At 44.2% G+C, this 72,089-nt stretch overlaps 1 protein-coding gene across 2 annotated transcripts; it reads right to left on the bottom strand.

The window, feature by feature from the left end:
* Positions 1-12,182: 12,182 nt before the first annotated feature.
* On the bottom strand, positions 12,183-66,736 carry Kcmf1 (potassium channel modulatory factor 1). Of its 2 annotated transcripts, none has more exons than XM_085690684.2 (7): positions 66,583-66,736; positions 37,188-37,355; positions 33,108-33,247; positions 21,696-21,797; positions 19,035-19,209; positions 17,830-18,112; positions 12,183-12,804 (listed from the first exon to the last, which is right to left on the bottom strand). In XM_085690684.2, the coding sequence occupies exons 1-7, from the start codon at positions 66,596-66,598 to the stop codon at positions 12,543-12,545; spliced, it is 1,146 nt and encodes a 381-aa protein (XP_085546810.2). In that variant the 5' UTR covers positions 66,599-66,736; the 3' UTR covers positions 12,183-12,542. The 2 variants fall into 2 exon arrangements, with proteins under 2 accessions (XP_085546810.2, XP_085546811.2); XM_085690685.2 differs by lacking the exon at positions 66,583-66,736 and adding an exon at positions 65,957-66,060.
* Between the last annotated feature and the right edge of the window lie 5,353 nt (positions 66,737-72,089).

The raw sequence follows: 72,089 nt of genomic DNA, 5'->3' as shown, positions 1-72,089 counted from the left end.
CCCCTCCTGTGAACCTAAACCCAGAACCCAGCGTTAACTGCCGACAGCCTGGCAGGTTCAGGGGCTCCTTCCTGAGGGCCTGCTCTCCCCTCCTCTCTCAGCTCTGGTCTCCTTCTGTTGGGACACAGACAAACCTAGAACGCTGAGGACAGTCCCGGCTGCAGAGACTGTTACATAGTCACCAGGACTGGGGGCTGTAGCAGAATCAGAGGGTGTCATGGGTGCGAAGTGGTTGTCCTAACGGTGGCTTTCCAGAGCAACAGGTCCCCAGACAGCAGCAGGACTGGCCATCTTAGAGGCTCCATCCTGACCTTAAAACCCAGCATGTAGGCCCTAACAATGGCCAAAATGGGGAAAAAAGACCTACTCCACACTTTCAGAATTGTCCCTGAATAAGAAGTTTCTAAAGGTCTGCTTCCTGATAACTGAAGGGCAACAAACAGAATATAGTTTTTGTTCATAAAAGACAAAGAGCCCTAAGGCTCAGGACTGCGGGATTTGGGCAAGTTCTCTGTGCAGTTGACAGCCAGCAATGATGGCTTTTTTTTTTTTTCCTCCGAGACAGCCACTACCGCCCAGCTAAAGACTTTCTTTTTGGCTTTAAGAGGATCTGGTCTCTCTGGGAGGCACAGGCAGGCAGATCTCGGTGAGTTCGAGGCCAGCCTGGTCTACAGAATGAGTTCCAGGACAACCAGGGCAACACAGAGAAACCCTGTCTTGAAAAATTAGAAAGAAAAAAAAAAAAAGAGTGCTTGTCTTATTTCATAACACCTGAAGCACTCTGAACCTGAGCACCAGAATCCATCACAGGGAAATTCTACAAGCATCTGTTTGACACTTGTCCTAGGCCATGACTGGCCTCTCTTCTCCCCTGTCTGTAAAATGGTACCACAATGCCTTCCTTAAAGATGTATCAGGCGGTGGTGGCACACACCTTTAACCCAGCACTCGGGAGGCAGAGGCAGGTGGATCTCTGTGAGTTTGAGGCTAGCCTGGTCTACAGAGCGTGTTCTAGGACAGCCAGGGTTGTTACACAGAGAAAACCTGTCAGGAAGACCCCCATGGTATAGTGGATGACTTCCGGGTACCGAGCAGTGCACAGCACAGTAAGCGACACAAGTAAATGCTAAGAGGATATTTTTCATTTTTTTTTTTTTCAAGACAGGGTCTCACTATGTAGACCTGACTGCCTGGAACACTGTAGACCAGGCTGGCCTCAGACTCAGAGAGATCTGTCTGTCTCTGTTTCCTATGCTGAGATTAAAAGTATGTGCCCTGCCCCGCTTTTTCCCCCCTTTTGGTTTTTCGAGACAGGCTCTCTGTGACAGGTGGGTGTCAGCTTGTGTGTGGGTGCTGGGTCTTCTGGAGAAGCAGTACACCACTCATCTGCTGAGTCATCTCTCCAGCCCCCCTTCCTGTTTTCAATCAGCAATATCAACTAGGAGCAGCCTATGTGCAATCACCTTCAAACACTTTGTAATCTTCTTGTTCCAGGGTCTTAGGCTCATTTGAGGGGAAGGCTGGGAGGGATCATTGCCAAGATCAACTGTTGCTCGCTGCTGCATCTTTTCTCCTTAGGTTTCATGTTTTATAACTGGTGACTTCACAGAGAAAGCTGTGCTCGGTTTATTACCCCCATACTTGATGTCTCTGGATGGCTCTTTTGGAGTAGAACTGCTTGCTGTTTTTTTTTTTAATTTTTTAATTAGTTAACTTCTTAAAGATTAATTTTTGTTTTATGTGCATTGGTGTCTCCCGAGGATGTGCCTGTGTGTCTGTGCGAGGGTGTTGGATTCCTGCAACTGGAGTTAATAGATCATTGCAAACTGTCTTCACATGGGTGCTGGGAAATGAACCCAGGTCCTTAACTGCTGAGCACCTCTCCAGCACTTGTTAACTGTTTTTTTTTTCTCATTTTTTTAAAGATTTATTTATTTATTATGTACACAGTGTTGTCAACCTCCATGAATGCCTGCAGGCCAGAAGAGGGCACCAGATCCCAGTACAGATGGTTGTGAGCCACCATGCGGTTGCTGGGAATTGAACTCAGGACCTCTGGAAGAGCAGCAGTCAGTGCTCTTTACCTCTGAGCCATCTCTCCAACCCCCCCACTTGTTAACTGTTAACAATGAACCACCTCCATCTGCAGTTCCCTTCTGATGATTTGTGAGCTGTAGCTCACTGCTCACAGGTCATCACTGGCGGATGAGAAAGCAAGGTCAGAGAGGAAGCAGAAGAGGTAGACCACAAGCCAGTAAAGGGCAGTGGTGGCACCGAAACCAGGCAGTCCGCTGCAGAAGCCCAATAGCTCCTATATCCAGGGAGATCTGTAACGTGGCTTCGATGGGAAGGCTCACCTTTCTAAGCCAGAAGCAGGACCAGGTTGCTTGTCCAGCTCACGTTGATACACTGCCCCCATGTGGCCACATCTTTGAACTTCATCCTGTTTAATCTCCCAAATTTATGCTCACCCTGATGGAAAACGACCTTCTGTGCCTCAGACAGCAACCCGGGACAGACTCTTTGACCTCCATGGACTTCAGCTACATTCTTTCAAAAATGATGTGATACCAGATTCATCCAAAGTATGAAGTTAAAATAACGCATCTTAAGTTTCGGACAAAGATGCAGTGCTTAATTCCGCCTTGTCTAAAAGGAGCCGACCTTCCTGGGTCTCGTGCCTCAGCACTGAGCAAACTGCAAAAGGGACTGGGGTTCAACACCAGGCACATCCTTGTCGAAAGCAGCTACGACAGCTTGGTGCTTTCTGCCTGGGCTTGGAACACGCCTCCCGCCCGCCTCTATTAAGTTAATTTATATGTATGGACATTTTGTCTGTAAGTATATCTGTGCACTATGTATATGCCTCGTGCCCATGGAAGGCATTGTATCTCCAGAAATAGAGTTACAGACGGTTGTGAACCACCAGGTGGGCACTGGGGATTGAACTTGGGTCCTCTGTGAGAGTGGGCAATGCTCTTAGCCACTGAGCCATCTCTCTACCCTCAGATTCACTTTGAATGGAGGGTTGAGGAGATGTCTTATTCAGTAAAGTGCCTGCCATATAAACATTGCGTTTGATCCATCAGTCACATAAAAAGCCAGGCATGGGACCAGGCATGGCGGTGCATGCTTTTAACCCCCATCACTCAAGAGGCAGAGGTAGCTGGATCTCTGTGAATCTGAGGCCAGCCTGGTCTACACAAGGAATTTCAGGCTAAACCAGGGGTAGAAAGAGATCCTGTCTCAAAAAGAAAAAAAGTTAGTCTAGACAAATCAGTGAGCTCCAGGTTCATTGAGAGACTGCTTCCAAATAAATAAAAAGAAAGGATGATAGAGATAGAACAAGATAAACTATGTGAACCTCTGGCCTCCACATGCTTGTGTGTGGAGGCATGCACACACATATGCACATATGTGCATGAATATAAAATACACAGATGCACACAGGCACATACAGCAATATAAATACACAGATGCACACGCAAACATATATACACATGCACACACATACAAGCACATAAACGTGCTTATATACAGGCACACAGATACACACATTCACAAACACACAGTCACACACACACATACATATGTGCATTTTGAAGAGGTCAGAGAGAACATCAGAGAGAATCCTGTTTTCTAGAACTGCCTGTTACTCCGGGTTACAGGCCAGAGACTTTCCTTAGACTTGAGTCACAGTTCCTGGGAACCCCTTAGATGTGGGAGTGTCTATTTCTTGTTTTTATCCCAGTTAAAGTCTTTTTCTTTTTTTTCATTTTTCGAGATGATTTCTTTGCATAACAGCCCTACTTGTCCTGGAACTAGCTTTGTAGACAAGGCTGGCCTCGGACTCACAGAGATCCACCTACCTCTGCTTCCTGAGTGCTGGGATTAAAGGCACATGCCACCACCACCCGACAGTGTAAAGCCTTTTCAAGCCAACGGTGTGGTGGTTATCAGAGCCATGGGGACACCAGTGTCATTGTGGCTGGTTGGTGACACTTTCCCAGATGGAGTCCACTTCGACTGGATTGTACAGACAGAGCTAAAATCAGCATGGTGCCAGCTCTTGGTATCTCCAGGCCTGCAAGTTGGCATTCCAACTGCTGCCCAGGGTTATCATAGACCCCGGAGAGCTACAGACACTTCAAGGGGGGCTGAAGGGGAAAGCGCTAGGCTTTTCTAGGCCAGGGATGTGAAAGAGAAAGGGCCTCACTACAGGTTCCCACAGGATGGGGAGACAGCACCTCAGTGACCAAGACTGTGCTTGCCTTCTCCACAGGGAATCGGGCTCCTCTACCAAGACTCATCACACCAAACTATGGCCAGATTCGCTCATGTCACAAGACATCTGGAGTTGCCCCATACATACCAGAGGTAGTCTCCTAACCTACGTTGTAAAACGGGGCCTTTTGGAACCCTTACAGGGAACTCGGGGCTGGGGTTCACTGGTAGAATGCTTGCCTATCATACACAAAACTCAGTGTCCCACCCTTAGCACTGTGTATACCAGATACACAGTGCACGCTGGGATTCCCAGCCCTTGGGAGGTGCATGCAGGAAGATGCAGCGTTCTGTAACTCCTGAACACTGGGGAATATGCATTTGAAGTGACCTGAGCCCGAGTTCCTGGGCTGTAGCCACTCATATTTAGTTCCTGAATAAGCTGCCTTTTATCCCTATTGAGCTGAGGAACACTTTGTTGTTTTTGCCTTTTGTTTTGTGTTCTGAGACAAGGTTTCTGTGCATAGACCTGGCTGTCCTGGAACTGGCTCTGTAGATGAGACTGGCCTTGAACTCACAGAGATCTGCCTGCCTGGGTTCTGGGATTAAAGGCGCTTGCCACCACTGCTTGACTGAGGATCCCATTTTTGTGTTGACACCAGCATTGTCCGTAACCTCTCCAGCTGAGTTCCATCCTGAGCACCACCTGTTAACGCCTGGTCACAGGATTTATATGCATCTAAAGACTGAGTACTTCACCAAATGGTGCCTAAAATTCTGCCCAAAATGGCTGTAATTATGCTAACAGCGTCCCCCTCCCAACAGTGTACTAGGCTGTGGAAAGCAATTATTTGCTTTACTGTTCTAGAAATTATAGGATTAGTGGAGTCCTCATTTAGCCCAGCCCACCTCTGTCTGATGTTGCACAGGCTGAGGGCAATGTAAAACAGCCATGCGAAGAGTCTGACCCCAGGACTGCTGCTGGACAAGTACCCTAGGGAGTCTGAGGTGGGGTTGGGGCCAATCAAATGAAGAGTCCACATGTACCAGTGAAAATCACACTGCTGGAACCCAGACCCGACACTGCTCAGGCCCTGCTTTCGCAGCTGTGCCTCCTTCCTCCTTCAGAGTGGGTTGTGTCTAGGCTCTGATCCCAGACATAAGGCTACTGGTGATGGGTCCACACCTTAGGTGATGGATACACGCCCACTTCCCCTTCCTCAACTGCAAGACTCGCACCTTCCCCTAGGAATCAGTGGCAGCTTGACTACTGCCCATGCTATGGACTGACTCATCAACCACGTGGCATGGAACCGCCCCCCCTCTTCTGAAACATACAAGGGAACCCCGATTCTGCTACACTGTAAGATCGTGTTTCAAAAAAAAAAAATTCACAAGCAGGGCGGTGGTGGTGCACGCCTTTAATCCCAGCACTCAGGAGGCAGAGGCAGGCGAATCTCTGAGTTCGAGGCCAGCCTGGTCTACAGAGTTCGTTCCAGGACAGGCTCTAAAGCTACAGAGAAACCCTGTCTTAAAAATCCAAAACAAACAAAAACAAAAAAACCCAAACAAAACAAAATCACAATAAAAACTGAGCTAGGGGCCGTTATTAATGAAGTTATCATCTTGCTGAGGGCTCTGGGGGCTAGCAGGTGTAAGAATCCCCGTGTCCTCACTCACTTCCTGGGTACAGGTGTGCTCCTTCCTCGGTCACATCCACTCTGCTGCAGGAAGACTGTTGTCTTACCTCTAGGAGAGTTCCGACCTGCTTCAAGGAAAGCCCGAGGACCAGGAGAGTGACAGGTAACAGGTGATGGATAGGGTGGGGATGCAGCTCAGACGGTAGAGTGCTTGCCTAGTGTGCATAAAGCTCTGGGTTCTACCCCTGGCACCACATAAACCTGGCATCAGGCACTGTGGTGCACTCAGGAGGTGGAGGAAGGAGGACCAGGTCATCCTTGGGCTACACAGCAAGTTCAAGGCCAGCCTAGGATATGTTGAGACTGTCTCAAAAGGAAACCCTATCAGCACGGATAGGCCCATGGCTGGTGGCAGCTTCACGTCACTCTCATCAGGCCCCGTTTTCTCACCTGTGAGGCCAGGTTCCAAACACTGCCATTTGAATATGGCAGGACAGCCAGGGCTACACAGGTCAGGATACAATGACAATGTTCCTTTTACATATGTTACAAGTGTAAGTATAAGCTAAGAATCAGCACTCGGGAGGCAGAGGTAGGTGGATCTCTGTGAGTTTGAGGCCAACCTGGTCTACAGAGCAAGTTTCAGGAAGACTCCAAAGCTATGGAGAAACCCTGTCTCAAAAACCCAAAAAAGTGTGCTAGAATAGAGAGCTAGAATGTAGAGCCAGGCATATAAAGTGTAGTCTTTCCTTTCCCAGCTGTGAATCTGTAATTTCCTAGGAACGTCACAAGAAATTCATTTCTAGTAAAAGACATATAAACTGGGCAATGGTGGCACACACCGTTAATCCTAGCGCTTAGAAGGCAGAGAGGCAGAGCTCTGAGTTCCAGGACAGCCAGGGCAAAGAGAAACTGTCTTGAAAAACCATTTAAAAAAAAAAAAAAGTCTTAACCCTCTTGTGACTTATGGTTTTATCAATCTATAATCCTCTCAAAGGCACCTCTAGAACCATTATCATATATAAAAAAGGGGGTGAATACTTTAGTAACCCTAGAGACATAATGAAAGAGCCACCAGTATCATATTGAAGGCTCTTTCATAGATCTCAGGTGTGACAATGCTTGGATTTATTGGGTGTCTCACACCTATATCTGCACGTGCCCTGCTCTTTCCGAGTCCCTACAAACCCTTGTGCTTAAATCTGTTAAACTGTATAATAAACTCCAACTTTGCTTCATACTGGTTTGGCCTGAACTTTTCTGTGTTGATGTTAAGAGTCTTGACTTTAGCCGGGTGGTGAAACATGTCTTTAATCCCAGCAGAGGGAGGTGTATCCTGGTTGAGGCCAGCCTGGTCTAGAGAGGAAGGCCAGGGCTCAGAGAAACCCTGCTTGGAAAAGCAAAAGCAACCAACCAAACAAAAAACACCGGAAAACCAAAACCAAACCAAACAACCAAAAAAAAAAAAAAAATCAAACATGACTTCCACTAGGGTGAAGGCTCCAGTAGCGAGGTCCCCGCTGCTGTAGACAGCACACAGAACTGTGTCTCCGGTCCACCCCACTGTAAAGGACATGCACGGATGGCGTGGAAGGGCGGCTCCTGTACACAGGAAGTCATGCCATTGCTTGCTAGGGGAAGTCTGGAGACGATGATCCTTGTGACCAGAAGGATCTCTTAGAAAAGCCACCATCCAGGCCTGCAGGAAGCAACCTCAGATTATGGGCATGAGATTAAGCATGGCTCATAAAACACTTGCCCACCAGCTGCAGAGTCAGGAGCCACTGGGGCACAAAACCAGACTCAATGGATCCTCCAAACAAATCATTGCAGTAGTTAAGAAAACCAATCGAACCACTATCCACCCAAACACTTCATGTGCAGAGGTCTTTCTGGGAGGCAGATGGTTAACAAATTTTCATCTCCTAACATAGGGCCTCACCATGTGTCCCTGACCTACCTGGAACTATGTAGACCAGGCTAGCCTCAAATGAAGAGATTTGCTGGTCTCAGAAACATAGTATCTGTTTGCAAAAGGATTCCTTAGAGAGCGACTGCTAAGCCATGGATGGACAGGGGGAGGGACTTCAGCTAGAGAAACCAGGGTTTCAGGACAAAGACAGAAAGGTACTTATGTCTGCTGCTAACATAAAAAAATTAGATTTTTACACTGTTCTGAAAGCAAAACAGAAAAGCCATGACCTAATGGGGCTGTCTAATGCCAGTGCCACACCTAACCGGAGTGTGGCTGCAGTCTTGTACTCCACCCTAACTTCTCCACTCAACTGAACACAAGGCTATTTCTGAGCTGGCTCACATTCCCTGTCTCCCATCTTGGAGCATGAGGCTGAGACCAGGCATAACCATTACTTTCTGCAAGCATTAATGATTTTTGCAAGTGGAGTGTAGAGCACACTGTGATCTCAGTGACTGCGCGGCTGAGGGAGCCTGACTTACTCTGGGAGGGTGTCTCAGAAAAAAATCTAACTAAAACAAGGTGGATGCATATGGTGGCTCAGGCAGGACTGTTTCGTTAAAACCAATCTGGAGTGACAGTTTCAGGAAGAAACTGTATATGGGACCAGTGTGTCCCCCAAACTGTGGCTAGGTTGCATTAGTTGACAATGCTACTGTGTTTTCCCTGTACAGAGTGGATATATGTTTGGGAACTATTAAGGCTGATGCTCTCCATCATACTAGGGATGCCTTAATGCACACCTGAGCTGCAGAGCTGAGCACCTGCATCAGATGCCAATCACAGGTGACATCTTTACAGTGAGCCCCTTCCGTTGCAGGGATCCCACTCCCAAAGTCCCAAGGCTTCAATCTCCAACATGACCACTAACCCTTTCTCCTACTTTACCCTCTTCTATCTGTACCACCCCAGTCCCTGTCTACCTTCCACTTCTTTATTGCCTTAAGCAGGACTATGAAGGCCTGATGTCTGTGCCTTTCTCAGCAGGAACAATGCACAGCGAGTGGACTCTGCTGTCATATCCAGCTTCTCCTGGGAACGAGCTCGGACCTAGCCAGAGAACTCAACTCTTCTTTCCACAGATCAGAAGACCCAAGAGGCTTGGTGACCTTTAAAAACCTATTAGCTACTAATGAAAATGCCAAACTTAAATATCAAGAGGGGAAAATGAAGGGCTGAGAAGGCACGGGCTATCCGAAACTCTATTTGGAGGTCATGAGTATTTCTTACAGAAGAATCCATTACTTTGGCCAGTGTGGTTTAATCCCAGCACTCAAGGGGTGGAGACAGAGGCAAGTAGATCTCTGAGTTTGAGGCCAGCCTGATCTACAGAGAACGCCTCTCAAACAAACGAAAACCAACCCTACCGCTTTGTGGCTGTGCACGTAACCCCAGCATTTGGGAAGGAGACTGGGTTAGGGACTCAAAGTCCTCTGCCACTTTCTGAGTTACATCTAACCCTATCTCCAAACAAAAGGAAACAAGATGCACCCCAAGAAACAAACCGACCCAACTAATCCAAAACAAACCAACCACCACCTGACTATTTGGTTTAGCAAGTCTAGGTCCTAATCCTGCAAATTAAAGTGAAACAAAATAGCAATGCCACCTACAGACGCTCGATTCCCCTGCAGCCAGCACATAACTGTATCTTATGCAGTGCCACCTACAGATGCTAGATTCCCCTGCAGCCAGCACAGAATTGTATCATTTATTTATTTATTTATTATGTATACAATATTCTGTGTGTATGTCTGCAGACCAGAAGAGGGCACCAGACCTCATTACAGATGGTTGTGAGCCACCATGTGGTTGCCGGGAATTGAACTCAGGACCTTTGGAAGAGCAGGCAATACTCTTAACCTCTGAGCCATCTCTCCAGCCCCACAGAACTGTGTCTTATGCAGTGCCACCTACAGACGCTAGATTCCACTGCAGTAGCCATTTCTACTCGGCCTCTACTCCTTAGAGTTGAATAATTTTAGGAAAGTCGATGAGAAAAAGAACTGAAACCATGATAAGAGTCAACACCATGCTCCAAGTTCTACACTCCCTGTGGTTGCTCACAGGGTCCCTTCACAAGGTCCCGGCGTCCGGGGTGAAGTGGGAGTCTCAGTGCACTGCAGTCCACCCTGCAAACCACACAGAGGCACAAGGACACGACAGACACACTCTGAAGTCTACACATTTTTTGATTTTACAAATCATAAAATTAACCTCCTTCTAGGAAATCTTGAGCAGAATTAATTTCAAACAGGAAGTGAAGTCAAAAACTGTAGAAGGACTACATTTATCTCATGGACACTCCAAATTCATAGCGTAGAGCTCTCAAAATGGGATCTGGTCCCTTCCCGCAGAATTATGCAACCTGTTTAGTCAAGTACTACATCCAACAATATGAGGATCCAGGAACTAAAGAAAAAGGACACGAGAATTCCAAGGGCTTAAATATATTTTGTATTGATAATCTGTGTCTTTCTATCCTAAAATAATACATTAGTATTGGTTACATACAGGATGAGTGAGGTATTTGGAAAAATCTGATAAAAATAATTAATATACAATATTCTACATGAGATGGAACCTTACGAACCACTAGGCCTTCTGAAGGGTTAAAGTCACCTTCTAAATTAAACTGCCCTAAAGAACCTTTTAGCTGTTCCCTAGAACCATGCTGAAAAAAGGAGGATTTTAGGTTTTCCCAGAATTTGTGCAGAAAAGGGCGAGTACACAACCGACAGTTAGTTACTCTTTCTCACACCCAAAGTTATACATTCACAAAAACCAGAATCTCCACGGTTAGCACGAAAAGTAAGACAATAAAACAAAATGACACTGCCATTAGAAATGTTAAAAAAACAAACCTCTGAATAACGGTTAGCTTAATTCAACACCAAAGAAATCAAGGGGCCAACAGTCTTGAGAACGCTTTATTGAAATGTGAGTGATGTGCAGGTGCTCCTGAAACGACCACAGCGGGAAACGGACGTCTCAAGCTCCCCAACAACCAATGAAAAGAGAAAATCCTACTAGACCTGACTTCTAGTATAACAGAAGCCTGGCACAAGGTTTTCCCTTCAGAACATTCCCACCCCAAGACCAACGAAGACAGCTACTGGATGTGCAGCCGGTGGAGTCTCAAGTGTCCGAGGAGAAGCAACAGTTTCTTAGACATGTAGGGTGACTTCTGTTTTCTGGTACATTTGGATGAACATGGACTTCACAGTTCTTGAGAACACCCAGGGGGGTTCAAGTCTGTATGCTTGTCATGAAGAAACAGAGAGGAAAGGACAAGATGGCGGAGAGAGAGGAGAGCAACAGAAAGAAGGGCTCCCAGGGAAGAGGACCGGAGCCAGACATGATTAGTTTAAGTATAGTCAGAAATTTATCAGAAGCTGCGCACTTTTTAGAAAAGTCCTAAAGTTACATTCCAAAAACTGCCCCCATCCTCAGACCCGCTGTCCCTTCCTGGAGCTTTTTTATTTTATTTTTTTTTTTATTTTCAGTGTGAAAAACTGAAATAAAAGCACCCATCCTTCAAACCCCCTAACAACCCAAGAAGGCTCTATTTTTTTTTTAACATACAGGATTAATAATAGGCATATAGGTGGCATGATTTAATTAAAAGGCTTTACTTTTTATGCCAGGAAAAAAAAACACCAATAAATAAAAGGTGCTAAAATTAGCATTAAGAATTTGGTTGACAAAACCTGGGAAGGCAAGTCCTCAGGGCTCCCGATACTGATCTGTCTCGGCAAACTACAAATACATAAATAACGTAAAGTATGATTGAGAATGTGAGATTCTTAAACCATGACAACATAATCCAGGTAACTGCTGAACAGTGAAGAAATGAAATCCATCTACACCTGAATGAACATGTTTAACAATCAAAAAATTTTAAACAACCACAAAAAGTAAAAACTTCCAACAAACACAAATGATATTTGTTTAAAGGGCACAGAGATGCCCTGCAGCACACCCCGCCTTTACTGTTGTCTTCTACTGATGAGTTAGACAGGCTGGGCTCCGCAGGAACAAGATGGTTAACAGGCAACAGGACAGTCACACAGCGAAGTGCCACACCTGGCTAGGACCCCCAGGTTTCACTGCAGAGCGGGCTTTGTGCGTACGTAGTAGGCACACATATAAGGGTGAGTCAGGCAGATATTATTCAAAAGCTACTCTGCCCTGTAACCACTGAATAATGTTGGAAAAGCTTTGGGCTTTGTACTTTATTTTTTTTAAATTTTATTTCTTAAGTTTTACTCCTTGTATTTAATTTTTCTTAAATAACAAGGTCACTGAAACTCATGCACGCTGCAAAAAACCTCATGCAGTAGTTAGGTAAACCATCCAAGCAGTTTTTATTCATTAATATTCATAAATACACACAGCAGCTTCATTAGAGATTTCAATTTCCTCTTCAGTTTGAATGTGGAGTATTAGGAGAGCCTTTTGCATGTCAAGGTACAGGAAGCAGAGATCACCCTGCACTGCTACCTACATTTACCTGCTAGAAGTAAAAATTAGTTAAGTGGAAATGATTATCATATATATTTTCTTTCTTCCTTTTGAATGTACACAATGTAACAAGAGTGACAGACCTGAAATTACAATCACCAAACAAACCCAGGATAGCTGTTGTCCACTTTCATTGGCAAATACAGCACAGAGGACATTGTCTGCGAGTGGGGAGGTCATCAAAGAGGAGGTGGTGGAGGCTCATTTCCTTTATTACTCTCTTTTAAATTTAGGTTTTCTAAAGCAACATCTAAAGGCATAATATCTACACAGCCCATAGCACCAAAATCTGCCATCTCCCCCCGTTCGTCCTCATCTGAGGACGAGCTCTCTTCACGCACTAATGTGGACAGAAGGAGCTCCTGGACAAACAGGCTGCGGTCTGCGCGCTCGCTTTCCATGGACTGGCGCTCTGCTTCAGACATTTTGGGATCATTCAACCTGTACAGGTAAGAAGAAAGACTGTATTGGTAAAGTCAAAGACTAATGCACAGGGAGGCCAACTTCTACAGTTTGCATGGGATGAGCAAACGTACTGGTCGCGGTCATGTGCAGATAGACCCCCCACTGTGGAAGCCATGTTCCTGGCTTGAAAATCTGTGTTCAATGGGTTCAAGCAAACACAGAAACAAAAACCAGCCGACAGCCTAGTCTACCTCTGGAGAGAGGCCTGATGGAAACCTTTCTGGAAACAAACAAACAAATCTGCTTCCGACAGACCCTACGCTTGGGAGGAGGTGATATCCTAATCTTAATTTTACCTGTGGGGCAAGGCGGTGGTTGTGCAGGCCTTTAATCCCGGAGGCAGAGGCAGGTGGATCTCTGAGCTCAAGGTCAGCCTGGTCCACATAGTGAGTTCCAGGACAGGCTCCAAAAAGTTACAAGAGAAACCCTGTCTTGAAAAACAAACAAATCCAAACACAAAAATCCCCAAACAACTGTGGGAAATTTGCTTAGCGTCAGCATTGATCTTATTCTTCAGTCTTAGTGCCAAGGTAAGCAAGCAGCTGCAGCACTGGGTCAGGAAAGGAGCAGAACAGAGGGGATTGGGCAGTGAGGGCTGAGGACGCACACACGACAGGCATTCCTTCCTAAGAACACAGGCGAGCTCACACTGCCCCCTGGGCAGCTCGCCCACGGGCACCTGCTCCTGCTGTTTGCAGGGCACCCCACATCACAGGGGAAGCACACACTGTGACTGACAGCAGGCCCAACTCTGGGCTCTGTGTGCATCACTCTGGCCCCAGCGGTTGGGATTTATCATTTTACAGGAAGAGGAAACTCAAGCAGAGATTCGCTAACTTGCTCAAAGTCTCAGTTAAACACCACCAGGGAATGATGAGATCTATGGTTCAGACAAGGGAAAAGCTAAACTACAGAACTCAAAGGGGGTAAAGTATGTGGGGCAGTCAGTTACTCAAACGCCACGAAAACCACGCTGGAAGGGAACGGTGGTGAAGAGCACTCTAAGAGCGTCACAGGGAGGACTAGCAGACTGGAGCCTGACCAACCCGACCGTCAGAGTGCTATCAGCTGACTGGTTTCCTGTGTTCTCAGCTTTGGAAAAGCTTTGGTCAGTGTGGGGAGGGATCTAGAAGTCTAATCTGTAACAGGGATACAGGATAGAGAGCAGACACAGTGTCAAATGAACTAGAAACGTCAAGAAGTGGCTGTTGAAAATCATTCAAACTTAATACTGTTCCAACTTTGAGGAAGTAGCAAAAAAAAAAAAAAGCCTAATTCTTGAGGGGCAGATAAAATCTGTGGGTCAGTTTTGTTTGAGACTCAAAAAGAATTGCTCAACTTAAGATCTTCAAACTAGGGTTAGCTCAACTAGCTGGTCATTATCAAGAGATAGAACCCTGACTTAAACACTCGATCAATTCTCAACATGTCAACTATCTCCCTGGAAACCACTGTGTCCCTACAGTCAGTTCCAGGATAAGATACACACATCACACAGAATCTGCCCACAGAGCAGAAGACCCTGCAGAGGCTGCAGTTGCTTTCCTGGTTCAAGGTTACATATGCTAGTATCTCAAATTCCAAACAACAAATAAATTTGGCCTCTAACAACTAAGTTACCAAGGATTATCCTGAATTCTTTACTTTCCTGCCTTTACCTTCAAAATGCTGGGATTGCTGGGCGGTGGTGGCACACACCTTTAATCCCAGTACTTTTAGAGGCAGAGGCAGGCAGATCTCTGTGAGTTTGAGGCCAGCCTGGTCTATAAGGGCCAGTTCCAGGACAGGCTCCAAAGCTACACAGAGAAACCCTGTCTCAAAATAACCAGGGGAAAAAGAAAAAATGCTGAGATTATAGGCATATTTTACCATACCCAGTTCCTGGAAGCCAAGGAATGAATAAGAGTTCAAGGCCAGCCTAGGCCATGTGCGGAGACTCTGCTTTGGAAGGGGTGGGGAGAAGAGGGCAGTAGTGGAAGACAGTGTGCAAGCTGCAGGGCATTAGGATACACATAGCCTCCAGAAGGTACAGCCTGAGTCTAAGGGCAGCACTAAGATGCCCATGTATGCTCAGGTAAATTTTTAAAAAAATACAGAAAAAAAACCACCTCAGACTGTAAAACTTTAAGACAATTCTGAGCCCTCTCAGTCTCAGTAGTAGTACTTCCCCCCCCCCCCTCGAGAACCAAGGACCTAACAACTACACATGCACATACCGAGAAGATGTTGGGAACTTTGCATCTCCCTGAATAGGGGCAAGATAACCCTTAGGTGTTGACTCAGTTACTGATGTTTTGACTCAGGCCCTGGGAAAGGGCACAGCGACCCTCAGATGTTTTCTCTACCTCATCTGATCTGACAACCACTCTCCAGCCAATTATTGGTAATAGCCCTTTTGAATAAGCCAATCATAATAGGACAACACCCCCCCAAGCCCCCTTTCTTTTAAAAATAACCCGTACCAGCTATTCCGGGTCTTTCTGGCCCCCCCAAGTGCTGAAAGACCCTGCCATGACAGAATTAATAAAATCCTCATGCTTTTATATCAGCTGTAGTGTGAAAGATGGTCTCCTGGGGCAATTCCTCCTTGGTGACTGGACTCTAGGGTCCAACAAGACTAAACCCACTGAGTAGTTTGGGTTTTTAAAAGACACCCCCTCTCCCCCCCAAGATAGGGCAGTATCTTTTTGACTTTTTAAAAAATTACATGTATGGAGTGCAAGTGTCCATAGAGGCCAGAAGAGGGCGCTGGATACCATGGAGCTGGAGTTACAGGATCTTGTGAGCCTCCTGAGGTAAGTGCTGGAAACGGCACTCTGGTCCTCGACAGAAACAGCTGGTGTTCTTAGCCACACCGACCCATTTCTCCAGCCCCCTCCCTGTTTTTTGAGACAAGGTTTCTGTGTAACAGCCTTGGCTGTCCTGGAACTCACTCTGTACACCAGGCTGGCCTCCAACTCAGAGAGATTCTGACTGCCACAGCCTCTGGAATGCTGGGATTAAAGGTGTGTACCACCACCACCTAGCTCTCTTTTTTATTTTTTTGATGGAGGATCTTGCAGTACATAGCACAGATTGGCTTTGAACTCATTATCCTCTGGCTTCAGCTTCCAGAGAGCTGGATTATAGACATGCACCTGTCTGGAAGACTTCCTTTTCCTGGCAAGCTATTCCACCCAGAGAGCAACTAACTCTCCGGGAAGACACACCCTGGCAGGTGTGTTTCAGGCGGTGTTGTCCAGTCTCTGTAGAAAGGCGCAAATCTCCTTATACTACGTCACTCACAGTCTAGTGGCAAGACAGCACTTGCTCACCTTAGGACAAACGCCTCCTTAAATTCACAATGAATGACAAGTATTTTTAATAATCCTTTCATAAGTGGTTGGACTCCTGGGTGGGACACTGATGATAAAACTGAAGTCTGAAGATAAGTGACTGTCTAAAGGCTAAATGTATTAAGTACCAAAGTTGGAGCTCTGAACCAGAGGTCCCCAAACATTTGTCATTCTACGTCTACACAGTATTCCTACCTATGCCAGTGATTTAAGTGTGAGATGAAAGAATAAGTAGAAATTATAGCAGTTTCTTCTAAGGTCTCAAAGAATTGTTGTACACATTGTAGTTCATAGACTTGATTCTCATGTAGTCAAACTCGTTAGAAAGCTGAGGATGACCTTGAACTGATCTTCTTGCCTCCACATTACCAAGATAATCCCAAACTAAGTTTTTCATGTACTGGTTTTCATGCAGTAAAAAGATTTATACCCAAGTGCTCAAAAGGAACAGCAAGGCTTTCTGAGTCGCCTGTCTAGTCCCTTTGGTAATGTGGAAGGCCATCCTTGACCTTTCTGCGCTGGCACTCCAGGCCAGTGCTCGGATTACAGACTGCAGCACTGTGCACGCTAGGCAAGTACTCTGTAACAGAGCCACACCCCAACTCTCCACTGCAGTTTTAGAAGCACAAAACTTCAGTCAGTGTAAGGAGATTTCACTATATATACTGAGTATTACTGATACCCTGATAAGCCATTTTTAAAAGTTAATTTAGGGTACTAACTTTAAGAATTTAAATCTAACTTTGGGAAGTCCTAAAAGAAAACCTCCATATTATGAACACCTTTGTTCTTGTACCTATCCATATATGTGGTATGTATGTGTATGTATTACAACTGTTCAGTTTGTGAAAGCGAGGTTGGCATTGGGCATCTCTACTGCTCTTATCCTTCAAGACACTGTTTCTCAATTAGATCTGAAGCTCCCAACTGCCTAGACGTGGTCAGTGAGCACCCCAGGATCCTTCGACCTCCCGGGGCGAGGTAACAGAAACATACTACTGTTTATAGGTGCTGGGATCTGAACTTAGGTTCTCAGGCTGATGCAGTAAGCACTCTACCCAGCACTCTACCCACTGAGCCATCTCCTTAACCCTCTTTTGTTCTGATACATCTAAGCAGACTCTAATGGAAAATCACAAACAACATTAATTACGAAATAAATTTAGCTGATAGAACATATTAATACAAACGACACTGTTTTAACTGTTAAGTATAGTACAAGAAAGAAAAATATTTTCAATGATGATCTATAACTTATGAACACAAAGATCAACATATTTATTTACTTTATCTGAAATATTAGTTTTCCATATTCCTGGAAAATATTTAAATATGGGATTTTTACTGAAGAACTGTGAGTTGTAATGGTCTCATCAAACGCAGAGGTTTTGCTTTTTTGTTTTGTTTTTTGAGACAGGGACTCTCTGTGTAACAGCCCTACCTGTCCTGGAACTCACTCTTAGACCAGGCTGGCCCCAAACTCACAGAGATCTGCCTGCCTCTGCCTCCCGAGTACTGGGATTAAAGGCGCACGCCACCACTGCCTGGCTCAAAAGTAGAGTTTTTAAGCAGATGTATTTACATACATAAAAAGGAACAGCTTACTAGACTGGACAGTGCTAACGAAACCTTATTTCTCCAACCCATCTATGACATAAAGAAATACCTCGTTAATAGAAACTGGGAGTTCTGGAGAGCCTGTTGGCTGTTCTCCGTGTTGGCTGTGTTGGCTGTGGCCGTGGACTGTGTGATTGTAGTGGTGACGCTGCTTGTGTTAGTGCGCCGGCTTGCGTTGCGAGCTGTCTCCAGTTGTTGCCGTGCTGCCTGCGCATGCTGCCGCTCAAGTTGCAGCTGCATCTGCAATTGTTGCAACTGAGAAGCGGAAGGGCCTGAAGAGTTAAGCTGTCCTCCTGCAGAACGTCTCACTCCTGATAACTGAGATAACAGCTCTGCCAATGGAAATGGAGACAACTCATCAACTTGACTCAGGAAAACCAAGTGCTACATGTCACTCTTTCAGTGGAGAAAATCAAGTGAACAGTGGAACATACTCATGACCCAGGGACCCAATTCCAACATACAATTATGTCTGCTTTAGGCAGAACTTAGGAGAACATTATTACATAAAGTACACCTACACTACTTATTTAGATTGAAGCTCCACCTACAAGTGCGATCACAGCCAAGACCTCTTAATAGAAGCAGCATGAATGAAGGTCAAGCCTCTGTTTACTCTAGTTCCTGCTCTCAGAACAGGGTCCAGTACCCGTCATCAGCATTCACTCATCTCTGATCATTTAACCAGAGGAATTACAAGGGTGAAATCCCAGAACGCAGAACATTTCTAAGCGTGGCCTTACATTCTGGCTTCAGCCTTGCTAGTATCCTTGGATGCTGCTGTTCCAGAACACTTGTCATTGCTCTGCAAGGCCAGTCCTCCCCACCCACAGTGCTGGACTCTGGTCTATTCAACCCAGACTCTTGTTTTAGTGGAGCTGCTCACGTTGTTGCAGCATCATCTTTTAGTACGTTCTACAACAATAAAGGTCTCAAACCAGGATGCCCATTCCTACTTTCCTCCAAGAGGCAACTGAGTTCCTTGGTACCTGAGAAGGAATTCTGGAGGCCTTCTTCACTCTGAAATCTTTCCTAGAGACCTTCTTCTGTGTCATCTTCTCCCCTAACCCCTTAGAGAAAGACAGTAGCACATGGACTCCCTTATACCGCCCACTTACAAGGTCAGACTTTTAAATATTTGGAAGGATGCAAGCGCAGGACCAAGTGCTAAAGTAGAACACATACCACACAAGACATCTTTAAAGGAGATCCCCACACCCTGCCCTTGCCACTAAGAAGTGGAAACCAACTTACCAGCTATAGGATCCATGGCTTCCCTACTGCTTGGAGAGTAGGAGCTCTGCGAAGAGGAGAGCCCGCCAGTGGAGCTGCTAGTAAAGTGCATGTTTGATCTACGGGCGCGAGGGCCTCCCAGCCCCCGGCCAGGGTGAAACATTCTACGTACATGCCGAACACCACTCGATTCATCGTAACTCAACAGTTAAGGAAAGAATATTTTACAAGAAGAAGAAACAACAAACATTTGAGCTCTCAATAGCTGGGAATTCCTAAATTGTAAGTAGCTTAAAATAGCACCTTTATCTTAGAATATAAAAGTTTCAACTCTATGAGGCTGTTAACCCTAAAAAAAGAAAACTCAAAATATAAAGCAACAGGTATAAATGGGGCATGATAGTACATGCCTATAACCCTAACTCTTAGGAGGCTAAGGCTGGAAGACAAGAGTTTGAGGCTAGCCTGGGCTGCTACACAGTGAGGACAGACTCAAAAAAAAAAAAAAAAAAGACAAATACAATCAAATAGAAAAAAGCAATGTATGAACAAGGTCAAAAGAGACACTTGGTCAAATATCTAACGCCATCTTAATGTTGAATTTTATTATCAGTAAACAGCTCGTGAAACACATCTTCTACAATGAAAAAGAACAAGCTGAATAATCGAATTCTGTAGATGAAAGCTAGTTTCTATGTCAGCGTTAATCTCTGTCAACTTATTCCCAGTGCTGCTGCTAAACAGAAAATACTGGTGTACCATTAAACATACAGATTAACATGACACTCTTCAAGCAGACTCTAGAAGCCTCAGGTTTCTCAAGAGTTGAATGTCAGTTAAACACAAGGTCATGTGTAGCAAACAGTTGGAAAAACATAAAAAGACAAACCAAACCAAACCTAGACAGTAGTGGCTCATGCCTTTAATCCCAGGACCATAGAAGATCTTTGTGAGTTCAAGGCCAGCCTGGTGTACAGATTGAGTTCGAGAAAAACTCTGTCTCGAAAAACCAATCAACAATCTTGTACTTCCAGAGGCAAGCAACAACTTTATAATGGCAATTTCCTTGCTGGCTTCTTGGCTGTTAGTTCTGGAGTCATTTAAGGACAGGGTGAGCAGCTCTGCTTAAGGCGGTTCAATGCACAGGGTCTCCTGGTGCCCGGGATGAGTTTGGGGTCTATAGAAGGTCATCCATCGATAGTGCCACTAAGAGGTTGTTGGGTGGAAATGGCAATTTTAGGAAGAAATTCATCGACAGCGAGGAAATGATTGCTGTCCACAGTCACTCTAGACACTGGTGGTAAAAACCAGAACATCACGATGCTGGAGGCACCTTAAAACTCCTAGTGTTTTCAGTATCTGTCACTGTAGTATTTGTCTTTTGAAATTTGGTAAAAAATAAAAACATATAAAGTACCTTCCACATTCTTCAACTTTTCAAAATTTTGTCTTTCCTTGGTAACCAAAGGCATTCTAGAAGGCTTAAAAACAGGTTTGATCATTTTTTTCCATCATTAAAAAAGTTTTATTTTAGCTGGGTGATGGTGGTGTATGCCTTTAATCCCAGCACTGAGGAGGCAGAGGCAGAAGCAGGTGGAACTCTGTGAGTTCAAGGCCAGCCTGGTCTACAAAGTGAGTTCCAGAACAGCAAGGGCAGCTACACAGAGAAACCGTGTCTCAGGGGTAGGGACTGGGGCGGGAATTCATGTATGGGTGTTTTGCCTGCATGGATGTCTGTGAACATGTGCATTGTCTCTTGCCTATGGAGGTCGAGAGTAACAGATGGTTGTAAGCACCCATGTGAATGCTGGAAATTGAACCGGAGTCCACTAAGAGTACCTACACCACCCTGTCCTTAAATGAGCCACATTTCTAGCTCAAATTTTTTCACACTTATTTAAAAAAAAAAATCCTGGTGGGTGTGAAGGCGCATGCCTTTAAATCTCAGAGCTCAGGAAGCAGAGGCAGGTGGATCTATGAGTCAGAGGTCAACCAGTTCTACAAAGACCTCTGCACATGGTGTGTTCTGCACATGGTGGGGAGGTCCCAATGCTCCTACTGTTCTCAGGTTTGTTCCGTCTTCTTCATCTTTCTGTTAATGTTCACCTTCCCCTAAGAAGTTGTATCTCCAATTAGAAAACTGGCAACTGTGAGCAAGAATCAGAGCTACAGACTGAAACAACAACCATCAGTTTGCTCCCCAATAAGCCCACGCCTGGACTATGGAATGGGAAGGAAAGTCTGGCAGACAGAAAGGTGAGGAACTTTGAATGCAAATAGAATTCTAGTGGATGACAGATTTAGAAGACAATTTATAACCTGAAAGCCGAAGAATGAGCCGAAGAATGAGTCTACAAAAGTCACTTTTTCTTTTTTCTTTCTTTTTTTGGGGGAGGGGGAGTTTGAGACAAGGTTTCTCTGTAGCTTTGGAGCCTATCCTGGAACTAGCTCTTGTAGACCAGGCTGGCCTTGAACTCACAGAGATCCGCCTGCCTCTGCTCCTGAGTGCTGGGATTAAAGGATTGTGCCATCACTGCCCAGCAATAAAGTCACTTTTATGAAAAGGTCAAGTAACTAAAAATAACCTGAAGATTAGTTTCTTTTTCTCTGAGAATACAATTTTTAAAAACAAATCACCAACATCACCAACAAACCCTCACATGCTGCCCCCTGGAAGGATATTAAATCTCTAGGGGCTCTGTGTTCAAGTGTCAGATGAGCTGCGAAGTCATCTGTGACATGATTAGGATCGCCTCCAGGTAACGCTGCACATATCGGACAAATCTGCAAGGAAATAAGGCGAGAGGGTCAGTACATGGTTGCTGGGAGACACTGCCAGCGATCAGGATTCAACATGGAAGCCACTGTAGATCCGAGCAGCCACTGCCGTCACCCAGCTGCAGTGCCACGGCTCGGGTCTGAACAATCTTCTATCAGCAGGGCTGATACACACTTGCATGGCTTAGCCAGCAGTTTCTGTTCAAAACTTTAAAAATAAACATTTTTACCTAAATTCAGCCTTGAATGGTAATCCATGTTTTCAGTATCTCCCATTGCAGCATGTCTTTTGAAATTTGGTAAAAAAAAAAAAATAAAAACATATAAAGTACCTTCCACATTCTTCAACTTTTCAAAATTTTGTCTTTCCTTGGTAACCAAAGACATTCTAGAAGGCTTACAAAATGGGTTTGATATTTTTTTTCCACCTTTAAAAAATTTTTATTTCATCTGGATGATGGCAGTGCATGCCTTTAATCCCAGCACTCAGAGGCAGAAGCAGAGGCAGAGGCAGAGGCAGGAGGAACTCTGTGAGTTCCAGGACAGCAGGGGTGGTTACCCAGACAGAAGTTAAGGCACATTTCTCCAAAGCAAGGTGGTCCTAAGGGTCAGTCCTCAACCAGGACAGCAAATGCTTGACTAAAATGTAGCTGAGGGCGGGGGACACAGAGATGGAAGGATCCTTGGGGTTCCCTGAACAGCGAGTCTAGACTATCCGCCAAGTTTCAGGACAGTGAGTGATTTTGTCTTAAAAGGAAGAAAAGGGAGCTGGGTAGTGGTGGCGCACGCCTTTAATCCCAGCACTCGGGAAGCAGAGACAGATGGATCTCTATGAGCTTGAGGTCAGCCTGGTCTACAGAGTGAGTTCCAGGACAGGCTCCAAGGCTACTCTCAAAAAACCAAAAACCAAAAATAAAAGAAAAAAGAAAGAAAAGAGAGCCATGCAGTAGCTACGGACTGTGTATAGAATAAGACGGATAATGGGATTATGCACAAACATGCACTGCCAATTTCTCAAACAACTTCAAGGCAAAGGAGGGAGAGAAGAAGCTTGTCTTAGAACATTATTTCCCAGAAGGACGGGTTGTATGTGGAAGTCTGTGACCAGGCTAAGTTCAAGGAGTAATTAACTTCCTTGTTTGCCTTATGGCAAGAGACAGAGTTACAAGCAAGAATAAAGTAATACGCACACAGGTAGAGGAGACAGCTGGGAGGAGTCTCCCCCCCTAAAGCTTGAAGACCGTCTTACTGGCTTGAGAGAGAAATCAAAGGGCAGGCAAGCAGGTGATCTTGGCAGCAGTGGGGATGGGGCAATGGAGAAGAGGAGGAGCCATGCTTTTAGAACGAGGGTTCAAGAAAGCAGGCATGTTCAGCAGCTGCGCATGGTGTGGGGATGCTCAGAGAAGAGGGGATGAGAGTGCCAGGGGAAGGTATCTAGGATAGAGAAGAGCTAGACAAGGGGCGAGGGGACAGGAGTGGTTATGCTTTGGGGTTAGAACTTAGAGAGAGGGGCAGAATCAGCAGTTGAGAAACTGTAACCAATTCCTGGGACAACTCGTTTGAAATAGCTTTATCCCGATTAGTGAATAAGGAGTAGGATGAATAAAAGATAGAAAGAGGAAGAAAGTATTAAGAGGAGAGGCTGCTGTCTTCCAGATGATGGTCTAATTTAAGCTGTTCTGATCCCTGAAGTAGGAGAAGTTTCCAAGTCTTAACAAGAGGCACGAAAGAAGGCCTGATAGAGATGGAAGCGAGGTGTGTGCTTCTCTAGCGGTGCACCCATCACCTCACCAGCACACGTGCCCTCGGTGACTGTGCAGCCTGCTTACAGTGTGTGAGAAGTCTATGCTGGGACATGGAGCAGATAGTCTAGAGCCAAGCAAATACAACTCCCTCCTTCTGTGACTAGAACAAAAGCCCAGTCTGTCCGACTTTGATAGCCAGTCTCTAATGCCCAGCAGGCTGTCCTGGTTACTATTTGAGCCTGAAAAGTAACTAAGAAAATCTAAAGATGCTCACAAGAGAAAACAAGGAGGCAGGAAGCAGAAGGCCTGCAAAGAGATTAGAAAGACCAGGATGGAATGCGCCCAAGGGCAAGTAAGAGAAGCCAGTAGGCTCTGAGTCCTTTTTACAGAGGACTTTTCTCTTGAAGAGAAAAGCTGTGGCATCTGCTCTCAAGTCTACGAACTGTGAGGTCTTCAGCAGAAATTCGGTCCCTTGGTGCCATCCCGTATTCCGATAGTCCTGGCAGGGATCTGCTCCCTCAGCTTTCCCAGTGCTTCTGACTCGCCTAGCTAGTCTTAGATCTTCTACGTACCCTGGCTGGCCTTGAACTTTAGAGTTACTGCAAGTTCAAGTCTTTGCTTTCTGAATTGCTTCACTCTGAGATCATAAACTTTTTCAAAGTTTATAATGGTTTGTGCTTTTTAAAGCAAGAATCCTAGTCTACGTATGGTTTTTAACATTTATTTTCTACTGCACGCGCATATGTGTGTATGTGTGCCTGCCCTGCTTGTGTGGGTTCTTGCAGAGGCCAGAAGAGGACATCAGATCCTGAACCTGGATTTAGAGATGGTTCTGAATTGCCATGTGGGTGCTGGGAACGAACCTAGGGTCTCTGGAAGAGCAGCAAGAACTCAAGCGTTGAGCCACTTTTCCAGCCCCAACACATTCCAGTTGTTTAAAGATTAAACAAGCAGAGATTTGAAACTTCATTTAGCAGCAGAATTAGGTACAACTTTATTAGCCTTGGATAAAATCCATGACATGAACTACACTAAGACAGTTGGAGAAGCTTTAGGACTTTAAAGCATATTTAAGTATTTATTGTTAGGTAGAAGTCTCCTCTGGAAATGTATATTCCCACAAGGGGGAGAGAACGGGCAGGAAATACTGACTACACTAAGAGTGCACAGTTAGACAATCTACAAACTAGAAAGCACCTTTGGGATAGGGATGCAAAACAAAGAAAACCATGATCCCCACAACTGTGTATTTATTTTATGCTCAAACTCTTTGGGTTTATTGCAGCTACGATACTGAGCCCCTAGGGTAAAGGTACTTATGGAGAAGTACCTGAAAACATCTAATTTAAAGACTGGGGTAAGGAGTTACTGAGGATGAGGCCTTTACTAGGAAGGGTTATTTGGCTTGGAAGTTGGTACATAAGATCAGATTTAGAACCAAGTAGGAAATGTTGTCAAGTTCGGGCCACTGCAAGTTAACACAAGTGAGAACTGGAAAGGAAAATCAAGCTTCGGAGCTAATGGGAACAGCGGCCTGGCCATCTGCTCTGCTGTGCACTTTACACTTAGCAAACTCTAAGCATGCCTGAGGCCTTAGGGTCATGCAGACCTGCACTTTCTGAGGCGTAAAGGAAAAAATAAGAGGAAGAAAGGAAAATGCAAGCAAAAATAGGGTGAGAGAAAGAGAAAGGTGGTGGAATGGGGTGGGGTTGGAGGAGGGAGCCAGAGGTGGCTGTCAGGAGCATAAACACTGCTAGTTTTGAATGGGTCTTCTCCATTATGAAATTTAATTCATTCACAATATGGGGAAATTCTACACAAAGGATAAGCCATTCATTCTAAAATGTGACAGCCTGTCAACATGCATATTTATCATACTCCCATTGCCACATAGCATAGTATTTTCTATTATTCATACATGAAAATTCCATAACACATTAGTTTAAAATTGTAACAACTTGTCAACAATAAGACTTACTGAATTGGCTTAAATTGGTGTTTCCTAAATTTGGCTAAGAACATAAATCACCTGGAGTTCTTGCTGGAAATGCTTTTCTCCTAGGCACCTAAGACTGGGAAGATGTCGACCTGTATTTCTGAACAAGAACCCCCAGGTCTTATGGTTGGGTAAGTTTGGCAAATAACAGCTCAAACAAAACTGTGGTATTTAAAGCTTCTAGCTCTTGGAAAAAGCCAAACGTTCTTGATATAATCCAAACCACTCTCATCTCAAACATCCTTCCTATTCTTTCAGTCTCTGCTACTGTTAGGGTTATTCTCTTCTGGTTCAGCTTGTCACCCTCTTGTCCATCCTGCTTTTTATCTGCGCCCTCTTGAGAGCCTTTACCAAATGAAGTAAGGCCTCACACAAAGACTGCTGTTTCTACATGGTCTCTGGCATGATTATCACCAAGTAATTGGTGCACATCTCAACACATGCTGTTACCAATGTAGTTTAAAAGTCATCACTCCACATGCAGATAGTATGCCACTACTGAATGGAGGAGTTGCCTTTCCCCGACACAGGCTCTCTGCCCACTGGAAAAAGTAGGTAGTGTAGGGACCTGAGAAGACAGCTCAAGTCAGTAAAGTGCCTGTTTTCCAATTACAGGATCTGAGTTTAATCCCAAGAGCCCATGGTGGGCGCACGCTTCTAATTCTAGTACTGGGAGGTGGAGAAAACTGAATTTCTGGGCTCACTGGCGACTTACCTATGAGTTTGAGGTAGCAAAAACTTATTCTCAAAAAAATATAATGTACTTCCTCTCAGCCTTCATAAGAAATTTCTTCAAATGCATAGTAGTACACACATTTAGTCCCAGCACAGGGGGAGGGGGGAAGAGTTTATAGAAAGGTGGACCTCTGTAGGCCAGCCTAGTCTATAGAGTGAATTCCAGGACAGTCAGGGCTGTTATATGGAGAAATCCTGTCTTGAAAAACCAAAACCAAACCAAGCAAACAGAAGGAAGGAAAGAAATTTCTTATTCATTTTACTCATTTGTGGCTACAGAAAAATCTATTAAAAAATATTGCCTATCTGGGGCTGGTGAGATAGCTCAGTGAGTAAAGTGTTTGTTGTACAAGACTGGCAACCTGAGCTGGATCCCCAGAATGAAATGTGAAATGAGAGAACAACTCCAAAGCTGTCCTCTGACTTCCACACAACATACTGTGCGCACACGCCCCTCTCCGCATCACACATCAAAGCTGTTCTGACCTCCATACAACACACTGTGCGCACACGCCTCTCTCCGCATCTCTCTCTCTCCCTCCCTCCCTCCCTCTCTCTCTCTCTCTCTCTCTCTCTCTCTCTCTCTCTCTCTCTCTCTCTCTCTCACACACACACACACACACAGAAATACTAAACATTTTTAAACTGTCTATGTGACCCAGCGTAAGTATGGCTTCCTCTGAAGCAGGCTGCAGCAGGATAGGGAGATCAAGCACACTCTGGGAGCTGGGCAGGTTCTTTACCTCGCAAGAAGGCACCCTCTTACCATTCTCTGACAGACTACTTGAAAATGGCCCCTGGACTGGAATCCTTGGAAACACTACTGCTTCCTTTTTGTTTGTGGTGACTTGGTACATGGGAGCCACTTAGTCATACCCAGTCGCAGACACCACGTGCCAATAACTGCTCCAGCAATGGGCATTTCTTGAGAAGATTCCTGAACTGAACTTCATATATCAACTCTGAAATTTGATTAAATTCTGAGCCATGGAAAACTTTTTCCTCCTGAGAATGTTCAAAAGAGCACCATTTCTCGACATCATTTATTTTCTTCCATTACTCTCTGGGACACCCATCCCCTGGCAAACATCACACTGGAAACACAGACAGTGCCTACACCTTTTGTTTCTCAGCACAAACACAGTGGCATGAAAATGAGAAGATGTCATTTTTCTGTAGAGGAACTGAAATGTCCCCATAAAACCAGGGGGACAGCTTCCTGGCTGTGAAGGTTCACTGCTATCTGGTTGCATTGTAGGATCCAATTCTATTTCCCAGTGCGATGTATCACTGTTTGCTATTTTCTTCTCAACAGTGCATCTTGGTTTTGCCTGAATTATTCTGTCTGCTTCCAACTCTTTTCAAAACCACATCATATTTTCAAAGCCTCCCCTAACTCAAAAGCTCCCCTTGACTACTTCTTTCACTGCCCTCTCAACAGGTCAACTAAGCCAAGTTTGTGCTTGAGGAGAGCTAATTCAAAACAGGCAGTCCCTGGAGACAACAGGGCTAAAGTAATGTGTGTGTTCTTTATTGTGTTTTTTAAAATATAATTTATTTCAATTTATTTTATGTGCATTGGTGTGAAGGTGTCAGATCCCCTGGAACTGGAGTTACAGATAGCTCTGAACTGCCGTGTGCATGCTGGGAATCGAACCTGGGTCCTCTGGAAGAGTTGACAGTGCTCTTAAGCGCTGAGCCATCACCTCTCTCTCCACCCTACTGTCTTTTTTTAGAAGTTATTATTTGTGTGTATGTACATGTAGGTACCTTCACAGTCCATGCTGACTGGAGAGCTCATCACGCAGTGAGTCCCACACACTATGACATCTATGTGCACTGAAGCTAGGTTTTAAATCTGTTATCATGATCATGAAGAGTCATTATACTTAACTCAAGAGTACTCTAACCTCAGCAAGTGAACACTTACATACATTAAATATAATACTTAAGCCGGGCGGTGGTGGCGCACGCCTTTAATCCCAGCACTCAGGAGGCAGAGGCAGGCGAATCCCTGTGAGTTCGAGGCCAGCCTGGTCTACAAGAGCTAGTTCCAGGACAGGCACCAAAAACTACAGAGAAACCCTGTCTCGAAAAATAAAAAAAAAAAAAATAATGCTTAAGCCAGGCATCATGGTACAGACTTTTCATTGTAGCACATGGGAGGTAAAGGCAGGTGGATGAGTTTTAGGCCAACCCACCTGCCTCAAAACAACTCCCCACCAATACTGCTTAAAAAGACATCCAGAAGCTATGAATATTTTGCCTTGTATTTAATGGTGATGATAATAGCCCGAGGAATTATCTAGGCAATGTTTTTTCTATCATTATTTTGTAAACAAGCTTTGCTGGTAGTCACTTGCAATCCCTAGCAATCGAGAGGTTGTGCGGGAGAATCAGAAGTTCAAGGCCAGTCTTGGCTATATGAAGACTGTCTTAAAAACAAAACAAACAACTGAAAAAGGTTGTATATAATTATCTGAGCGAGGACCTCACTATGTAGCTCAGGCCGGCGAAGAAGCTGATCCTTCCATCTCAGCCTCAAGCACCTTTCCTCTTCTGCAGGCAACGCTCAGCTTCAAGTAGTTCAGGCTCCCATACTTGCTGTTCTCAGCTCTGGCCCCCTCATGTCTCTCTACTTTCAGTACAGCATCCTGAAAATTCATTTTCTGTTATTTTGAGTAGGCTAATTATGATGTTAATCAAGTCTGAAATGTTTTTTTCTTTTTTCTTTTGAAGCCAGGGTAGCCCTGGTTGTCCTGGAACTCACTCTGTAGATCAGGCAGGTTCTCTCTGACAGATATGCCTGCCCTGCCTCCCCAAGTGCTGGGATTAAGTATACCACCACGCCCGGCCTTGGGATGCTTTTTTAAAAGGGTGTTCACTGGAGGAATAAATAAAGGGTTTGATGCGAAATTAAGACAAAGGGGCGCCGGGTGGTGGCAGCGCACACCTTTAATCCCAGCACTCGGGAGGAAGGTAGGGGCAGGCGGATCTCTGAGTTCAAAGCCAGTCTGATCTACAGATTGAGATCAAATCTTTAAATAAAAACAAACAAAAGCAACAGCAGCAATAACCACTCAGCTTTAAAATAACTCCCATCTTTCTGCAAGCTTTTTAATCTCCCTTAATACAAAATGAGGTTTTGTTTTTTTTTTACAAATTATTTATTGTGTATCTATGCACGTGTGCTACTTCCACAGGACAACTTCTGTGTGTTCTTTTCCCCCTTTCCCACTAGCTAGGGGCCTAGGGGTCAAACTCAGGTGGCATTCACCTTACCCCTTGAGCCATCCCAAACCCAATTTCCTTCCATGGTGGCAATTCGAAAAATCGTCTACTGAATACTAATAGCTAAATTTCTCTTTAAAAAAAAAAGTCCCATTATCTGATTTTGGATTATGAGAACTCAAAATAAATATTTTAAAATATGTAAAGATCCAGAACTGGAGAAGTGGCTCAGCAGTTAAGGGTATGTACTGCTCTTCTAGAAGGCTTAAGTTCAGTTGCCAGCACCCAAATTGGGTGGTTCACAACTCCCTGTAATGTCTATGCCCCTTCAACCTCAACGGTCTCTTCTGGGCTCTGCAGACACTGCTGTCAAGCACGATGACCAGGCCTTGTAGTCCACAGAGGCTAGAAGAAAGGATTTTGTTTTCTCTGTGGGCATGGCAAACACTCATGGAGATAGATGTGTTCACCAAATTTAAATACTAGCACTGTCTATGGATAATAGAGAAAAATAGAAACGCAACACAGGCCACTGTCAGATTCAAAGGGAATTCCAATTTTCCAAACTCCAAAGGCAGTCCAAGTACTCAGAAATGAACTCAACCTGGACTACAGGACGATTTCTGGCAGTTAGATAAAAGTCAGCATTCCTCAGGAACTTGTGAGGCTAGTACTGAGAAACCCTGTCTCGAAAAACCAAAAAGTTTGGGTCTGTCAACACTCTGCCACAGAAGGCAGTTAATGATGGGTGGGGGGGCGAGACACTTTCTTCTACAGTGCAGCATTGGTAAGGTGCCACACTTCTACAAACAATCCTTACCATGTTCCTTTAAAGAACTTTAATTTTTAAATTACTATTTAAAAATAGTAATTAATAAGAACAGTGCTAGTTGAAGGGAAGGGGTATGGGATAGAACAGGATAAGGGGAAATAAGATCAAAATGCATTATACAATGAACCCACTATTATGTATAATTAATGTGTTAATAAACCATTTAAAAATGAGGGCTAATTTCAAAATCACATAATTTCTAATATTTGGTGTTTACCTAAAGATTACTAAGGCTGACAAATACATGCCCAAACTATATCATCCCTTTAGTTAAAGCCAGTAACTCCTTTTCTGGACGATCTAGGTCAGGGGCTAGTTTCCTGTTGTTTCTTCTTTTCTTCTTGTACTGCTGGAGGTTGCACCCAGCGTCTCTTCCGTACTAAGCAAGTATCTGACCACAGAGCCATACCCCAAGCCACGGACTTGGTTTTAAAGGGTTCTCGGTACACTCAAAAGTAAGCTTTCTTGAATGATCTTAAAATGAATCTTAAGAAGGCAAAGGGCTATAGTTGTTTTTTTTTAACATAGAGTCCCAGACTGGAGGGAAAAAAGTCAGAATAAAAAGAATAAAGGACTACAAAACTACTTCCAATTCTGGCTTCAGTAGACTCTCTCACCAGCCACTTCAACTCTCTGTGAGCATCTACCGAAGAAAGTGCTTACAATGACAGAGCCTCTTGCGCCACAATATTCCAAAGAGATGTTGATTATTCGAAAGCACGGTTTTTAAGTCCTATAGTAAAGTATGAATTGGCCTAGAGGACACACGTAGTTAATTCTGTAATAAAAGTAAAATAATGAACTGGGCATTTAGAAAAAGAAAACACTAACACTATCTATCAAAATGAAAGGATTTCCTCTTGAAATTCGTGATTCACTTTAAAAATAATCTGGTTTAGGGCTCAGTGAGTCAAGGCACTTTCTGCCAAGCCTGAAGACCTGAGCTCAATTCAGTACTCAGAGCACAAACAATGGAGGGAACCAACGCCTACCCTTCCCCTAAAATCCATCAATAAACATTAAAACAAAAGGTTTGGTTTACCACAACAAAACACCGTGGGCTAAGAGGTGATGTGCGCATTCATTTACAGCTAATACAATAGAGCAATAAAAGCCACACGTGTGGAGAGAGGCACTGGTCTACAGGCCACACAAGAGTGACCCAAAGTCACGAGCCCGCATCTTCACAGCAAAAGTCCTGTCTGCTTGCCATTTTTTATTTTATTGGCTATGGCAGTGAAATTTGATATTCATGCAAAAACTAAGGAGGGCTAAGGAAGGAGAGAGCTTTCAAATACAGTCCATAAAACAAGTGTGAAAAACTAGAATGGTGAGGACTGCCTGGGGCTACGCACTGAACACTTGGGAGTTTAGCGTAGGTCAACGACTGATTAAACCTGTGGAAGGGCAGACCACAGTGGAAGGGCAGTGAATCAGAACTGAATCAGAACCGAGGAGGGAAACGACTCGGAATGGCTTCTTTTCAAAGAACTGACAGACAAGGCTGCTCACCTTGAGTTTTCATTTATGGGAAGGACTTGCTTCTCCCCTGGATTATCCGATTCTCCATGTGGAAAACTGTGTAGTTAAATTGCCCATTGAATAATGAAAGAACACTAGAGCCTGCTGCCTTGAAAAAAACTTTTGGGATGTCTAGTTTTCCATAAGGAATTCAGTGCATCTAGTTAAAAAGACCCAAACTCAACAGTAAAACAGAAAACCACCACAAATTTTTCACAGCAGTTAGGATGGGGACAGACTGAGTCAGGACTCTCTCTGCTGTGCCTAGGATGACAAAAGAGGAAGCAAAGTTATCTGGCAAGAAAAGAACCAACCAGAACAAACAATGTGGTTATACCGCTCTGGGTTCCCCTTGGTGTACTCTCAGATGAGGTTAATTGAACTCCAAATCTCATGGAAATTTGAAGCACAAACTGGCAGTATCCATGGGAAGGTCAGCCTGCAGAAGCCTCTGGCCAAGTTTAAATACTTGCATGCCCTTGAGTGTACTACTTCATTTCTCTGAACTTTATCTGTTGTGAGGACATCTAGAGAATTAGTATTTGATGTGTACGTAAGTTCTCCAAAATCAGGAGCTCCGGCTGCACACAGACTTGCTTTGGTCTGCTCTTAGATCACTCCTGCCGTATGGTATCACATCCCTTCCCTTCCTCTTGCGCCATTCTCTAACCTCCCTTCATCTGTCTTCCTTGTAAAGCAGTGTCTTGAATGAAACTTGTTCCCGCTGAGACTCTTGGGTATATTTACCATTGCTTATTAAAGTTAGAAGCTTAATGACTCAGATGTGAGGTTAAAAAAAGTCTAGAAAATTTTCAAGTTAAGACTTCATATTTTATCCTAGGCCTTTTTGCTTTTAGTCACTGGGGGAAAAACCAGGAAGGAAGAACGAGGAACCACTGAGTTTTAAGCTGGACGCAAGAGATGTGAGCTGATGAGAACTAAGGAAGGCCAGTGGTGCAGCCTGGGACTGCAGGGGAGGACAACCAAAGATTTACAGTTTCCCTGAGAAAAATTCCTTATGCAAGAACAATTAAGCACACAGCACTAACAAGACCATTTTACAAACAGCTGGCTGGGTCCTTTCAGCCTTCACCTGCTGCCGGTGATGAGGCATCCCTGCATTACCTTGAAGAAATGCAGCATCCTAGGGCTCCTGAAGGCAACTGTTATTATTGTACTAGAAGTTCATCATCCTAAGAGGTGGACGACAGGGCCTAGTTTAGCAGTGCAGAATAACACGCAAGTGTGTCACCTACCACTTCTGTTGATGTTTCTGCATGTTCAGAAGTAACATGTTCTTGAAGAGATGTTTCCGTGTAGCCCATTTTTCCACAATAGGGACAAGTAAAAGACTGTGGCTGCTCTACAGAGAAAGCTTCCCCACCATAGTACAAATCTGAAAAACAAAATGGAATTGAATTGAGAAATACCCATGCTTCTTCTCAAATATAGAAATATGACAGTGCGAAGGAAAGGCATGGTCTGAAATACCAATAGCCCTACTCTCTCGTTAGGTGAGGTTTTGTTTACTCTTTAAAAGTTAATTAATTTTTGGTTTTTCAAGGCAGAGTTTCTCTGTAGCTTTGGAGCCTGTCCAAGAATTCATTCTGTAGACCAGGCTGGCCTTGAACTCACAGAGATCCTCCTGCCTCTGCCTCCCAAGATTTAATGCATGCACCACCCCTGCCCAGCTAAAATTAATTGAGGCAGGATCTCATGGTGTAATCTTGGTTGGCCTGGAATTGACCAATCTGCCTGCTTCTGCTGGGATTAAAAGAGTAGAGATGAGGAGCTTAAAAAATTTAGAAGTGTAAGATTACAGTTGGAAGCCTGGTTTCAATAACTGTTAACATTTATAAAACCTTTATTTCCATGTGGGACTCAGCACACTTCCAAAATCGTGTCTCAAATCAAGTAAGAGGAAATGGAGCAAACAAATTTCCCTCTCACCTACAGTTTCAAGTGTTCCCCCAAAGCCATGGATGAGGGTTTGATCCCTAGCCTGTGGTACTCCTGGGGAAGCGGCAGAACCTTAAAGAGACAGGCCATTTAAAAAAAAAAATGTAAAATCACTGGGAATGTGCTCTTAAAGAGAATACTGGGACCCTAGTCCCCTTTCTGTTATTTCACCTCTCATGAGATCATCTCTGCCAGCTGTTCCAGCTAAAACAGACTAAGCTACCATCTCCCAAAGCCATACAGTCTAACAACCAGACTAAAACCTCAACGGAAATGGTAATCTATTACAGTGATGGAAAGCTGACCGCATCTTGCCCTCTATACACACTACATCTGAAGCTGCAGAGTCCAAATATATTTGGTTTTTTGAGACAGGGTTTCTCTGTCTAAAAGTCCTAGCTGTCCTGGCCCTCACTTTGTAGACCAGACTGGCCTTGAACTCACAGAGATCCATCTACCTCTGCCTCCCGAGTGCTGGAATTAAAGGTGTGCGCCACCACCATCTGGTTTCCTCATTTCTTTATACACCGTTGTAACACTAATATCAGAAGAATCAGAAAGGCAAACCATACACAAGGATGCAAGAACTCAGGAAAGAAAAGATGACCATGACCAATAAATAGACAAACTGTTAGCTGCAACTATTGGTTTACAGAATATGGCGTTCTCAGAGCAGAAAACATCCCTAGGCATCCAGTTCTTAGTGGATGCCAACTTGAATATGCACAATTCACTGTCCAAACAGTTCTCTGAAGAATGAACCAGAGAGTCCGTGGGGAAAAAAATCTACAAGTGTCACTGTATCTATCAAGCAGTAAGTCTGTTCTCCACAGGTAACAAAAGAAAAAAATCAGTTATCTTCAGTAGGTTATATTACTTTACTACAAAGATTTAACCTGGGGGGAAAAGCCCATTTTAAGAGTGTAAGTTCACTTCTGTGAGAAGAGAGAATGAAGAGCTGGGCATGGTGGCTCACAACTGATTCTAACCTAGAACCACAGAGAAGGAAGGAAGGAAGTTAAAGCTCAAAGCCACTCTGGGCTAATAGCAAGATCCTGCCCAAAATAAAGAGGGGTGGGGAAAAATATTAACTAAGAGAAATGTAAACTATCCTAAAAATAGCACTCATATATGTATGTGTGTGTATGCATGTGTGTTTACGTCTGCATAAGACTTACAAGGTAGATTTGTGGTAGTGGAGAATTACAAAGAAAAAAAGCCAAGGAGGGTACCGTGTGCCTGAAATCTCAGCCTCTGGGAGACAGAGGCAGGGGAAGCTGAATTCAAGGTCAGTCCAGGGCACAAAGCAAATCCAGACAGCTTAAGTTTGAATAGCAAGACCCTGGCCCAAAAACAAACATCCAGTAGCAAAACAAGACTCCAAGCAAACAAACACTAACCGCCTTTTCCTGAGATGACGAATAGGACAACATCTCCAATCTTGCTACTTCTGTTCAGTATTTCTCTTAAGGATCGAATTTCAGTAAATGAAAGGTATACAATGGAAAGGAAGAAAAAACAAAATAGGATCCTAATAATCCACTGGGCCAGAACTAATCTTTTTTTTTTAAGATTTATTCATTTTGTATGTATGAGTGCTCTATCTGCAGGTATACCTTTTTGACAGAAGAGGGCATCAAATCCCACTACAGATGGTTGTTAGCCACCATGTGGTTGCTGAGAATTAAACTCAGGAGCTCTGGAAGAGCAGCCAGGGCTATTAACCGCTGAGACATCTCTCCAGTCCCTAGAACTAATCTTAAATTAATATAAGTCAATCAAGCAATGTAGCAAGCTACACAATTTATATATAAAAACTGTTTTTCTATAGCACTTACAATGAATAATTCAAAGATAAAATCAATTTGATTTGAGTCAAAGAATACTTAGAGGTATATTTAATGAAAGAAATGTAATGTATTCTAATAACTATAGAAAGATATGAAAACCCTAAAGATATTTTATGTTCACAGATCATATTTAGTAAAAAAAATAACAATACTCTTTGGACAAATCTATAAGCTCAACATAACCACTATCAAAATCCAGTTGGTTTCTTTGAAAAAAGTTGAATAGTGTTCCTAAAACTCAGAAAAACTCAGAATGTTCAGAACAAGTCTGAATAGAAAACTGAAAGTCTCAGAAATTTCAAAACTTTCGACAAAGCTTTGGAAATGCAAACATCACAGAACTATCATGAGCAGAGATCAATTGAAAAGACTAAATTCAAGCCAGGTGATAGAGGCACACTCCTTTAATGCCAGCACTTGAGAGGCAGAGGCAGGCAAATCTCAAGTTTGAGGCCAGTCTGGTCTACGGAGTAAGTTCCTAAACGGTCAGGCTACAGAGAAACCCTGTCTTGAAAAACCAATAAATAAAAAAAATAAATACAAACATACAAGTGAGTCAAACATAAACCCTTGCTATGGTCAACTTATTCTGAACAGCTAATTCATAAATAATGGATAGTTCTACGACCCCAGAAAAATCTGATACCCCATATAAAATGAAGCAGACTCTCAACTCCAAGTTCAAAACCTAATTCTAATCCCAGCACTTGGGAGAGAGAGGCAGGAGGATCTCAGTGAGCTGAGGCCAATCCAACTATAAGTGAGACCCCATCTCAAAAAAGGAAAAAGTACCAATTTTAAGTGCACAAAAGAGCTAAATGCCGACACAATTGGAACCCTTAGAAGACATATATTCCAGTGACCTTTGTATGACACAGAAGAACAGAGCAAGTAAAAAGAACTAGGCACTGTAAAAAAACTTCTGACTTTAAAATATAGCATCTAGAAAGCGAGAAAACAAAAGAACGGGATTAAGCTTTCCCAAATCATCCATCTGATAAAGAACATGTATCAAATACATACACACACAACATACATCTAACATATATAATATACACATATCTAATAAATATTAGAAAAAATGCTTAGATCATTAGCTTTAGAGGCCTACAGACGAAAACCACTTGAGACAGCACTTCATGCCCTTCAGGAAGCTCTATCAAAAAGACAGCTATACAAGCGTGCTGGCTCACTCAGGAATTACAGTGTGAAGCAGACAGCTTTTCCTCCTGACAGACAGCGCGCTCTCAAAGGCACTTGCATGCCATCAGCCACAGCAGTCAGCCTGATTTCACGGCTTGTTTCTAGAGGCACTACTCTATCTCATTCCTCACCAGTTGTGCAATTTTTCAAAGGGATTCTTAAGCAAACTGGAACTAAGAGACAGAAAGACATAGAAAAGATGATTTTATTTTGAATGGACCTGAACCCTTGGATTTGCTAATGGGGATAGTTTTAGGTTGTTTTGCTTTTTCATATCCATACAAAACCCTTAGAGGATAATTAAAATTTTCATTATGAACTTACCAAAATCTACCCTTGTTAATATGCACTGCATCGGGTGGTCAGTTGTATGCCTTGTTGTTGTTGCCCCGCTTTCATAACAAGATGCACAAAGATCGTAATCGTAGCAAATTAAACACTTGTATCTGCGACCTCGAAAGTTTCCTTTTAAACATGCATCACAGCTGACACCTATAAAACAAGAAGCAGCACCTCCAGTTAGCAGCTAGAATACAGTGAAACAGCAGGACCAGCGGCGCGGGAACGGCCTCACTCAGGTCAGCTTACAGTCCTAGGAAGACAGCCGCCAGCCGTCTGTGGTGGCAGCACTCAGAAGCAAGGACGGGGGAGGGCAGTACACTGAAAGATGGCTTTGTCAAGAGGGAGTTTAGGTCAGGCAGGGCTACATGGAGATACTGTCTGGAAGGAAGCTTCAAATATTTCAAGAAAGGGGGCTGGAGAGATGGCTCAGAGGTTAAGAGCACTGACTGCTCTTCCAGAGGTCCTGAGTTCAATACCCAGCAACCACATGGTGGCTCACAACCATCTGTAATGAGATCTGGTGCCCTCTTCTGGCCTGCAGGCATACATGCAGGCAGAACACTGTACACATAACAAATAAAAAAAAAAAATTTCAAGAAATGTAAAAGTCCCTCTTAAAAAGTATCGTATGGCCCCAGAAAAGGAGTAAGTACAAAACACTCCTTCTACAGGGTCACAGCCCAGTTTTTGCCAAATGGCTCAGAAATGCCACCAAACACCTGGCAGGTATAAAATCCCAAGGACTAAGTACATTTTAAATAATAATACACACAAAGAAATACCATTACTATACTGTAAGTTCATAGCAGAAACATTATCAAACACTTAACTATTAATTCTTCAGTTTTTGGTTTTCAGATAATGTCTCACTGTGTAGTCTAAGCTCGCCTTGAATTCATGATCCTCAGTCTCCCAGGTACTGGGATTAAGGCATGTGCCACCTCCTCCCAGCTGCCACTACAATTCTTAATATGCTCAAAGGGAGAGTAAACAAGGTGGTACATGGGGAACAGAGGCAGGCAGATCTCTGTTGAGTTTGAGACCAGCCTGGTCTACATAGTGAGTTCCAGACCAGCCAAGGCTACAGATTGAGACCTTGTCTAAAGAGAGAAAGGAGGGCAGGGGAGCCGGGACACTTCAAGAGGCAGATAGTAGATCTACGAATGAATCAAATTATTAGAGTTCAAACTTCTTAAAAATTTAAATTGAAAAGTCAACAAGCAGGCTTAATAGAAGAAAATACCTTTTATTTAACATATGATACACTTGTTTGTGCAGAAAGCTTATAGCTGAACTCAAAATGAAGTACTAGGCCAGTGAGTTAGATAAGGCATCAGGCAGTGGTGGTGCACGCCCTTCATCCCAGCACTTGGAGGCAGAGGCAGGTGGATCTTCAAGTTTGAGGCCAGCCTGGTCTATAGAGTGAGTTCCAGGACAGCCAGGGCTACACAGACAAACCCAGTCTCAAAAACCCAAAAAAGAAAAAAGAAAAGGCAGTTTGACAACATATCGATAATATTTCTTCACTCCAAAATAGAAAGGCATACTATTCTTTTAAAGCAAATTATGATTCTACCTAGATTAGTTAAGTTCACAGAAAAAAATAGAATACTGGTTATCAAGGGCTAAAGAAAAGGGGGACCAGGAGTGCATGTTTGGTGTAGGAGTTCCTTCTGTTTGTGTGTTGCTTTCATTGGTTAATGAATAAAGAAACTGCCTCGGCCTAGTTGATAGGGCGGAACTTAGGCAGGTGGAGAAAAGAACTGAATTCTGGGAGGAAGAAAGCAGAGTCAGAGAGAAGTCATGGATCCTCTGCTTGAGATGGACGCTGGTTAGAATCGCCAGTAAGCCAGACACGTGGTGATACAAAGATTAATGGAGATGGGTTAAACTAATATGTAAGAGTTAGCCAATAAGAAGTTAGAGTTAATGGCCAAGCAGTGCTTTAATTAATACAGTTTCTGTGTGGTTATTTCGCGGCTAAGCTAGCTGGGCAACCGAGACAAACAAGCAGGCCCTCTATTACAACATATGTCTACTGGGTAGAGCTCCAGTTTGGGATGATGGGAAAATTCTGGAGAAGGATAATGGTCATGACAACAATGTGAATGTACTCAAGGCCACAATAAAAAGCAGGCCGTTGGGGTGGGGGAAGATTATGAATAAATCTAGTCAAAGACAGGAAACACTTTATGAAGTAAATTAATAAAATGTATTCAAAGGCATTAAAGGATATAAAATACAATTTAAAAAATGTTAGGTGCCGGGGAGCTGGCTTACCTAAGTAAGGTAAGCATGAGGACCCAGGAAAAAACTGGGTGCGCAGTGCATACTCAGTACCAGAATCCCCGGTATTTGCTAGATAGCCAGCCAATCAGTAAGCTCCAGGTTCAGCGAGGAATCCTGACTCAAAAAATAAGGTGAGGAAGAGACAAGAGGCTGCCCAAAGTTGACCTCTGGTTTCTACATACATGTGCATAAGCATCAGCACACATAAACCACAATACACAGGAAGGAGGGGAAATAGACAAATCCGGCCAAGGAACAGAACAAAAAGTCCAATAACAAATACATGTATTGAAGAACATGAAGGCAAGGTCAGTACAGAGCGGTGGGAGGAGAACAGGCAACCAGGGCACTGAAAACCTAAGTACCCCGGCTAAAGATTACTGTGAAAGAAAAAAAATTTTTTTCTTCCCCCAAGAAGGTACTATAGGAGCAGAGGCTGGAAGGCAAACACGAGAGGAAGACTGCAAGGGGACACCAAGCTGGGCTGCACAGAGAGAATGTCCTGAGCTAGGAGGAGGAATAATCTGCTAATTCTCCATCTCTCCCACACATGGTCCAAACAATAAAAAACAGGTGAATTCAACTACATTAAAACCAACCCTTTTCTTAATGCTCTAATGCTCTAGAGTGAATGAAAGGCCCCATACTCATTATGTACAATGTAACGGACAAAAGTTTGGTATTTAGAATATGTTAGAAACTCTTACCTATCAATTAAAAGTAACCAATAGCCAATAGTAAATTGGACCATTGTCAACAGGCACTACAATGAACAACAAAGCCAACTACTACAGGAAGAGATGCTTAATCTCATTAGTTACTAAATATAATAAAACTATCATTAGCTATCATTTTACACCAGCAAAAAGTTCTGTTAAGTGCTAGAGAGACAAGGAGCTGCAGGAGTAACTCAGCCCTTACTGGCAGGTGTTTCAAACAACACAACCAATTAGTCACTGTCCTGTTGCTGTGAAGAGACACCATGACCAAGGCAACATCCCACTCCTCCCTGCAAGACAGGGCTTCTCTGTATAGCCTTGGCTGGCTTCAAAACTCATAGAAATCCACCTGCCTTCTGCCTATTTGTTGGGGCCACAGAGATGCACCACCACCACCCAGCATCCAAGGCAACTTACAAACAAAAGCATCAAACTGGGGGCTTGCTTAGTACCTCTTTCAATAAGGCAACACCTCCTAATCCTTCCAAGCAGTTCACCAACTGGAGGCCAAGTAGGCAAGCACACGAGTCCACGGTGCCATTTTCATCTCAACTACCACACGCCCCTCAAGCTGCTGTCAGGTATTCCGCCACAGTGACTTATATGTCATGTAATATATTCAAGGTACTAAAGATACAGCAGTGAAAGAGAAATCTGTCTTGCCTCTGTGGAGCTAGGTACTGTGCACCCCAACACCTATCATATACAAATGTGAGCTTGGACACACACATATACACATGCACTAGCCATACACACCCCCCACCCAAATGTAATTTAACAAAATGAAACAAGGCTGGAGAAATAGTTATGGTTAAAAATACTTCTTGTTCTTTAGGCAACCAAGTTCATTTCCCAGCATCCACATCAGGTGGCACCTAACTGCCTTGAACCAATTCCAGGGGCTCCTGCTCCATGACATTCAATGCTCTTCTGTTCTCTCTGGGCACATGTATACCATTCCACATACAAATATTAAAGACACGCCGATTGTGGTGGTGCACACCAGCAGGATTTGCTGAAGGAGGCTAAGGTGGGAAGATCACAAATTCGAGGCCAGCAGGTGGTGGTGGCGCACATCTTTAATCCCAGCACTCAGGAGGCAGAGGCTGGTGAATCTCTAAGTTCGAGGCCAGCCTCGTCTCCACAGTGAGTTCCAGGACAGAATCAAAAGCTAAAAAGAAACTGTCTCAACCTCTCCTCCCCAAAGACACAAGAAAAAAATAAAACTGTGCTTTTTAAATTGATCAGTTATTTTCATGCTTAAGACCCATAAAATTTTATTTATTTGTTTGTTTATTCATTTATTTATTATATATGCAGTGCTGTCTGCCTGCAAGCATCTTATTATAGATGATTGTGAGCCACCACATAGTTGCTGGGAATTGAACTTAGGACCTCTGAAAGAGCAATCAATGTTCTTAACCTATGATATATCTCTCCAACCTGGTTTTCAAGATTTTATTACTTTCAATCATGTGTACATGTGTGTGCATGCACACCCAATGTCCAGAACTTACCAGATCCCTGGAGTTAGTTAGAGTAACAGGTGGTTGTAAGACCCCTGACATGGGTACTGAAAATCAAACAGGTTCTTAGGAAGAACAGCAAAAGTTTTTTTTGCCTGTTTGTTTTTGTTTTTTCAAGATAGGGTTTCTCTGTGAGTTCAAGGCCAGCCTGGTCTACAGGAGCTAGTTCCAGGAAATAAAAACTGTAATAAAAAAAAAAAAACCAGATGTCTTACAACAGGAGAAACTATTTCAGGGGTTCTATTTTTGAAAATATTACCTCCTTTATGTGCATGCATTAGGGAGCTGCAGCAAATGGGAAACTCTGAGGCTGGCTCTGGGAGGAGCTATTACATCACATCTGCTCTTGAGAAAACCCGTTCACTAAAGCAGCATTAAAAGAGGAAGAGATGGGGGCAGGGAGGTCGGTGGGGGTGGTAGACATGATCAAAGTTCATCATGTACAAACACTCGGACCTAGGTAGGCCATGAACTCACAATCTTCCTGCCTCAGCCTCTGGAACAGCTGGGATTAAAGATCTGTACCACCAGCCCAGGTAAGAATTCCTCCAGGTAGGTGCTTATGTCTTTTCACAGGGCGAGACCATCAAAACGGGCTAGCACATTCTGTCAGTTCAAATAGGGCAGGATTTTCTCAGCTGTTTGTAAACTGATGTCTTACAGTCTTTCAAAGCTTTGCCATCTTCTTTATCTAGAGCTTTCTCATCTGGCCTCACCCTTTCAGATCACTGCAGAATAACAAGCAACATAATTTCCAATTACATAACCTTTCTAATTTTTGTCTTCTCAAACATATAAAGAATTCTGTAAAGACCTGTTTAACTCTGGGTGACTGTCCAGACAGTCAGATATCTCTGTCAATTCTAGAGTTTTGGAAGTTACTTACAATGTACTTCCTGTTTACTTAGGCAATATTATATCCTTCTGGGGTCTTTGATGGAGTTGAAGACAGATAGTTACAGTTTTCCTTAGCTATAATAAATGATAAACTAGATATAAAATTTTAGACTCACAAAGATAGAGTATATGATAGAATATTTTCTTTAATTTTGTCAAATACAAATAAGACTTTTTGTTTAAACAGAAAAGGGGAAATGATATGGGCTGTCCCTCTATATGCTGTGAATATGTTTCATTACCAATGGCCTATAGTAGGACAGAATATAGATAGGTGGGAAATCCAAACAAAGATATAGGGAAAAAGAAGGCAGAGTCAGGGAGATGTCAGCAGCTAAAGGGGAAGCAAGATGTGAGGTAACAAGCCACGAGCCCTGTGGTAAAATATAGAATAATAGAAATGGGTTAATTTAAGTTGCAAGAGCTAGTTAATAATAAGCCTGAGCTAATAGGCCAGTCAGTTATAATCAATATTAATTAAGCCTCAGAGAGATTATTTAAGAACTGGCAGGAGGGAGAGAAACCTCCAGTTACAGTTCTTTTAATGCTATTTGAGCTCAAATGTCTCCATATGCATTTATGGCCAATCCTGGTTAAGAATGGCAAATGACAGCACCTTCTACTGTGTTAGAATGTTTTCCCTAGGTCTGTGTTAGGAGACATTTTACTCAACGCAGCCTCATTCTGTCTCGACTCTAAAGAAGCAGTCTCTAAATACATTCTCCACAAAACACTGAAACACGATACCAAGGTCCTTCCCTCCATGTTCTCTACACATACAACAGTTATAAAACCCACCATGTGGGCTGGAGAGATGGCTCAATGATTAAAAACACTGCCTGCTCTTCCAGAGGTCCTGAGTTCAATTCCCAGCATCCACATGGTGGCTCACAGCCATATCTACAGTGAGATATGGTGCCCTCTTCTGGCCTGGCAGCATACATGCAGACAGAGCACTGCATACATAATAAATAAATAAACCTTAAAGAACAAACCACCATGCACACCAAGTCAACCACTTTCTCCTCTTCTAGGCTAACCCATCTGAAATCCTTCGACATTCTATTGTTGGCTCCAGTTTCCTCACTGAGTTCTAACTGAAAGAACTGATAGCAGCTCTGGACAGTACTAGGCACGACTGATATACACAACATGACAAAACTGTTTCACTCATCTTCTTTCTACACCTTCTACACTTTCTACAAGTAAAAAGAAACAAACCATGAAATGCCAGGCACTTCTGGTACATGCCAGCGTTCAGGAAGCAGAGGCAAGTGGATCTCTTGAGTTTGAGACTAGGCGCTCTACCGAGTGAGTTCTAAGATAGCCAAGACTACAGATAGACAACCAAGCAGTGGGTCATGGCATACACCTGTAATTCCAACACATGGGGCAAGATTGCCAAGTGGGATAATCTCTCCACATTGAAGGGCAGCATAGGCACAGCAGGATTCTATCTTGCCTCAAGGCCACTTGACATAAAGCAGGTACAGGCTCCTGCCAGGACTATGTTTTCTCAGCACCAACCCCACCCTTCTGGATCCCCCATACCACCCGACAAGGCAAGGCTATTCACAATTGTCATAATGGGGTGGGTGTAAAGCCACCTGGCAGATTCTGTTACTAAACACCCTTTCTCTCCTTGAGTGGAGGCTCGAATGCTTAGGATACCAAAGCTAGGAAACCCTGTGCAGTTATCCAGACTCCTTAAGCTGCTGCTTTCTCATTTCTATTCTGTCAATGGGAGGCCTAGAGGAGAGAAGACAGGAAGAGGTGAGAAGCAGAGGAGCCCAGCACTCTTTCCACCAGTCATCTCAGAAGGTAAAGTACCAACTGTGCGTGTCCTAGAAGGACCCTGAACTCATTTTATCCTAAAAGTAAGGCCAACATTTCCCTTTTCACAGTGACAGAAACCTCTATACCAGAGACTCTCAACCTATTGGTCCCAACCCCCTTGAGCATCGAATGACCCTTTCACAGAGATCACAATCAGAAAACAGATATTTATATCATGGTTCCTAACAGTAGCAAAATTACAGTTATGAAGTACCAATGAAAATATTTTTATGGTTGGGGGCATCACCACAGCATGAGGAACTGTATTAAAGGACTGAAGCATTAGGAAGGCTGAGGACCACTGCTCTACACTGTCCTAAGTAATAATAGCAAGGTAAACCCATTGGTAGCTAAGTGGGCCTAGTGAGAGCTAGTAATGAGCACACCTGGCAAGCCCTGCAGCTCTTGGCATTAAAACAGCATCTCCAAAAGGAGGAACCCGGGCTTCCTGAAGACACGAATCATCCCAGGGATTGGGAAACAGCAAGTACATGAACCCAAGACACCTACATCTACAGTGAATGACCCAGAAAATGATGATGGGAACATGTCAAAGATGTTGGGGGGGGGGGAGGCGTCTACAGTCCTGGTACTCAGGATCCAGATCAGTTCAGTCAGTCTACATAAGCCAAGTTTCAGGACGCTGAAACCAGACACTGGAGCATCAGAATGAAAAATAGCATGAACAACATCAGGTAAGAGTCCATGCTGACAAAAGTGAAAAGGTCAACCAAGGAGAATGAAACATTACATCTACGTCCTTACTGTAGATGTAACTGAGATTCCAATTCCTTAGGCCCGGTGTCAATTACTTAAAGTTAAATTCAGTTCCTCAATGTCAGTGGACACACTTAAGGACTAATGGACTATGCCTCAGACTCTTAGGATAATGGACAATGTTATCCGAGACTATGAACCACAATTTTGTGAAAATAAGATCTAGAATGGTCTCAAAAACTTAATCTTCCTCCTTTTTGAAACTCTTAAAATTTTGTAATGAAATTGGGAGAATAAAAATTTCACAAGGATAAAGAGAATGAAATGCCACAGACTTTAAAATTAGACAGTGGAATTAGGAGAATGGAAAAAAAGCTGAATCCTAGTCTTGGAAATAGGAAACGTAAGAAAACAACTCAATTTAAGAGACACCCAACAAAATGCCTGCATTGGCATAGTGAGGTGATACTCTAATCAGGGCAACCAATCAAAGGGAGAGACAGGCAGAACTTCCTGAGACAGTTGATTCTAAGCTGTTTCTCCAAAATTATATTCTACTTAAGCAGAAAACAGCTCATTCACTAAAGAACATAAAGGGAGCTCAAAGTGTCACCGACAAAGGAATAAGGTGTGTGACTGTAGTTAAGATAGGGACTCAGTCACAGAGAAAAGGGAAGGAGAGAGAACACAACACCTTTAATCCCAACATTCAGAAGGCAGAGGTAGGTGGATCTCTGTGAGTTCGAGGCCAGTCTGTTCTCCAGAGCAAGTTCTAGGATAGCCAGGACCACAGAGAGAAACCCTGTCTTGAAAAACAAAAATGAACAACAACAACAAAAAATGCCAAAGGGGAAAACTGTCTAGTCCAGGAATTCCAATAGTGGAAACTACTGGAATAGAGAAAATAACCAATGGAGTAATGCAAGAAACCTTCCCAGAATAGAGAACACAAACTGCTAGCCCCTTGGAGCTGCAGAGATGGCTCAGCAGTTAGAGTGCTGGCTGCTCTTCTAGAGGACCCAGGTCCAGTTCCCAGCATCAGCTCAGGCAGCTCACAACCTCCTGTAATTCCAATTCCAGGGAATCTGATGTCCTCTTCTGGTCTCCACCAGCACCTACACCACCACCCAGGAATTAAAAAATAAATATTAAGAAAGAAAGGGGGAACGGAGGGAGGGAAGGGCATCTGCTGAACACTCAACTCTGTGGATAAAAGAACATTCTATCAGCTTCCAGGAAAGAGATAGGGAATTGAGTAAAGGCTTCACTCAAGAATCCCAGGTAGGCATGGTGGTGCATGCCTACAGTTCCTGTACCCAGAAGGCTGAGATAGGAGGATCATATAAGTTTGGGTCCAGCCTGCAATACACACCAAGACCCCGTCTCAACAAAACAAAGGCAATAAATAAAAATAAATCTGATGTTTTTGATATGACCACTAAACAATAAAAGGTAATGTACATGGATGCCAAGACTCCAAATTGAAGCTCTCCACCTAGAAGTCACTATTCAGTATGAGGAAAGTAGGCATTTACATCTGAGAATAATTATTTCCTGTAGGACTTGACACTTTCTTCAGAACTACAGAAACCCAAAGAGTAACAGAGTCGAGTAATGGTGCAGGAGGTAGAAACCATCAGATCCCATCCGAAGGAGCAGAAATGAAAACCACTAGGAAGACAGTGAAATGGCAGATGTCAGTCACGTATGAGGTGGTAATTCCACTTAGGAGCAGATTCACAGTTTAACTCAGAGGGTTGGAAGATGGAGCTCAGTAGTAGAGCACTTTATCCAGAACATGGTACCCTCAGTCCTCAGCACCAAGAAACAAGCAAGAAGACAGAAACCCACATCTGGACTCAAATGATGGCATCACCCATATCCTGGGGCCATGGTATTAGTATACTGTTTACTGGAGTGTAGCATACAGAACAGACTCATATCAGAAATGCAGCTGCATTTTCACTGGTGAGCGTGTCTGAAATAACACGTAGTCTAGACTCAGTAACAGACATTATCCGAACCCTTCACATTCCATTCTGCTAACTACTGCAGCTTACCACGCTGGGCATCCTAGCTCAGGCTGGCTTTCTTTGTGAGTATGCACGTGCACACGTACATAAATGTGTATGTATCATCACTGGCACTACTTTCACAGTCAATGACACAGGACGTTTGGAGTAGTTTACAAGATTGCAAGGGAACTTTGAGGGGTGTTCTGTCCTCCTTATTTCTCTTTTCACAATGCACATGAGGTTACTCTCCAGTCTAGATTAAGTGCCATGAATTCCTTTTAAAAAGTCATTTGTACAGATTCAATGCAATGCTCATCAAAATCCCAGCAAAATTCTTCACAGACCTCGAAAGAATAGTACTTAACCTCATATGGAAAAGCAAAAAACCCAGGATAGCCAAAAAAATCCTGTACAATAAAAGAAATTCTGGAGGTATCACAATCCCTGACTTCAAACTCTCCTACAGAGCTACAGTACTGAAAACAGCCTGGTATTGGCATAAGAACAGACAAGGAGGACCAATGGAACTGAATAGAAGACCTGGATATCAATCCACACATCTTCGAACACCTGATCTTTGACAAGGAAGCAAAAAATATCAAATGGAAAAAAGAAAGCATATTTAACAAGTGGTGCTGGCATAACTGGATATCAACATGTAGAAGAATGAAAATAGATCCTTATCTATCACTATGCACAAAACTCAAGTCCAAATGGATCAAAGACCTCAACATAAAGCCAGCCACACTGAACCTTATAGAAGAGAAAGTGGGAAGTACACTTGAACGCGTTGGCACAGGGAACCACTTCCTAAATATAACCCCAGCAGCACAGACACTGAGAGAAACAATTAATAAATGGGACTTCCTGAAACTGAAAAGTTTCTGTAAAGCAAAGGACATGGTCAACAAGACAAAGCGACAGCCTATAGAATGAGAAAAGATCTTTACTAACCCCACATCAGACAGAGGTCTGATCTCCAAAATATACAAAGAACTTAAGAAATTGGACACCAAAAGAACACATAATCCAATAAAAAAGAAAAGGAGCACAGACCTAAACAGAGAACTCTCAACAGAGGAATCTAAGATGGCTGAAAGACATTAAAAGAAATGTTCAACATCCCTAAGTCATCAGAGAAACGCAAATCAAAACAACTCTGAGATTCTGTCTTACACCTTTAAGAATGGCCAAGATCAGAAACACTGATGATAACTTATGCTGGAGAGGTTGTGGGGAAAAGGGAACACTTCTGCATTGCTGGTGGGAATGCAAGCTGACCCTTTGGATGTCAGTGTGGCGATTTCTCAGAAAATTAGGAAACAACCTTCCTTAAGACCCAGTAATACCACTTTTGGGTATATATCCAAAGGATGCTCAATTGTGCCACATGGACATGTGCTCAACTATGCTCATAACAGCTTTGTTTGTCATAGCGAAAACCTGGAAACAACCTAAATGCCCCTCGACTGAAGAATAGATAAGAAAAATATGGTACATTTACACAACGGAGTACTACACAGCAGAAAAAAATAACGACAGCTTGAATTTTGCAGGCAAATGGAGGGAGCTAGAAAACATTATTTTGAGTGAGGTAACCCAGACACAGAAAGACAATTATCACATGTACTCACTCATAGGTAGTTTTTAAACATAAAGCAAAGAAAAACAGCCTACAAACCACAATCCCAGAGAATTTAGAGAACAACGAGGACACTAAGAGAGACTTACATAGATCTAATCTACATGGGAAATAGAAAGTAGTAAAGTAGAAAAAGACAAGATCTCCTGAGTAAATTGGGAGCATGGGAACCTTAGGGGAGGATTGAAGGGGGAAGGGGAGAGGCAAGGAGGGGAGCAGAGAAAAATGTCGAGCTCAATAAATATCAATTTTAAAAAAAAGTCATTTGTGGGGGGTCGGGCGGTGGTGGTGCACACCTTTAATCCCAGCACTAGGGAAGCAGAGGCAGGTGGATCTCTGTGAGTTCGAGGCCAGTCTGGTCTACAAGAGCTAGTTCCAGGACAAGCTCGAAAGCTACAGAGAAACCCTGTCTCGAAAAAAGCAAAATTCATTTGTGGGGTCAGACGGTGGCAGCAGAATATGCCTCTAATATTGGAACTCCGGAGGCAGGTGGATCTCTGTGAGTTTGAGTCTAGCCTGGTCTACAGAGAAGGGTCCAAGACAGCCAAGGTCTTGAAAAAAGAAACCTTGTCTTGAAAAAAAAAAATCTTTTGCGTGCTAAAGCAACCCTCATGAGCAAAAATGAAGCACCGCCAGTGTTCCTAACACATGTAGAAAACAACTCAGGCATGAGTTAGGGTGCTGTTGGCTTTGGTAAATCTGACACGTTTATTTGTTATGATCGATATATTTATAATATAGAATTTTAATTACTCGTATTTCAACAAGAACTGACACAAAACAGTTATAGAATAATCCTTGATGAAAAGGTTCTAACCAGAAGCTTCTAGGAATCTAATGTTGTATTTATTTCTTCTAGGAGCAGAGGGTGTATTTATTTGTGTATTTATTAAACATGTTAGTTTAATGTACTTTGCCTCCTGGGATTAAAGGTGTGAGCCACCACGCCTAGCTGCATACAGTTTTAATACTGCATTACTGTTTAGTTACTAGGAGATCCTGGTGCACTATTTTTTGTAACTATATCTCATTAGAATTAACTCATAATAAAGAATTTAAAAAGTGACTACACAGTATGTGAGTGTACATATAGTATATATTTTGTCTTTAACCTGAATATAGAATGGAACTAAGAGAATGTGACACAGGTCTAGTTTCTTATCTGGACTTGGCTAGTCTTCCCTGTTCACTGATGAAGTCCCCATGCTCCCTCTAGGACAGAAGACTCTGTTTGACCCAAGGAAGTGTCCTGCTTTGACCTGGGAGCTGGAAGTGGGCCACCGTGAACAGTCACCTTCTGACTACAGCCTACACATTCAACCAATGACAGTTCAGCCAAATCCTGAGTGTTGGGGCCTGAGCTTCCAAGGTCCTTGTGAAAGAACTTCAAAGATTAAGGAGTTCCCAAGGAGGAACTGGGTTGTGCTTCCTTCTCCCAGGAGTGGCATCTAACAGGGTAACTGTCCCTTTTCGTTTTGGAGTGTGTGTGTGTGGGGGAGGCGGGGGTTGAGGCTATCTGCTCCACATTTCCCAACCAGGCAAAGGTGGCTTAGCTTGGAAGTGGTAAGTACTGTGAAGCTGCAGAGAGCAGGAAGTTGTTTAAGACTGTGAAGATGCTTGTGAGAGGGTCTATCTGTTAATGCAAGCACTTAGATCTATGGATGTTTTATCCCTTGCCCCTTTTAATTTTTTCTTTTCTTTTTAAAAAACTCACTATGTAGATCAGGTTGCCTTTCAACACACCCAGCTTATTCTTCTAAGTACATACCCTCTAGACATTCTTTCCAATGCAAGACACATTTGTAAAAAGACCAGCCAAGACTCATGAAAATCTCAACCGACAGCCCAGGTATGAAGAGTAAAGTGGAACATAGACTACAGGTCCTATGCATCTCAACTGACCCTGTGCTGGGTTAAGACACTCTCGGCCTACCTGCTCCCCAAAGGGCCCCACTGGTGCAAACATCTTCAGCATCTCCCACAGGTTAAAACCACACTGTAGGCTTAGCCCATAAGCCAACAACTTCTTTGCTGTGGGACAATGGTCTTGTACCCTGTAAAGATTTGTCACTTGAATTGATTTAATAAAGGCTGATTAGACAGTAGCCAGGCAGGAAGTAGCCTGGGGTGGGGGTGGGGGGACCAGAACAGGAGAATTCTGGAAAGAGGAAAGGCTCAGTCTGCAGTTGTAACCCAGATGGAGAGGAAGCAAGATGAGAATGCCTTGCTGATAAAAGGTACCAAGCCACATGGCTAACACAGACAGACAAGAATTATGAACTAATGTAAGATGTAAGAGTTAATTAACAAGAAAGCATAAGGTAATAGGTCAACCAGTTTATAATTAATGTAGGAGAACTCTGTGTGTTTCTTTGGGATTCAATGACAAGGAACCAGGTGGGACAGAAACCTCTGTCAGCACTTCTTTTCCCTTTCTCACGGCTAGAAACCTGCTGCACTGTTTCACTTGCCCAGCCATCTCTATGGCAAGGTCCTGTGCTAGACTGCTCCCCCTCGCCATGCTCTCACTTGTAAGGCTCAACTCTTGTGAAGACAGAAACGCTCAGGGAGTCTTCCTACTGTCAAGCATGTTCTCTTTGGGTATGTGAATCTGCCTAGAACAAGGGAGTGAGTTTTACTTCTCTACTGTATCTTCGTTCTACCATGCAGATTTCTTTCTCTTGCTGTGGAGGAGAGGGAGCTGTCAGGAAGGTGAAAATCAGATTGAAAGACCAGTCTCAGCATAAGCATATCCACAGCCTCAACACTGGGATTCTCCTGCAAATGTCTTTTTAAAAATTGTTTCTGAGAAATTCTACTGGAATCTGTGAGCAGGTCCTGAAGCCTTCAGCTTTTGTTTTGCTAATGTCATTAGTTCTTTGGCCTATCGCATTTCTCTTTTTCAGAAGCAAGGTTTGGGCATGGCGGCACATGCCTGTAACCCCAGCTTGAGAAGCAGCAAACGTGGGTCTCTGTGAGTTTCAGGCCAGTCAAAGCTACATAGTGAAAACCCCAACAAAACCCCAAACCTCCAAGATGCATAGGAGCTGTCAATGAGAACGCCAAAGCCACTGAGGATCCTCCAAGGTTTGTATTCTAATTGAATTAGGGTCATCTCCCTGATCCCTTCCGGCCCTTCTCCAGTGTGGACAGCAGCCCCATGGGCTCCTCCTCCCAGTCTTCTGCTACAGATTCCTTTTTTCTTTTTTTAAAAAATTTATTTATATTTTGAATAGATGAGTATGTTTCTGTAACTTTTTAAGTCACTAGGGGAGGCACATTTAAAGGGGGTTAAGCTTCCATCGGGTTTCTTTAGGTGTGACACAGCATCCTGTTCTTGCTCCCTTATGCCTTTCCCACCGCAGTGCTTTCTAAAGTGGATTCTCAGAAGAGGCTGATGAATTCATTTTAATCCAGCTGTGATGGTATGTATTTTCACCTCAAAATGTCCAGCAGGGGTTAAAAGATCACTGAAACTGAACCAGGTAGAAGGAAACACAGACTCACTTCATTCAGTCTGGCTCAAGAAAGGAACGTGGGGCTGGAGAGATGGCTCAGCAGTTAAAATAGTGGCTACTGTACTTCCAGAGGACGGGGTTCAGTTCCTAGTACCCTATTATATTACTTATATAATGTATTACCTATATACGGTAATATACAACCATTCATTACTCTAGCTCTGAGGGAGCTTATGCCTGCCTCACTGGATACTAGGTACCCACGCACATGGCACATATACATATGCTTAGGCAAAACATTCATATAAAAGAAAATAAATCGGGGGGAGGAAAAGATGGCTAAAAATAAATACACAACAAAACTAAAACTTCAACAATTATCTAAACATAAGGGGCTAGAGATGGCTCAGCAATTAAGAGTGCTTCTGCTCTTGCAGAGGAGCAGGGCTTGGGTCTACCACTCATATCCAGCAGCTAACAACCAGGGTCACAACTGCCTGTAACTCTAGTTTGGTGGGGAAGGAGATTCCAATATCCTCTGACATCCTCAAACATTTGTACATAGGTGGTGCACCTAAGTTCACAGGTACACATACGCACACATTTAAAAAACTTTTAAACCAATTATCTAAATATAACACCTATTTGTATTTTTATATGAAACAAAACATTTTTTTCCAATTTTGATGAACGTTTGTTTTTCAGATATTCCACTGTGATGGTTAATTTTAGGTGTAAGCTTGAATAGATTAGGGAGTACCCGGACAACTGGTGAAGCATTTTTCTCATGTGACAGTGAAGATGGTATGTCTCTCTGGATAGATGTGTGGGTGTGTCTGCCTGTGAGTGCACACAAATGGAGGACAGAGAACAATGTTAATTTAATTCATTCATTCATGCATTCATTCATTGATTTTGATTTTTTGAGACATGGTTTCTTGGTGTTACAACTCTGGCTGTCCTGGAACTTGCTTTGTAGACCAGGCTGGCCTGGAACTCATCAAGATCCGCCTGCCTCTGCCTCTGGAGTGCTGGGATTAAAGGTGTGCGTCATCACTGTCTGGCTCACCTCGTTGCTAGTCTGTTTTGGAGATAGCCTACGTATCCCTATCACAGAACTCACTGTGTAGACCAGGCTGACCTCAAACTCACAGAGATCTGCCTATCTCTGCCCTCCCATGTGTTGGAATTAAAGGTATATTCCACTTTACTTTTTGAGATGGAGTCTCTCACTGGACCTGGAGTTCACACTGATATGGCTAGGCTAGCAAGGCCCCAGGACCTGCCTGGCTAGTGATCCTGATAGTCCTTAGGCTGAGCTTCCAGGCATGCACTGCTGCATCTTGCTTTTATGTGAGTGCCGGAGAACAAACTGAGGGCCTCATGCTTACATGGCAATCACTTTATCTACTGAGCCACTTCGAAATTTACAATCTACAAATGCTTTATTATTCTATGAAGTCTCCATTCTGGTATCTGCACCTCTATGAGTCTTTAGCTCTTTTCTTTTTTGGTTCTACTTTTTATTTTTAAACACGGGGTCTGACAATGTAGGCCTGCTAGCCTACCCCTAAATTTCCAAGATCCTTCGGCCTCAGTAGCCCATTTCCATACTCCGTAAAATAGAATGACTTAATCCTTTAAATCCAGAGTAATTTAAGTAGATGGAGATACTTATTTATTTTACTGTAATGTCTAATGTAGTTAAAAAAGACTACATTAAGAGGTAAGTTAACCGTATTTCAGACAATCAACAGGTATTAAATATGTTGCAAAAATAAATGAAGCACTGGCTTCAAAATAGGTTAAGAGCTGCTAACTTAGTTTAGGGGACCTCAATCAGAACTTAAAAAAAAAATCTTTAATAGACATGGTTTTTCTGCTTTGTATTGGTTAATATCTGCACACATGGCATCTATTTATTTATTTATTTATGTGTGTATGTTTAGCAGCCGAGTCTTACTCTACAGCTCTGGCTAAGATGGAACTTATCATGTGGCCTTGAAATCACAGAGATCCATCTGCCTCTACTGGGATTCAAAGAACAGATCACCATGCCTGGTCTCAATCAGAACTTCTTTAAAATGGAATAGATTGAAGATATTCAGACCATATTTAAATGTGGTTATTATTTTATAATTTCTACTTTTATTATGTTTATTTTGCAGGCACCATAAAATGTATTTTATGCTACAGATTAAAGTCAAATAATTCTGCAAACTAATATTGAAGTGTCACCCAACTCTAAATGTTTTCTACAGGAACAGACCACACATTCAACGATTCTCCTACATGTTCCCTCACACTTCTGCTTCCAGCACAAAGGTCTCATGTCTGTGATTCATTCCCCATACTCCCAGACCCTCTCGTGTCTTCCACCTTCCCACCTCCTACACAGATGTCTTCTGCAAACCATTCCCTCAGTTGATGGCTTGCCTTTTCTGTCTTAATTAAAAGCAAACCACTGGGTGGTAATGGCGCACACCTACAATCCCAGCACTTGGGAGGCAGAAGCAGGCAGATCTCTGAGATTGATGCCTGTCTGGTCTACAGACTGAGCTTCAAGACAGCCAAGCCAGGGCTACACAGAGTAATCCTGTCTTGAAAATCCAAGAAAGAAAGAAAAAAAGAAAGAAAGAGAGAAAGAAAGAACAAACAAAACCGAAACCTCTCAAACATGATGTTGTTTTTTAGGCATAAAGAAATCCTAAATGCAAACTCAGTTAGGTGTAATCCCAGTTCTTGGAAGGTGGGAGCAGAAGGGTCAAGAGTTCTAGGCCAGTCTTGGCTACATGAACGCCTGTCTCAAAAATTAGAGCAAACAACAAAATCCAAAACTGGCAAAGTGGCTCAGCAGGTAAGGGACTTGTTAGCCCTGACCTAAATTTGATCTTCAGATCCACATGATAAAGAGAATGGACCCTAGAACACTGTATTCTGACCTTTACTCACGTGCCATGCACATGTGCGTATATACACACACAAACAAGTGCACACCAAGAAAGAAATACCAAAAATAAAAGAAAAATTAAAAGTTGGGATCTGGTGAGATAGCTGAGCAAGCAAAGGAGCCGCAGTCAAGCCCGTCAGCCTGAGTTACAACATATGCAAGCTGCTAATCTTCACATGTGTGCTACTGCACGCACACGTGCACACACACACACACACACACGAGATGGCTCGGTAAGGATACATGGAACCCATATAGTAGGAGAACCAACTTCTGCATATTATCCTGGTCAAGAGTTGAGTCATGAGATCTGAATTCTAGGCCTTACTTGGTCACTAACTGGTGGTGATTCAGCCCTTCTGGACCACAGCTGGAAGGAGGGGTGGCAAAGGGAGCAGACAGAGGCTGCAACAATAACTGTTTTCCTATAAATCCAAATCTTCTGTTACTCTACCTTTCTTTGATTTTACCACAGAAAATGACTAAAATAAACTAATTCCCGTAGCTAGAGCTCAGGCTGGACCTAGAGCTTACTGACACAGTCGCTTTGTCGTCTCACTCCAAAAGGTCTGCCACCCTTGTGGCAGGTAGATCTTCTACTGCTGCAGACAAAGCTAAACGGGGTCACTCTCCTCTTCAGTGTTCTCTGCTCCTACCTTCAATCGTGCGCTTATGCATTTTAACTCAAGCTAGAAACCCTGTCTTTCAACTCCTTCCAGAACCCTCATGCCTAATCAATTACCAAACGCATCTATTTGCCTTCCCCAGCTCCATACCCGTTTATCTGACAGCTATTATTCTTTACGGGATGCCCTCAGACACAAAACTTAGAGGGCTTATCTTTTCTCTATATACCAGCAATGTATGAGGTATATTATCTGTATACTCTTGCCAAACATTCATGAATGAAGAAAAGAAATAAAAAGAGGGCATGACTGCTCTAGGCAGGGTGGAGAAGGTTTACTGTAGACATAAAGTAGAGAACAGTAGATATGAGGGTGAGCACAGCCAGACACAGAGGCATCTGGGGAGTTCAGGGTGAAGATGACCAGCCAACTGAGCTGGGCCATGTGAGCAGAGGCAGGAGGGGAGAGAAACAGAGAGGAACCTGAGACAGCGTCAAAAAAGGCACACACACACACACACACACACACACACACACACGGCCAGTGTAGCCAAAATGGCTAGGTTATACAGGAAGAGCAGCCAGGGGAAGGTCAGCTCAGCCCAATCCATGGGCTGGAGAAGTTTAGGGTAGGGGTTGGAGGTATGCCAGTCAAGAAGACCCTGTAACAGGTAAAGACTGAGGGATGCAGGAGGAGAACCTGGCAGCCAGCATCAGCTTTGATGTTAATAGGCACCTCAGCTATCTGACAGAGTTTGAGACCTAACAACCCACAGACATAAGAAAGCAAGGATCATCAAACTTCAGCCTGTGGACCAAATGTGGCCTGACATCTGTTTTCATTTGGCCCGTTAGTTAACAATGGTATTTATATTTTTAAATGACTAGGAAGCTTTAAAAAGAATAATATTTATGGTTATGGGTGTGACAGAGGGTTTGCTTACCATTTCCAGCCTTCGGGTTCAACTCACAAGACAGGCTAAATTAAATAAATGTAGTATTTAACGAGCTTGGAAATTACATGAAATTCAAATTTCAGTGCCTTAAGATTAACTGGCTCTCACAGGCGTGTTCATCTGTTTCTGTATCAACGGTGGTTGCTTTCATTACACAGCCAGAGTGGGGCAGCCATAAATTAGACTCTGTGGCCCACAGAGTCAAATGCACTAGCTGCCCAAACACAGAAGTTTGCTGACCTCCAAATTAAACAGAAATGGACATTGGTTTCAGTTTCTGATAAAATTTGGTCCAAAATTCTGGATTTTTTTTTTAACCATTTCTTATTCATGTGACAGCGGACAAAGAAACCTCCAGCTTCCTAATCTATAACACAGAATTTGCTGAGTGTTTTTGGTTTTATTGATTTAATTTTGCATGAGTGAAGGTTTTCACTCCATATATGTGCTGTGCCATGCATGTGTGCACACGCACACACACAAAAATAAAATTGTAATAAAAATAGGTATAAAATTATGACTGACATGACAAATGGGTCAGCACATGTGAAATTATCAGGCTCGAACAGATACTTAATGATTTTCAGTTTCTCTCCTTCCTGCCTTTCATTTCCACTGCCAAGAACCCGGGTAAAGAAAACGGGCAAGTCCACCAATACTTGGACAGGTGCTGCCACACAAGTCAGCTTCCAGGTTAACCCCTTTGTCCTTGAGCTATGTACCTAGAGTCCTCTGTCCCTTGCTGTGAAATACAAAATCCCTTCTCTATTCCTGTGCTTTCTTCCTGAGAAAGTGCCAATCCCTAGGCTTTGGTGAAGAAGGCTATAAAGTGCTAACCTCCAGTCCTGATTTCTCTTCTCTGAGCAGTTGTGTGGATTTCCCAACCTCTGATTCCTACCAGATGTCTGGACCACTACCACCTTTAATTCAAAATGTCAAAAGCTGAACATGGTTCCCCCCCCTTATGTTCCCAATTTGCTAGAAGAATCTGCTGTTCTTCCAGCACCCTGTGTCTGTCCCTTGCTCTCTTACAATTGAGACTCAATCCTGTCACCTTTCTTTTTGTTCCTGCTGCAGCTGATAAATCAGGCTTTTTTATTTCAAGCTCATTTTAGCAAAAAGCCTTTAAGCATCTCCTTGACAAAGGCCAATCAATCCCTCTCACGCTACCACAAGAATCTTTCTAAAACTTGTCACTTTCCATTGAACCCTGTCTCTGTTTAGTTTTTAAGACAGAGTTTCAAGCAGCCCAGGCTGACTTGGAACTCTCAATACTCCTGCCTCAGTCTCCCTGACTGCTGGGATTATAGCTGTGTGTCACCATGTGTGGTTTACTTAAAACTTTTGGGGCGTAATCAAAGTGACAAAACTGTCCTTAAGTGGCAATTGGAATCCTGCACTTTTATCCACCTTGCTCCCACCTCCATTTCTCCCATGATAAAGACAGAGCCACCTTTCATTCCTGCTGTGCACTCAAACTCACAGACCTTACACCAGCATTTCATCTCTCAGCAATCCTCAGAGAGGCTCCCACGACTATCCCTTTTTACAGAAGAGAACCGGAAGTCTGAATAAGGGAGTCCTTGTTCCCTTTGAAACCTTAGGCAAGTCCATCAACGTCTGTAATACGCTTCACTCCTACTTACTGAGGCACTCAGTTTGCGACACTGGTCTCACTGACCAGCTATCTCCTCTTTCTGTAGCTCGGTTAACTCCACCCAACTCTTCCTATAAAAACACAGAATTTCAAGCAGGGGGTAGGAGTGTGGCACAAGCCTTTGATCCCAACACTCAGAATGTAGAGGCAGAGGATCTCTGAGGTCAGTCTGGTCTACAGAGTGAGTTCCAGGACAGCCAGAACTACACAGAGAAACCCTGTCTCAAAAAACAAAACAAACAAAAAACAACCACAGAAATTTCTCTGTGTCTTGAACTGAAATGACACCCTTTGGGAAATACACTCTCTAATGAACAACACCTTAGTCTACCGCCAGAGCTATGGGTTTGTAGTCAGTTAGCTTTGACACTTTTCATTATCCCAGCCAGACTCCAGCCATCTTCTCTTACATCTGTGGCCCTTCCTGCTTCTGCCATCCACTTGCCCCCTCCAGTGTAAAAACTTCCTCTGTAACTTGGTGCCCATCACCAGAGCCTCAACCTGAGGACCCAATGCTTTGGACTGGAGAGCAGAGGGCAGATTCTCAACGAGCAAGACATATCCCGAGTAGAATGGGAAATCAATCTAGAAGGTCACAACAGTATTTTTCCCTTTAATGAAACAGAAGGAAGAAAACCACGTATTTTTCAAAGGGCCAGTAAGTGCCACTTTGCAAACTCTTGCTTGGGACAGACCGATGCATGTGACTCCATGACTATTGACTCGTAATATAAAAATATGTTTGTTTCCCCATTGAAAGTTAATGAAGACAATCCAATTTTTTTCAAACTAAAATAACTTCATCACAGCAAGGTAAACAAAAAATATAGAGATAAGCTGAAAATACATTTAACATTCTCAAACCAGACATGAAACAATGACTTAAAAACAAGAATGTACAAAGACATTAACTAAATAGCTTAGGAAAAAAATTAATTTAAAGTGAGCAAATGTCATAAGTAGCTATTTTTCAAAAGAATATACAAATGGCCAAAGATACAAGAAAAATACTACAAATTATTAGCAATAAATAAAACGCAAATCAAAACCACAATTATCTATTTCAACAATTGTGGAGCCCATAGAAGTGGCTCTGCTCCTTCTTGACTTAGGGTTAGAGAGTTTTATTTTATTTTATTGAGCTCTACATTTTTCTCTGCTCTTTTCCCTGCCTTCCCCCTCCCCTTCAATCTCTCCCATGGTCCCCATGCCCCCAATTTACTCAGGAGATCTTGGAAGACAACCCAATTCTAGGCTCAAGAGCTCAACATTTAACTAAGGAAGACACATCTTCCACCAACCCTTCCACCTTCTAGAAGAAAAAGAAAAAAGAAAAAAAAAACAGCTAAGACACACTGGGGCTGAGTAAAAAAAAAAAAATCAGACTTAAAATGATACATGTGGGTGACATTTTGCAAAGGTTTCTGGGAGATACTTATGTGAAGGACAGCAGTGGCCAACCACAGCCTCTGTCGTCCATTCACCCAAGACCCTTTGGCTGCAGAGCTACAGAAACACATTTCTAAAACACTCCCAATTAAACTGTCCCCAGGAGGGACATGACAGAAGGGTGTGCAGGACATGGTCAACTGTGCCAACCTCATTTCCTCCCCTTTCCTATGGCAATCGCTGCCCTCCAACCACCAGGCCTCTCTAAAAGTATTCCAAGTTTCAGGACCTGTAGGCCTTGCTGTATGCCCTTCTCCTTAAAATACTCCCTCTCCTTTCCATGTCCTCATTAATTCAGATTTCTCTTTAGGAGCCCATTTTCAGACAGGCCCTCTCTGATACCCTTATTTACAAGGAGTTCTATTTCCTTAACCTGCTTTCTGGTTTCCTAACACCTTCCACCTCCAAATGCTCTACTGTATATTTATTCTTTTATGGTTTATTGCAGAAACCTATGTGGTTTTTTTTGTTTGTTTGTTTTTGTAAAGAACCAGATAGTAATTATTTTCAGTGGTCAACAGAACTACTCAACTGTGCTATTATGGTACAAATGCAGCTGAGATAACATATAATGGCCAGATGTGACTGTTTCCCAATAAAACTTTATTTACAAAACCAGAATGGGCTCATTTGGCCTATGAACTTCTAACACAGTTTGAACATTAAGGGGATAATAAGACCCTCTTGTTTTGTTCAGAACAGACTGATACCAAACATGAAGTCAACAACTGCTTGCAGCATGGGTGAACAGACAGTGGTGAGCTTTCTCCCCTTCTCAGGTGACAATACAACAGTGATTCAAAAAGAATAAGACTAGGGCCAACGGCTTTATTTTTAGTTGGCAAATGATCCCCAGACCATGTGTGTCTGTCACCAGCAGTAATCATGCCCCATTTAAATACTTTGTTCCCTTTTGGGTCCAAGTAGAGACTTGTTAAAATACAAGTTGGGCCCATTCTACAAATTCTCCTCTAGTAGACAAAGCAGAGTCAAAAAATCTAACTTTTCAGCAAATTTTACAACCAAGCATCTACCTTGCATTTCAGGGCTACAACTGCCCCAGATAGTGCGAATCCAACCCCACAGAAAAATCACTAAGGCAGGTGGGTGGCTTTTTTATTTATGTTTGTTAGGTTTTTTTTGGTTTGTTTTTATTTAACTTAATAGCATGATTACTTGGTGGTGGGGATAGGGGGAAGAAGAGACAGGGGTCTGTCTATATAGCTGTGACTGTCTTGGAAATGACTATGTAGACCAGGCTGGCCTCAAACTACGCAGATCTGCCTGCCTCTGCTTCCCAAGCGCTGGGATTAAAGGCATGTGCCCCCACCACTACCCCAGGTTTAACTTCATGATTCCTGGGGGTGCACTTTTTAGATGACATGTCCACTTAGTGATGCCCATACTTGTGATACTTGAATCACACTCAGAAAACCACTGGACAGGGGCTAAAGCAATGACTCAGTTGCTAAGGGCACTGGCTGCTGCTCTTCCAGAGGATAAGGGTTCAATTCCCAGCACCCACATGGCAGCTTACAATTGTCTGCAACTCCAGTTCCAGGGGATCTGACACCCTCACACATATCGATCTCTGTGAGTTCCAGCCTCGCCTGGTCTACAGATGGGAGTTTCAGGACAGCCAGGGCTACACAGAGAAACCTTAACTCAAAACAAAAAAATAAGAGTACCTAGCTAAAGGGTGAGGCAGTAAAAGAAAAGAAACACTAAAACAAAAAAGCACCTAACTACACTTGTAGTATCTTACACTACTGAAAACAAATGTAGTGATCACAGGATGCTCCAGTCACCTGATGGGGCAGAAATGAAAAGGAGGAACCTGGGGAATGCCAGCCGCTTGGCAGAACTGTTTCTGTTTCTTCAGTAAAACAAAGGCAGAAAACATCAAGTTTCTAACAGATGAGGAGCAATGAGGCGGCCCAGTGTTAAGGCACTAGCCAGCAAGCAGGATGGCCTGAGTTCAATCCCCAGCCACCCCGCGGTGAACGGAGACGACAGTCCTCTGACATCAGATAATCTCCACGGCTACCTGCCACAGTGCTCTCTATCAGTGAGCTCTAGCCTGAGCACAGGTATTTTTTAGGCAGGGTCTGTGATTGACAGCAAGCAAGTCTTTTTTTTAAACAAACACCCAACAGGAAGCTACTTGAGATCAGACCTCTGTATAATGTAGTATCTGCAGCCAGGTGGGCAAGGAGACTCTAAGGTCAGCACTTGGATCTCTGAGTTTAGGGTAACCAGCACAGGTGGATCTCTGAGTTTAGGGTAACCTAGTTTACACAGGGTTCCAGGGCAGCCAGGATTATATAGAAACTCTGTCTTAAAAAAAAGAAAAAGAAATCGGCAATAAATTACCAAACCTAGAGAGCTCACCCTGATCTAAGGGCCGATCACCTAAGGTCGGAAGGATGAGGAGTTTGGAGGGATGTTAGTGTGTTGGTGGAGTTTTAATGCTGCTGCTCTGAGGCGTGCACAGCCGTGATCAAATGAATTATAATTAAAACAAAACAACAACAGGGTGACTCCTGCCTGTATCTCTTAGAGTTGGGTTGGAGGAACCAGCGAATTCAAGGCCAGCAGAGAGGCTCACAGTAAGACTGCCTCAAGAAATGCACAAAGATTTAGTTGCTGTTTAGACTGTGGGTTTCTACTGCCAAGATGGCTATGTTTGCTAATGCAAGTTAAAAACATTTTTAATTAAAAAAAAATCCAAAATGTTACTAAATGGCCCAATGAGCAGAAGGCAGTCTACAAAAGTACACTTATGGATAGGATGAAGATTCGACGAACTCACAAATCTCTGCACGAATCTACAGATGAGCTCCGCTGAGATGCAGTACTGCTGATGAAAAGTCAGCAATAAAACACGATACATAAAATGCCCATCAGATTTAAGACTTAAGAAACAAATGTAAAATATCTCATTAATGGTTGGAGATGTCGTTCAGTGGTGGAATATTTGCCTGGACTGCACAAAGTCCTGAGTTCAATTTTCTAGATGTACCAACAAACCAAACCAAAAGACTCATTAATAATTTTTAAGCAAGGTGTGATGAAACAAGCACTCACAAATTTGGGATGGGGTTGCAGGAGGATCTGGAATTCAAGGTCATTTTTGCCTACCAATGAATTTGAGACCAGCCTGAAAGATATGAAACTGGAGTCTTTGGTTTAAAGATTTATTTACTTACTTATTTTGGTTTTTTTGAGACAGTGTTTCTCAGTGTGTGTTCTTGGTGTAACAGTCCTGGCTGTCCTGGAATTCACTCTGTACACTAGGCTGCCCTTGAACTAACAGAGATCAACTGCCTATGCTTCCCTAGCATGGGCCACTACCACCAGCTAATGATTTATTCTTATTGTAGGTGTACGTGCTTTATCTGTATGCATACTCGTGCACCACATGCCTACCTGGTGCCCTCATGGAGTCTATCTTAAACTGTTGAGCTATCATCTCTCCATCCCCTAAAATCAGGTCTTAAAACACATGTGAAACAAAAATACTGCATAATTCTAATGCTGAGAAGCGTATTATAATATTAGGGTATTATTAACTTATTTGTAACATGAGGGGGCCTGCTTGTTGGGGTATCTGTCCCGCCCAGTACCCCACAGCCAGCAAGCCCCAAAGAAAATCACACACAGGACTCCATAAGATTATAAACTGATTGGCACATTAGCTCAGTCTTCTTATTAACTAATTCTTACATCTTACGGTAACCCATAATTCTTATCTGTGTTAGCCATGTGGCTCAGTACCTTTTCAAGTGGGGCAGGTTACATCTTGCTTCTCTGTGGTCTGGGCAAGAATGGAGGAATGGGCTTCCTTCTTCCTAGCCTTCTCCTGTTCTCACTGCCCCACCTCTACCTCCTGTCTGGTTGACCCGCCTATACTTCCTGCCTGGCCAATCAGCGTTTTATTAAAATACATGACTGACAGAATACAGATAATTCTCCTGCACCACTTATTAAAATTAATAGCACCTCATTTAAATGTAGTTACCAGAGAATTTAAGTACACATGTGACATACAAATATAATTCCAGCACTTGGGAAGTTGAGGCAGGAGAACTGCTGCTAAATTTGAGGCCAGCTTAGGTTATCAACAGAGATATACATGTATCTACCCAGTCCTTCTTCTGATCTGTGCCACTACTATGTCTATCCCTAACTACAGCCACACAAACATCATATGAATAACTATCAGAACCTGGAAAGGCCAGCTGATCAGCAGGGTACCTGAACATGAAGACTACCTGCTTCCTTTCCACCATCAAGCCAGAAAAAAAAGACATGTCTACATCAACTCTTACAGTGCATGTCTGCTTTCCTTCAATGTTCTTAGCTCTGCAGAGAGCATCCCAATTGCTTGCACTGCTAAGCATTGCCAGGCACGGGGGGGGGGCATGGACACGACAGGACGGGACACACTGGTGGACCAAGAAGGACAGAAGTAGGGTCTCACTGCTCAGCCCAGCAGTTGTTAGTGACATAAGCAATAGGACTGTACAAAGCCTATAATGCAAAAACTAAGTGCTTTCAACACAAAATTAAACATTTAATCCCTTGAGCTCTTTTCTCACTAAGCATCAACTATGATTACAAACCTATGAGGAATAATCTAACATACTTTCACATATGCAGATGTGCACCGAGACCTCAGAATGCACCACGGTTTAATACTGGAAAGGAAAGAAATGAACTGCTGGGCAGAATCAGACTAGAAATGTAAATGAAAATAAACTTAAAGGAGGAAGGCTCATGCAACTGTTGACAAAATATTAAAATACTTACATGGTTTAACTACCTTGTCATAAAATATAAACTTCAAGATTAATTCCAGCACACTGGAAGAGAGCCCAATAGGAAAGCATTTACTTTCCAAACATGTGTTTTAGACTCACTGAATAGTACCATCTTCTAGCAAGGACCTACACACAAGTTGTGGCAAGCACTGGATGCCTTTGAGTGGCACCAGGGTATGCGTTCCATAAATAATCACCAAAGAAACAACTAAAAGGACTAGCAAATTCAAATACACAGTACAATTAGTGCCAGTTAACCTGAAATCACTTGAAGGTGGTCAATACACCTACTGCTGCAATTTAAGGCTAACCATAACATCTCCAAATGGAATTGATTATTAACCTTAATTACAACTTTTTTCAAACTGCAGCGATAAGAAACATATTCCCATTAAGCATACAGAATGGGTTAACAGGTAGAGTTCCAATTATTTCTCTGTTTCTGACTGGGGCTAAAATAATTACCCTGTATTCCAACACTTGAACAGTTAGGAATCAAAAATGTGCCAAGAAGTCTCTCCCTCCCCTTTTTTAAAATACAGAATCCGTGAACACAAAATGTTCAGAGTTAATCTCAATCTTGCCATTAGGAAAGCAAATTCTGAAACTCACACGAAATATATGTTAATCAGAGTTTTACAACCTAGGAAATCCTCGGTCTGTATTTCCCTAAGAACGCCCTTCCCTCGGTAAAGCACACCCTACAATCCTCCACAAACTTTCTCCACTCCCAAAACACCTCCCCAGGACTTCTACAAGTCACTTCTACAAGCTTCCATTAACCATAGTGAAATAAACTTTTCATCAAGTCGGGTGACTACTTTTTAAAGTAAAACCTGCTGAAGTGAAACAAAGAGCACACAGCCCCCTCCCCCTTCCTAAACCATATGGTAGTATATTCAAGTTAACTTATTTTTCACCAGTTCATCGCCCATCCATCGGCCTTCCAACACTTGTGCCTTTGTGCCGTGGGGCCGAGACCTGAGTGACTCGCAGCCACAGAACCCTAGCGTGTTTTCACGGGGCAGCGCGGAAGTCCAAACGCCCCCCGACCGTAAGGCTGCTGAGGTGGGCAGCGCACGCGGGCGAGGGCCCGGGGCCGGCCGGGAGCGAGTTCCGCTCTGACCGGGTGACGGTGCAGGGAGTTTGCTCGCCGCGGCCGGGCCGTATCCGCCCCGGGAACTTGGCTTACCCGAGCCCAGGGACGCGCCGAGGCCTACCGCGAGCCCGGGCGAGCTCCAGTCGGCGAGGGCTGGCCGAGTCGCGGCGCCTTCCCGCCGGTGGCCCTCAAGCGGGACCGCCGCTCGCCCGCGGTCTCCAGGACACCGGACGCGTCCGCCGGGCCCGGACCCCGCTCCCCTGCCGCGGCCGCACGCCCGCGACCCGGCTCGGCCAGCCGCGCCGGGCTCTTCCGGGAGCCGCCGCAGCTAGGCCGCGCCGGGGCCCCGCGGTTCCCCTCAGCCCGGCCGGCCAGGCCTCGGCGTCCGGTATGCGTCCCGAGAGCCAGGCTCCCGCCGGTAACGGGCCCCGCCGCTTCCCCTCCCCCTCTCCCGCCCCATGACAGTGCAAAGCCTCCGGCCGCCCGGCCACCCCGCCTCCGGCTCCAGGCCCAGCTCAGGGCCGCCGCCGCAAGCCACGGTAGCGGCCGCCGCTCCCGCTCTCGCTCTCTCTTCGGGTTACGGTCGCCTCGGGGCCCCGAGTCCCGCGACTCGGGCCCGGGCCGCGTCCCCGCCGGTACCCCGCTGCCCTCGGCAGCGCCCGGACCCCGGGCGGGGTAGGCCGAGGCCCAGGCGGTGGGGGCGGGGGCTCGGCTCTCACCTTCATGTCGGGACATCCTAGTTCAGACGCTGGCGGCGCGGCCCCTCCCGGGCTCCCGGCTGCAGTGTGCCCCCACCGCGGGCTCCCGGCGCTGCCCGCGCCCAGCCGGCCGACTCCCACTCGACTCCCGGGCTCGGCCGCGGGGGCGGGGTGGGCAGGGGAGCGCTCCCGCGGCGGCGGCGGCGGCGGCGGCGGCGGGGAGGCGGCGCGGGGCGGGAATGGGGCCGGGCCTGGCCGGGGCTGAGCTCCTCCAGGAGGCGGGTCCGACGCGGCCGCGGCTCCGCCGGCGCCCGCCGTGACTCGGTCACTCTTGGGCCCCCGCCGGCTCCCGGCAGCGGCGCGGCGTCCGCAAATCCCGCTCGTCCCCTCCCCCGGCCCGCCCCCCGCCCGTCTCTCGGGCCACCGCCTCCTTCTCCTCTTCCTCCTCTTCCGCCTCCTTCCGCCCGCACGCCAGCCCCGCCTCTCACCGCCCCGAGGCCCCGCGGCCGGCGGGCGACCGTGCTCGGCGGCGACCCGGCCGCGGCCTCGCAGCACCCGAGCCCGGCCGCGGCCCGCCACGCTGCGCGTGGGGAGGACGAGGACGCGAAACGCCCCGAAGTGGCTCCCCAGCGCCCGGTCGCGCGGCTGCCGGGCCATCGCGGACCGCTGGGGGGACATGTGTTTGCGTGCTTCTTTAGAGCCCGGGACTCGGAAGGGAAAGGCGGGCGGGCGGGCGGGCCTCTCCGGGGCTCGCGTGCCCCTGGGTCCCGCGGGGAGGCCACGGCCCAGGCCTAGACGGCTACCCCGGCTGTAGGCTGGGTTCCTGGGCCGCCGCCCGCCGGAATGCGCTGCCGGGAAAACTTGGTGGGGCTTCGGGGCGGGTTTGCTTTCTGCTCGTGGACTGCTTTTCGGTGTGGTGTGTGTGTGTGTGTGTGTGTACACGTGTATGTCCTTTCCCCCGACCTCCCCCAAGTTCCTTACAGTCAACTTTCTTCTCAGGCTTTACTAATTCAACAAATACTTGAGACTACCCCTGACCACGTGTCAGTGGTGGCGTGGCGTAGGTAGAATAGATCGCGCCCTAGAGTTAAGACGTGTTTAGCCTTGGGATTCTGCTCAAGATACGCTCGGTGTAACCTTGGACAACTAACTGACTTAACCTTGCTGAGCCTCCGCTCTTACTTGCTCGCTTTTGGTACTTAATTTTGTCCTTGTCCACTCGAAATTGGACCAAGTTCCCAGCTAAGTTTACTGAAACTGGGTTCCAGAGTACTGCTTGCTTTGGCGATTTTCCCAATCTGCCCACCCTTCCACTGACTGTGTGACCTGATTCAAGCGTTGCCTTGGCTTCTGTGACTTTAAAATGGCCTACCAATAGAGGAGAAGAGGTACAGTGCCAAAATTTAGCATGTAAACTGTCTAGCAGAGGAAGGACCCTGTTTGTTACAGTATTTTATTGAATATGATTTAAGATATGCCTGTTTTAAAGAATATTAAAAGGTTTAATTCGAGGAAATACGTATGTGATCATCCCCTATCTACCCAAGAAACTGTATATAGCTGTAAATACTGAGAAATAAACCAGGCTTTTTTTTTTTTTAATTTGAGGGTTGTTTTGAGGTAGAATCTCATATAGCCAAGCCTGTCCGTGAATTACTTTGCTTAAGTAGCTGAGGATGACCTTGAACTCCAGATCCTCCTGCCTCCCCTCCACCTCCCAAGTTCTGATATTACAGGCCTAGTCCATCACACACCCACCTAACTTACTTTTAAATGAGGAGTAGATCACCAGAAATGCTCCCATTTCGTTTATGGAATTCCCACACTGACAGAGAAAGGCCCAAGCTAAGCAAGAGTGGGGATTACAAAGATCGAGCGGGGGTTTGCAGTTGGCCTGCCCAGCAACGATGCCTGTTAGTGGGCAAGATCCTTTCTATCCTTTTTTAAATTATCGACCAGGGATTCTGGGTCTCAGTCCAGTCCCTGAGCTTCTTGAGCTGTGAAAATCAGGCTAGCAGCTCTTAACAGTGCACACCATGTCCCCCGAGTGAATGATTATTTTATATAAATTTGTATCAAAGTTTTTAGGCAGTCCTGTAAAAATTCTGGAACAGTTAGGGTGGCCAACAAAAGCAACACCACCAAAAAGGAAAACCAGTAAGTATGAAAAAACTGGACATGAAAATGGGAAACTAGGAAGAGGACGGGGCTGGAGCTGGGAGGTGGAGTGTGCTCCAAGTACACGGAAAAGCTTTGATGGAACTCAGCATGTGGACATGAATATTGCTAAGGAAAAGAAACGTGGAAAGACAAGAAGTTTTATTGTGTTGAAGGGTTAGCTAGTCTTGCTTATGGGAGCAAATACGCAGCTTTGTCTGACCTCCAAGGGATGACCATCAGTTCTCCGACAGTGATTTCATTGTTTTCAGTTGGGCAAAAGTAAGAAAATGAGCGTAAGAAACTTCTTCCTGTTCCAGTAAGATTAGACTGGAATGACTAGAGTTGTGAGGTTTTATCAAATACAGTCAGAGATTGAGCCATTAAGTTCAAAACAAACTAAAGCCCTGCCTCCTCAGAGGGTGGTGGTAAGTTTAGGTCTGGGAAAGTGGAGGCAGGAGGAGCTCAAGGCCTGGACTAGGTAACTGAAGTAGGATCCACGTGGGAGGGAGAGAGCCAACTGAACTCCTCCTGTACATGGTCCTCCAACCTCCATGCTCATGCACCAGCATGAGATTCAAGGCCTGAGCCTGCCTCGAAAAAGCAATAATGTAAGTAAAATCATTTATTTGCCTCGTTGCCATGTGGGAAATGCCTTTCGAAAAACAATTACCTGTTTACACTGTTCTTCCCCTATCCATCTTTGGTCTCTCGTATGTTCAGTTGTGACAAGGCTTTTCCAAGCTAACCTGTGTTCCTCGGTGGCCCAGTTGTCCTCTTTAAAGCAAGCAATCAAATTCTAGTGAGATTCAAATAAAGTCTATAGTCCAGCAGATAATGTCTTCCCATTGTCAGTTTTTTGGCCTGTGTGTTTTTCTGTAGTTCTGTAAGATGTTAAGACTGGAGGGAAGACAGTGATGCCTGTCTTTAGCTCCAGCACTTGGGAGGCAGAAGCAGATCTCTCTGAGTTCAAGGTCAGCCTAGTCTAAAGAGTTCCAGGACAGCCAAGGCTGCATAGTGAGACCCTGTTTAAAAAAAAAAAAATGGGGAAAAGTGTCCATGAGTCCTCCTAAAGTATGAAATTAAATCATATGGGCAAAAATCACACAGGCGATTACATGCGGCTGAGTCTGGGGAGCTAGATTGTCTATGGAGAACTTGGGAGTCGTGGGAATATTCTGCACTGTGGTTGCAGCTCTTCACATTGCTGGAGCTGCTTGCCAGAAGTCAGCTATACGCCACAAGAAAACTGCTCTGCAGCAATAAAACCCATAGTGTTAGGACACAGTGGCTCAGGCCTATAATCCCAACACTCAAGAGGCAGCATCAACACAGTTGTGGGTTCAAGGCCAGTCAGGTTGACTTGTGTTCAGCCTAACTAGGGCCACATGAGATCCTGCGTTAAAAGTAGAAGTAGCGAAATGGCTCATCAGTAATGAGCACCCACATCAGGTGGCCTACAACCACCTGTAACTTTATTTCCCAGAATGCTGATGACCTCGTCTGACCTCTGCAGGCACCTGCACTACGTTCTGTGGGTTATGTTAGAAAGAAAAGATCTACTTAGCAAGTTCCAGGCCAGCCAACCTCATAAGGAGGTGTCTTAAAAATACTTTTTTAAAAAAGGAAAAGAGGCACGTGGTGGTGGTGCATGCCTTTAATCCCAGCCCTCTGGAGGCAGAGCCAGGCGGATCTCCGTGAGTTCGAGGCCAGCCTGGTCTACAAGAGCTAATTCCAGGACAGCCAGAACTGTTAAACAGACACGGTCTCAAAAAACAAAGAAGCACCAAGAGTACTGGCTTGTGGCTAAGAGTGCTTGGTCTTAGACAACAAAGAGAACCCAAAGAGACATAATGGATCTACTTGGGAAGGTGAAAAAAGATCCGAGTACATTGGAAGTGTGAGAGGCAGGGCAGAAGGGAGAGGGGAGAAAAGAAGGGGAGTGTATAGCTCAAAAACAATAATTAAAAAAAGCCCAGTCAATTGATATACTCAATAAAATAAAATAAAAAGTGCTTGGTGATCCAGAGGAGCCAAGATGAGTTTACAACTCCCAGGCCTGGCTCCTCACGAACTCTTCGCAACTCCAGTTCCTGAGGATCTCTTCCCCTCTTCTAGCTCCACAAGCGCCTGAACACCTGTGGTATACACATGCACATAAATTGAAACTTAAAAAAACCAACAGCCAGCTCCTGTGACCTGTAGTTAACTGTGTAAAGCCGGATGTGTTTTCCAGCATCCTGACTGCCTTTTTGTCCTGTGTTGAATTCCTACCTCTGGCCACTGTACCTGCTCTCCTTTCTGTTTATTGGGAGATCAGATAATTCAGGTTCCAGTTCAAATTCATATTCCCTGATCCTTAGTGAATCCTGTGTGCTCAGCTTGTGCTTGTCTGAGCTGTGTGTGATGTTTTTCATGTTTTCATCTTCCTGGTAGACTCCTCTGGATACAGGGACCACAGAACCCCCTTCCCTCACTAGGATATATAGTGATGTGTGAGTGGATTAAATCACCTGGAGCCCAGATGAATGGGATCCTTATCAGAGGTGGTGCAAACAGGGAAAGGGGCATTTCCACTCCATGAGATGGCCCATTTGGACGCTTCCTGCTTGTTGCCTTTTCTTAATCGCTTTGGGATGTAGTTAGTAAACAGCTAGAAATAATTGATCAAGGTTTGTAATACTTTTTTTTTCATTTATTTCACATATGTTTGTGGTAGACATGTGCACATATGCATGTTTGTATGATGTGGTTGCACACACATGTATGGGGGCCAAAGGTTAATGTCAGGAATCTCTTTCATTGGCATTTCTACCTCATTTATTGAGGCAAGGACTCTACATCAAACCCAGGGATCACCGATATGGCTAGTCTTGCTAGTCAGTTTGCTCTGGGGATTCCCATTTCCACTTTTGGGTTTCTAGAGATTGGAACTCTGACCTTCACACTTGATGGCAAATGGTTTACCCACTGAGCCATCGTCTTAACCCATATAATAATATAAGGGCCTGAAGAGATGGCTCAGGTTGAGTGTATATTGCTCTTGCAGAGGACCCTTAGTTCCTGTCACCTATATGGGTGAGTCACAACCACTCAGAACGCCAGCTTCTAGGGGATCTGATGCCTCTGGCTTTCATGGGCACCTGTCCTCATGTGCATGTACCCACACTCAAACACATGAATATACGCATTATTTAATAGAAATAAATAAGGGACTAAAGAAATGGCTCCTCTGCTAAGTGTGAGTAAGGCGCTTGCAGAAGACCCGAACTTGGTTACTGGCCTCCAAATCTGGTGGCAACCACTGTAACTCCAGTTCCAGGAACTCTGACTCCTGGCCTCTGTGGGCACCCAAACTCATTCTCCTCCCC

Source organism: Myodes glareolus, chromosome 6 (genome assembly GCF_982192425.1).
Source record: "Myodes glareolus chromosome 6, mMyoGla1.1, whole genome shotgun sequence".
NCBI classification, from domain to species: domain Eukaryota; kingdom Metazoa; phylum Chordata; class Mammalia; order Rodentia; family Cricetidae; genus Myodes; species Myodes glareolus.
Note: the sequence above shows the minus strand (reverse complement) of the source record. Positions and strands in the feature narration are given on the sequence as shown.

Excerpts from the sequence above, each read along its gene's own strand:
- Kcmf1 (XM_085690684.2), bottom strand. Across the intron at positions 18,113-19,034 it reads AGCCATGGATCCTATAGCTG|AGCTGTTATCTCAGTTATCA; the intron begins GTAAGTTGGTTT and ends TTCCATTGGCAG. Across the intron at positions 12,805-17,829 it reads TCCCAGTTTCTATTAACGAG|GTTGAATGATCCCAAAATGT; the intron begins GTATTTCTTTAT and ends TTACCTGTACAG.